The sequence below is a fragment of the Miscanthus floridulus genome, chromosome 7 (genome assembly GCF_019320115.1).
Source record: "Miscanthus floridulus cultivar M001 chromosome 7, ASM1932011v1, whole genome shotgun sequence".
Lineage (NCBI taxonomy): Eukaryota > Viridiplantae > Streptophyta > Magnoliopsida > Poales > Poaceae > Miscanthus > Miscanthus floridulus.
Genome location: NC_089586.1, coordinates 38,595,757 through 38,667,845, shown reverse-complemented (window position 1 = coordinate 38,667,845; position 72,089 = coordinate 38,595,757). Strand labels below are relative to the sequence as shown.

General features: G+C 41.5%; 1 protein-coding gene across 1 annotated transcript; it reads left to right on the top strand.

Annotated features, from left to right (window-relative positions):
- Positions 1–20,132: 20,132 nt before the first annotated feature.
- LOC136465378 (carboxylesterase 15-like) lies at positions 20,133–65,941 on the top strand. The gene is made up of 2 exons (XM_066464131.1): positions 20,133–20,201; positions 65,621–65,941. Exons 1-2 carry the CDS (start codon positions 20,133–20,135, stop codon positions 65,939–65,941), a joined length of 390 nt encoding a protein of 129 aa, XP_066320228.1.
- Positions 65,942–72,089: the final 6,148 nt, after the last annotated feature.

The following is a 72,089-nucleotide window of genomic DNA, read 5'->3' as shown; positions in this document are numbered from 1 at the left end:
TCTAGCTAAGGATGGAGGCTAGAGTTTTCCTCACATGCTTCTCTGGTAACACTTCAACCATTGTTCTAGACACCAACTTGACTATGCACAAGCATTGGACCTGTGGGCTGTTTTCGCAGGGCACAAAACATTATTCCACATGTAGGGCATTTCTACATAGACAAGGAACCATTCCTATATATCCTTCGGCACTTCATCCAATAGAGTCCGGACACATGTGTTAGTTGGGGCACAAAGATGCTGACTAAAACTAGGGACATGCTTTTGCTAGCTCCTACCTAGACGATACAACGTCTTGTACTATATACATGATTGTCCAAGATGGAATTGACTTGATAGCACATTTGGAGAAGAAGTAGCACTTGCATTGCGGGGCCAGGTTTGCTGTTTCCTTGATCAACATTGTTCTGTGAGATCTGGCCTTCATAGTTACCAAATAGTCATTACCTAACTGAAGACTAACTTTCCTACTGGTAACAAATCAGTTGTCCCTCAACACTAAAAATGTTCCAAATCTTCACTCTTGATAATAAAAATTGTGGTCGAAGCCTACAGATGGTCGCCATTGAAGTCAGCAGAAAGGGGTCACACCAAAGAAGGTCGGTTCGTCTACGTGATCCTTATGCACCTAAAGATTGAGAACTTGGACAGGAACTCATATATACCAGGTGACCTATTACAGCACATAATATCCTGGTCCATTTATCATCTGACTGATAACTTGTTTAACCTTAAGTGTGGTGCACCTTTCTGATCCAACAAAAATGACATAAGTTGCTCACTAGATGACTGACGTCATTACAGGGATAGTCACGTCGAGTAGAGTCACTTATCTACCCTCTTGCAGTCTGTTTATGTTCCTATTAGTGACATGTTCTTCAAAGGTTAACCGTTGGACGACTTCAAAAGGGAGTCCTATTGCATCTAGTTCGACATATAGATCGCTTGACATGATAAGGAGAGATAACCAAGGAAGAGCTCACGTGAAAATAACACATCGGTGTAGTTCGGCAATGGATCATGACTAGGAACCTCGATACCAGCGCGTGCCGAGCAGCACATCCTTGTGTGTGCACCCACAGGAGGCTCTTGTTTCGTCGTGGCACCATAGATCGCTAATCGTGGCACCATTACTAAACATACAACCCACCAGAATTCTCACATGGCACAAATTTGGTTGCGTAGGAGCAAGCACAATGAGAAGGAGGGATAGCAAACAAAGGTAGTCACAAGGTTTAGAGTCAAAAAGGAGGTGATCTGAAGGTCAAAACATAGCACAAGAGAACATAGATTAATTGCCAAAGACAACTAAGTATGAGATTCTTGTTTAAATTCCATGCACGCCTCGCATCTACCAAGGTGATTACCAGATGAAAGATTATCATAAGATCCGGTCATATTGAGCAACAACATGAGACCAAAACTGATAGACATCCTGAGACGTGGGAAGGTTGGAGATGGATTAAGCAAACTTCAAGGCAAAACCGATATGCCAATCAGAGATTGCGTCGATAAGGCAGACACCTAATTTGCAAGCAGAAGATTTTGAGATCAAACAGCGAGAGATGAGCATTGCCTAGATCATCTGTAGGAGAGAAAATCGGGAGGTCCAACATGAAATTAGGTACGGTCTCCACACTTGACAATGTATAAACCATGGTCCAAGGCTGGCGATCGCTAGAGCTTCACTTGGTTGGTCGATCAACAAGGTCTTCTCCAAAAGGTAGCAGACGTCCAAGGCCTAAGCAAACATATAAGGGAACTATGCTAGGGCCTACTGTTCAAGCAAGGCATAGATACACAAACGTTCAAGGGCTAGCAACCACGTCTATAGGCTCAGGCTCCTAAGAGAGAACCTAATTGGAGACAACAACCGTGCGATTACGTAACTTGAGCGTTGTTCTAGGATAAAGCTATTTGACCCTCGTATGCTCACCGGGACAAACGAGGTGACAACTATGGCACTGCCTAGAAACAAGCATCCACACATACATCATAGTTTTAAGCAAGCAATTTGCATTCAATCAAATTAACTCAAGCAACTAATACTAAACACCAAGCTTTGACAACACCAGCAGTCATCTATAGCAACACAACCACACATAGACATACAAAACATGGTGGCAAGGTATTGTTATCTTTTATTCTCTTTTACTGAGTAGGTGCATATTTCTACTCCAAAAGCCACATTTACCACATGCAAGCAACCTATTAGATAATTTGTTCATTATAAGTAAGGGTTCTAAAACATGCCGCTAACAACTTATTTAAATCAAGTTTGATTTAGCAAACATAAGAATTTAACTTTCATAAAGCAAACAAGCTAGCAAAAGATTCAGAAACTAGGCTAGGCAGCAATTATAAAGCAAGCTACATATAAGAGCATACTTCTGGCATAGCCAAGCACAAAAAACAATTTGTATACAATCCAAACATGTTACAAAAGCTAATGTTTAGCCCTAATTAAGTTGTTTTATAGGCATTTAGCAAATTACTTATCAAACAAGGTGACATCACACATCATATCCTAATAGGACCCTTCAAACAACATAGGTCAAGGCATAACTCTAATTTCTTACAAGAAAACAAGCACACTACTACTATTACATGTTGTAACAAGTTACTCGTTAATAGAACAGAGGTGAGGGGAGCATATTTATGCACAATGCAACAATCATCATGATACATGCTCGTCCTATTTGTCCTCACATAATTGCCAGCCTAAGGTGGCAATCACATTCTATGTCGGTGGCATAACATGTACTCTCTCGATATATAGCTAGTCATCAGCTACATTCAATCTACGCATTCATGGTTAGAGTACCTGCAGGCAAATTCATTGCAGCCCATCCCCATAAGAGATAAATAAGCACACAATGAAAGCAGTAAACTAAGATACTCTCCATATATACATCCCTAGATGTATATACTTCAGTATCCATAGCTACCCAATAGATATACCCACAATTAAGTACCTTCATATATACATGGGTGTAACATGTAAATATTCTAGTAACCACAGCTAACTCTCCCCTAGACCGACAGTTGGACGGTCATGCTCTCACAACTCCCACTTACCTGGGCGTAGAGGCAATTGATCCATACATTGCCATTCAAGTGAATGGCATCCATACAATAGCATGCCATATGGATGACGAAAGTAAAACCCTCATGTTAGTACTTAGATAGCCACCTAATAGTCCTTAACTAGGCATAAAGGAGGATGTCGCTAGCATAGTTTTGCAAATTAGTTTTGACAAATTTGCCTGTAGCTAAAGTTTTAGATAAAATAGGCTTTTTAAAACCAAAACTTTGTTTTGAAAACTATGTACATGATAGTATTATGCTTAACCTGGCTCTGATACCAGCTGTGACAGAACCGCCCAATTTATACAAGATCAAGTATGGCTGTCCCCACTAACACGTTGGCACGCGCATACTTTCACTCACATAAACCCGGTAGTCCGTCGAGTGCCCCGAAAGACCTCGGTAAATCAACATCACAACCAAGATCGCAGGATTAAGCAAATATACATCACATACACAGGGTTGTAGCGGAAATAATATTACAAATGGGTTCACAAATAAAAGTACCAGTTTGGGTTTCAAAACCGCTTAGTGAAAACAATATAGCTTTCAAATGATTACATTAATATAAGTTCCAAATATATTGCTAGCATAAGTGACATCATCCGACAAAAGCATATAGATGAGAAGTAAGTATAGAATCACCGAGCCCACCGGCGGTTAGCCACCATCATCAACAGGTTGAGAACTTCGCCTGCAACAAGGTGGGATAAACCCTGAGTACTCGAATGTACTTAGCCAGACTTACCCGTCATAAACCAGAAATAAAGTGATACCAAGGATTATGCCAGGCTTTCTTTAGTGGGCTAGCTGACTCATTTGCAAAAAGCATAAGCTATCATGAAGAAACCATTTTAAGTACTTTGCATCATCTTTATTATGACCTATCCATCTAGGTAAGCACCTATACTATAGCAATCACTTGATTAACCAATAACATCCGGTTACCAACTTAGATTTAGCATATCCCATACCATCCAGATAACCATCAGTGTTCCATCATAATTATTACGATACTGTAGCTTGAGTCAAGTGCTCACTATCTAGGAGCGATGGTGATTTGAATCGATTCCTATCCAGCTGGTGATTTATTCCTCACATAAACTACACTCACCGATCAAGTGAGCTACAGATCACCAATGACACTTTCCAAGTAGCTGTGGGATAACAGCCGGGACCGCACTACCCAAGAATCGCCCGACTGCCAGGACGCACCTTGGGCTCACTCTTCGTGTCCCCGTCATACCCCCTTCAGCACTAGTCTGCCAATCTGGGTTTATCCTGGCTCGAATAGTGTCACTAGCTTCGCGGTCGAAAGGTACTTTATTCGGCCGGCTAAATGTGAGGCATGCGTTCAACATGACAATAGGGACGAGCAATGATCAGTCCTTAATCGACACAGACAGAAACTAACAGCACCCTAGAACCTTGTCTGGTTGCCTCCAACTTTTTCTATCCGGTCTCCAATTATCCATCACACATGGTTAATTCCAGGATATCATTCTTTCCATAGCTAAATTCTTCCAGTAATCACATATAATGTAGGTGATCGGATATCACCGATCGCTACCGGTCTAAGCAAGGATAAGCAGTTATTCGATCCTGACCTAACAGGGTAAAAGGTAATAAGGTAGGCAAGGATAGTAATAAATGCATCAACGGTTTCAATCAACTCCTACAACTTAGTGCAAAAATATATAAACTCATATATATAGAAAGAATTGCTTTTATAAATTAGGAGACTTATAATGCTCCAGGGCTTGCCTGGGATCCCACACTGAGTTAGTGTTAGTTAGACAGCACTCGCAAGTGAGCATCTCCCGTCCTGGTGACATCTCAGGTCCTAGCACTTGCTTAGTCCTTCCATCTTCGGGATAGATCCATCAAACACCGTCTTCGGGTTTGGCTCCAACATCTCATCCTTCACGTGGTGCATCTAGTGTACCTAGATGAGATGCAATATGCAAGTGCATAAATATGAAGAATAGTACCATGAGACGCATCACAAAATAGCAAGCAAGACAAGCATAGTTTACACTAACACACTTAAGTACTTTGTGATGCTTAACTTAAACATCACACAATCTATCATGCTAAGATGGCAAAGAAGACAACAACACCAAGAATGACACAAGTTTCCCAAGATCTCAGGTGCTCTAACTCAGTCATCATTCAAGGCATAAGTCACACTTAACAATATACAAGCAAACACTATAATTGGAATCTACCAATTTCTGGACATGCAAACAGCAGCTACAAGATTTAGCTATAACTGGAGTTACACAAATCCAAATGACTTGCAAGAAGACATTATGGAAAGCTTATGAAATTATCTACATTTCATCTATAACCATCATAGCATGATTCCCAAGTTAAGTAGGTCGAAATTATACCTTTACAGAAACTGGTTCATACAAAACAGAGAGCAACAAATCCTGTATTCTAACTTTAAACAGTTATAACTCAAACACTACTCAACCAAATGATATCAAATTTTTAACAGCAGCTAGATACATAAATTATCTACAACTTTTGTATAAACAAGTTTCACAACAAAGCACATTATCATGAAGAACTTTGCTAAGTTCCTAAATCTGTCCATAAACCACATTTGCAAGAAAATAAATATTAACTTATGTTGCAAACACATAATTGGGCAAAACCAACTTTACCAAAATGTCACACATGACTAAAAAACACTAGAAAACCTAGTTTCCATGACCAAATAAATTCTTTTAATGCATTTCTTAATTTATTTTAGATAACAAGGCGACTTAATGAACATATACCAAAAGTGCACAATAACTTCTACAAAAATTACAGTGGCTCACATATACTCTCAATAGTCTAATGTACAAATTTTACTCCATTTGAATATGTATAGCAACCTCTATGAAAAGGACAAGTTGCTAAAGCAAGAAATCATGTGAGAGCAAGATAAACCAATAACTCACTCATGCAGCAACCAATGACCATGAAATTTTTACCACACATCAAACATCACATGAGTAGCATGCCACAAAAATTTCACTTTATTTGGAGCCCTATAACTGTAGTTATGAAAAAGACAAATACAACTAGAATTGAAAACCTAGATGTATATATCCATTTTCACAGCTAAAACTTTAAACTAAAACCTCAAATATTATAGATCTACTACATAGAAAATTTCACAAGGATTCCAAAAAGTCCTTATTTGCTATTTTACGAATTTCCTATGATTTATTATGAATTTCCAAAGTTCCAGCCGATTTCCAGCACATAGGTCCTTATCGTCACTATTCATCTGAGTCTACGGTTCTACAGAAAACCCCCTGGACTTGTTTCTCTTCTCGCGCAAGGTCCTCCTCTCCTTCTCTGGCCAAGCAGAGCAGAGGAGCTCGCTGGAGCTCGTGATTTCGGCCACTGCGGTGCTCATCGGCGGCAAAGGAGGGGTGCTGTGGCTGCGCCGGGCTCGCGCGCGCCCGCGGGAGTCCTCGGCACGGCCGGAGGTGGCTCGTGGCTGCCTGGCCATGGTGACCGGTGGCCCGACGACTGGCGCAGCGTGCTGACGGTGGTGTGAGGGCGGCTGTGGCTGGCTGCCCTAGGCGAGGAGGAGCGGCGCATGACGGCGAAGGTGTTGCGGCACACGAGAGAGACGGAGGGGGCCCACAATGGCCGGGCCACGCGCACCGGCGGCGCTGCCCACGGCGGCTTTGTCGACAGAGCAAACAGACGGCCAACAAGACCGGGGAAGGGGCGCATTGGGGGCGGCGCGAAGAAAGGAAGGTGGTCCTGCGGTCCATTTGGGTGGAGGGAGGCCGTAGGCAAGGAAACGCAGCGGCAGTGAGCTTGAGTCGCCGGCCATGGTGAACGGCTGCACAGGAGCAAGGAGAGCGCGAGAGGGAGCGAGCAGGGAGTGGAGAGGGGGATGGAGAGGGCGTGCTGGTGCCCCTCCTCATCGGCAGTAGGGCACAGGGTGCATGGAGGCAAGGGCGAGCTCGGTGGATGGCATGGAGCACGCGTGTCACCCATGGTGGGGGCACGGCCGTCGCATGAAGGCCATGGAGGCAATTCCTCGAGCACATGGCGGGCATTAGTGTAGGCAAGGTGGGGAGCCAATTTGGGCCGGCTCGGGTTCAAATTGGACATTGGGCCAAAAACAAAGTTTGCTCACCTTGGCCTGCTCTACATATTTCATTTAGTTACCAAGGTCATTAGGGTAGTAGATTAGCGGCTAATTAGTTCCTAAAATGCCACTATCAACAACTTAATAAGGATTAAGCCTTGCTCGGTTAGGACTCCAATTTGTTGGTTAAAACATGATCAAACTTGACCCAAGTTTTTACATGCTCTTCTCTAATGAAATATCTCCAACTTCTATTTTTGGGTCAAAGCATGATGCTTAATAAAAACTCAAGAACGCGGCATGCCAACCTAATGACAATGAATTCCAGACTTGGAATAATTCTAAGTGCTGAAAACAACAGCAAATTCGATCTTGTGACCTCAATTTGACTTACTTCCAAGCTGATCTAGCTCTTAGTCCAAAAACAAAGTTTGTTCTACATGATATGGACTACAACTTTCATTTAAGGTCCAACCTCAAAACTGGTATAGAACCTACTGTTCTACTTTGACCAAAGTAGGATCATGATGAAGCTTAAATTATCCTTTTTGATCCATTGGAGCATTTTCTTGGCATTTGCCCAACATGAACCTTTCATGACTTTTGTTGTAGAGTTCATCTAGAGTCATTTTGGCAAGGTTGCAAGGTTTGGTTGACATCTCATGTTCTCATTCACTTAATAGTGCAATTCAAGCACTTAGTAAAATTATTCCAACAAGGATATAACTTATCATTTCATGTGACTTTTTGATTCCAAACTTCATGAAACTTTTTGAGTGCCCAATATAGATGGGTATTGATGTGAGACACATGAAGATATCCCAATCACACCACCCAAGCATATATCTTGAAAAGGGGTCTATAGGCGAGCAAAGGTGCAATATCCAAGTTTAGGTTGGGCTTGTTTCTATAGGTTTGACCTTGACATCTTCATCATCACTTAATATGCCATGTTTGAGCTCAAACCCATTGCTTAACTAGTGGCAAACACCTAGTGTGTTATAGGTCGACCCCCACTGCATGAACTAGATCAAGGTCAAGTTATCGGCTCTACCGTAGAATGATAGTCTTTGGTTGAGTCATTAAGTTATCGATATTGCTTATTGCTTTCATTATTTATCTAAATTACAGCAATATCACTCTACCCGATTGGGATTGATCTAGATTGGCCTTATATCCTATTTAGCCCATCGTTTGTTAATCTAAAATTGATCTAATCTATACATTAAATGATGAGTTATGTTTTATTGGCTGTTTTACATCAATCTTGATCATGCATAGCGTGCGGTTAAAGCATGTTGCATCTTGAGTGGATTTATTGGCTAGCAAAAACCATTCCATGGCCTGCTATCATGGCCTATGCGATTCTGCCTCACACCCCACTATTAGCACAGTGGAGTGGGGATCGTTATTCGGTAGGTCTATTCTGGATAAGGCATGACTTTAACTGTGTGCTATGCCTGAATCAGTTGTTTTAGCCGATATCGAGTGCTTTTACGAATAGTTCGCATCACGAGACTGTTGAAGTAAAGATAGGTTGAAAGGTGTGTTAGCGCCATGATCTTATTATTGTATTATAGCCTGTATGATTCTGCCTCATGCCCCACTGATATTAGTAATGAGTTAGGGTCATCGAGTCTATTGTTATTTCTACAGCCTGCATGATTCTGCCTCATGCCCCACTGCTCATAGCGATAGATGAGATCTAACATGTTCATTAGATTTATCTTTATTAAACGGTTAAATGGTGTTGAATTGTTTCTTTATATAAAAAGGGTTCGGTTGCTTATAATCATTGGCTTAGCATAAACTAATCATTGTTACATCTTATTACCATTGATTAATATCTGCTCAAATAACGACATTTATCTTGAATGATAACCGATTCTTCTTATATAACCCAATGAGCTTTAACCGATTTATTCTCATGAATATGCTAGAATCGACTATTTAGTTGATCTCCTTTCATATCGGTTCTCAGAGCTGCACATTCAAGACTGTCTAGCAACACCGGCAAGTTCCACCCTTAATTACTGATAAGATTTCTCTCCTTGTCAATTATAGGGTCAAATTAACTGGCATGTCTCAGGAGGAGTGCGCAGGATTGACCATCCCTACGCTAAAGCTAGGTGGATCTATAGCTCCATAGAGCAGACCCTTCCGGCTTGCTGCATGTGTCCTTGGTACGGGATGAAAATTCTATGTCGACACACATTTTTGGCACGCCCACTAGGACCCCACAATCATCATGGCGATTCACAACAACAACGACATCCTTATGCTGCATTATGAAGATCTACCTGATGGGGATAAGGGTATCATCAGCAAAGCTATAGAAGAGTTTTAGAACAAATATTTGTTGTCCTACACCAAAACACGTGACAACATAATTGTTCAGAAATTTCCACTACCAAGAGTTCTACAACATGGGCAAATAGATATAACTAAAGATGAAGACAGGCATTTCTTTAAGGAAGCTGTAGACAAATCTGTTCATAATGCCATATCAAGCCATAACAAAGCTTTTCGTGGACATATTCCACAACGCCATGAGAGAGGCGACTCATGGATTTCCAGTTGGTCAAGGCGGACTGGCTTATTATGACATTCTAGATCCATTGACCCAAGGAAGACTAATCAAGTCGGTACTAGCCATCAAGAAGCAGCACTAGCTAGTAGTGGTGATGTCTAGACAGTTCAGGGTTCATCTGAATAGGCTCAAGGAACTACTACAAATTAGATACAGTACAATCCTAGACCGTTAGTATAGCATGTGCAATAGCCAATGGGGCAAAGTCAGAACCAGGTGATCAATTTTGGTATATTAGGCCACATACCGTCGTTGGCTCAAAAAATAGCACCATCAATTCAAAGGATCCATAGAGATATATATCCTTATGTCTACAATCAGAGACTTCAAGCAGCAAGCTAGCAAAGGGTCCAGTAGATCGAGATTCCATAAGGGTATCACTATGGCATGGATTATAACACCCTTCACATGATGCCAAATCCAGGATACCAAGGCACACAGGATTTCAATCCACAGATGGGTCAACAAGTGCAAAGAAATCCAAATCCGCAAGCTGGTGAATTACTGCTAAGGGTGACCGAGATGATGAAGAATCAGTTCGATCTAAAGCCAAAAGGGCTGACCTTTTCATACAAACGCCCATATCTAGAATGATATGATTTGGTCGCTCTTCCCACAAATTACAGGCTCTTAGAGTTTGCTAAGTTTACTGGCCAAGATAGTACAAGCACGATAGAACATGTCAGTCGATATCTTACATAATTAGACGAAGCATCAGTTGAGGATGCCCATCGAGTTTGTTTCTTCTCCTTGTCCTTATTAGGGCTAGCCTTCACTTGGTTTTCATCATTGCTAGTCAATTCCATTGCCAATTGGGCTGACCTAGAGAAGAAGTTTCATATATATATTTACACTGGGACTAGAGAAAAGAAGATTACCGATCTGACAACTATAAGACAGAAGACTAATGAATCGGGCACTGAATTTCTTCAGAGGTTCCAAGAAACCAGGAACTTGTGCTTCTCTTTAAACTTGGCCGATGATCAACTAGCTGCTTTAGCTATTCAAGGAATGTTGCCGATGTAGAAAGAAAAGTTGTTGGGATAAGAATTTGACAACTTGGGTCAATTGGCTCAACGAGTAGCAACTCTTAATAGTCAATTCTAGAGTATGCGTAGAGATACCTAGTTCTAGAAGAGTACCATAGTAGTCAAAGCTTATGATCCATACTTAGTCGATGATGGCTATGAAGATGATGAAGAAGAGATTGCTGCAACTGAATGGAATTGGGGCAAGAAGATAGTAATGGTGCCAAATCCTTGGGGAAGAGGAGTCGAGGAGAGCTATGACTTTGATGTCACCAAATCAGATAAGCTCTTCGATTTCTTACTTGAAAAAGGGTAGATCAAGTTGCCCGATGGTGATGTCATGTTGCCCCCTGATCAATTAAATAATAAGAAGTTCTACAAATTCCATAATGCTACTTTTTATTCCACCAATGAATGCAAATTTTTTTGGCAGCATATACAGAGGGCTATTTAGCAGGGGAGGCTCAAATTTGATACGTCTTGGAAAATGAAAGTTGATGATAATCCTTTCCTAGGAGATCAAAATATGATTGATGCTAGGCTATTCAAAGGAAAAACTAAGGTCCTAACATCAACTAAATCAAAAGAAGTTGGAACTGTCGATCCCAAAATGCAAATATCGGCTGACGAGTATAGAGAGATTAGAAGACGTCGTGCCGAGCAAAAGAGTCGATACGAGCAGGGGGAGACATCGAAAGCAGAGCCGACAAAGTCACGGGTTGCATCTTGAATTCTATTGAATAAGTGGCAGCAGCAGAAAGAAAAGGGTTATTAGCATTAGTTAAAGGATCAAGCGTACTAGCATCAACTGAAAGAAGATAAGTATGAAAGGAAACAAGCCAAATTACATTGGAATTGTCCTTTCTTCAGACATTGCTAGAATGAAGGTTTGAAGTTGCCTACCAGACAAGACTGTCCAGAATGTAGCAATCAATATCGGGAGTATAGGCAGTCTCAAACTAGCCGCCGGTCTATCCATGCTCAAGATGCATATCATCATAATAACATGGATCGACGCTTAAAAAATAAAAGTGTTCATGATCGGCTTGGAAAAAGAGTTGTTAACCAAGACTGGGCTGATCATGAAGAGAAAGGCAACGAAAGAAAGTATGTTTGGCAGGAAGGCCAATGGTGTCCAGGAGGTTTAATAAGGAGCCAGAAGAGAAGGGTGCAGCGCCTAAGGAATAAAGAGATGGAACAGGCTCAGGCATCCGGTAAACCTCAAGTATGGCATACCAAGCAAATAGCTGATAGAAAGCAACCATCGGCTAAGATCCAAATGGCTTTTCTATTGCCATCAGAATTCAGAGCTCTGGCAGATCAAGAAGTTTATTCAGATTTTGATGAATCAGAGTATGAGGAGATAGTTGCCAAGTTAACGGTTGTACAACAAGCAATATTTGACAAACCAGTCAAACATCGGCACTTAAAAGCATTATATATGAAAGGTCTTGTTGATGGGAAGCCAATGAACAAAATGTTGGTAGACGGAGGTGCTTCTGTCAATCTTATGCCTTACACTACTTTTCATAAACTTGGCAAAGGACCAAAAGATCTGATGAAGACTGACATGATGCTTAAAGACTTCGGAGGTAATACGTCTAAGACCCGGGGGGTAATAAACGTTGAACTAACAATTAGAAGCAAGACTCTGCTCACAACATTCTTCATGATTGATGGAAAAGGGTCATACAGTTTGCTCCTCGGTCGCGATTGGATTCATGTGAACTGTTGTATACCATCGACCATGCATTAGTGTTTGATTCAATGGCATGGAGATGATGTTGAACTGGTTCATGCTGATGAGTCTGTGAGCATCGCAACAGTCAATCCAGTCTTTTGGGAACTAGGAGACTTTGAATGTTTTTTATGCAAGTCATGGGAATGAGGCTTCATTAAGATTAGCAATGGAAGCCAACAGTCGATGCAAGCGATTGGCTCTGAGAGTTTGTTTTAGTAGAAAAGCCACGGCTTCACGTCGACCGTTGGATTAGAGGAAAAATAAGCATTGAGTCTTGGAGATGGATTTAGGCCGACGTATGTGAATGCTGAGTCAAAGTGTAAGCGCAATTCAGAGTTAATGGATTTCTTAAAGAAGTTCTATTTCTCTTAATAGGACACTTGACCTGGGTTGATTAATCATTTGACCTTTGATATGAAAAGTTCTGTGGGGTGTTATCCTAACATTTGATCAACCCTTGATAGCCGATTCGTTCTCGGCTCTAATAGCCGGTACTAGAAGGGTATTGCCTCTAGTTCAAAAAATGAAAATCTTCAATGACAATGAAAGACCGATACGATATGTATCGCCTATAGAGCAAAAACAAAAATAAAGACAGTCATGACAACAACAAGGGCGTCTGCACTACCATGATGTACCTACAGCGCGCTCAGTGGCCAACACAGGAAGCCTCTTGGCCAGCCCTGACCTTTGTTGCAGTTTGTGGCTTCGGCAAGCAAATTTTTCGCAATGCTCTTTCTGTGTTCTCAACATGATCTGATTGTGGTACTTCTGAAACCAACAACCACCTTATTAAAAGTTAGAAGTAGTAAAATGAAAGATTGCTCGCAATTGGCTCGGAATTGGAAGATCAAGACATCAAGCCGATAGAGCCCTCTATGTAGTGCATGCAAGTTAGATTTCCATGCATATATATACATGATAGATCATAAGGCCGACGAAGTCTAGCTGATATATGCACACTGGGAGAAAGTCTGAGCAAAGGCATTCATCGGTTCAAAGCAGAGGTACGCATATTCTTTATTTCCTGCTTTTCCTATCACTTGTGAACAATCTATCATAGGGAAAGCATGCTATCTAAGTAGTTGATGAATGAGATATGGTATGATGAAAGAAACCTTGCTTCCTTTTGCAAAGTACTTTGGAAACTTTCTTACAAAAATTCAAAATCAATAGCTTGTTTCCTCAATGATGTTGAATTTCAAACCAGAGCCATATATTAGTTTCATTAAAAATCTTTCACATAAGCTGCTTGCTCTTTGTTGAGTTTTGTCAAGTCTTGTTGACCCTTGTTGAGAGATTTATCATGCTCCCAAGATCAAAATCATGTACACGCCACATATATGTGCTGCTTCTATACTAGAAGTACGCAAAAACATGTTTTTTCATCCACCTCAAAATGTTCTGCACCTACACTGGGAGAAGAAAAAATTGTTTGTTAGGTTTTATCAGAATAAATGCTCCAAGTTCTTGATAATATTTCTCTCAAAATTTGTTGTAAAAAGAGACATGGGTTATGCAAAATATAAAAGATGGACACAAAAGAGGTCTAAAGTAAATAGGAGAAAAAGAAAAGAAAGGAGAAAAGATAGCTCATGTTCTTGCAAACAATATTCCATAAGAGAGAAATATATTTCAAAGAGCATAGTAGAATTATGTTAGCCACCAAATATTCCATGCACATGCACATCTTGATCTAAGAGTACAACATTTCTCTCCTTGGATCCAGGATTTGACCTTACAATATATCTTGATCAAAGGTAAGTATGCTACATATTTTAGCCCTACCTAAAACTCCACATAAGCTTTTTAGAAGTAGGATAAAAAGAGACAAAACAATGCTTTGACAAGGAACTATACACATTGAGCGATCTAAGAGAGTCATTTGAGGGGCAAAGCTATGTTTTAATTTGAAAATCTTTCAAAAAACCCATGTTTTCTGAGCAGGGGAAGCGAGGATGACTGGATTCTAATCTGTTGCATTCCTCAACAACCCAAGATGGTATGGTAGACACTTTAAAGTTCCCATGTGTAGGGTGAGGCTTGGAATAAGGTAATATCGCTGCCAGTAAATTCCTCGGCTCCTTGAAAGTAGACTATCGGCTAGAATACCAGAACTTTTATGCAGCATATTTCCATACTACCGATTAACTTGTATTGCTATGATTGAACTCGGGGGGGGGGGGACAGCTCCTAATTGGCTAAAGCAGATGAGCGGAGATGCAGAGAAAGATCAATTTTGAAGTTATCAAGATAAAAAAGAAGATGGAGCCGATGCAGCTTTCAGTGATTGCGATCAAATGTCATCAGCTGGGGAAGAGAAGACCATTGGATCAAAATAGTTTGAAGCATGAAAACTCATACTTCGAACTACGGGGGCCTGTGTTTACACCAAAATTTGGTAAGCTTATCTTAGAAAGGAAGAGATCGACCGATGATGTAAAAAGTAAGAAAGTTTCCTAATTAAGAGATATTTATGAGCTAGCCATGAAATATTATTTAATAAATTTGATAGAGACATGATGTCCAGGTGCATATCAGAATAAAGGAAACAAGGACACGTATCAAACAAGGAAGCTTTATCAGCAAGGATTCTACATAAGGGAAATTAGAGTCCATGTATCTTGATATTTCTTTTTGTTATCTAGTCATGTTTGTTTAGGACTCTTATCAGCCCAGGGTATAAATATAAACCCCTGACTATTGTATCAAAAGACAACAATCAATCCAATATACAAGTCATTTACTTTTTTGGCTTCGGCCACCCCTTAGGAGTAGGAGTAGAGTAAATCTTGGCAAGTTCTTTAGCAAGTATGGCTGCATCGATCCGGTCGACCTCCACTGCTTGTTGTAAGTACCGCCATGGCTTATACCTCTATTTGTATGGCTGCATCGATCCGGTCGACCTCCACTATGACTCTATTATAAGTTAGTTATCGATTCTTGCCTAGTTCAAGTATGGCTGCATCGATCCGGTCGACCCCCATTACATGAACTAGATCAAGGTCAAGTTATTGGCTCTACCTTAGAATGGCAGTCTTTGGTAGATTCATTAAGTTATCGATATTGCTTATTGCTTTCATTATTTATCTAAATTACAACAATATCACTCTGCCCAATTGGAATTGATCTAGATCGGCCTTATATCCTGTTTAGCCCATCATTTGTTAATCTAAAATTGATCTAATCTATACATTAAATGATGAGTTATGTTTTATCAACTATTTTACATCAATCTTGATCGTGCATAGCGTGCGGTTAAAGCATGTTGCGTCTTGAGTAGATTTATTGGCTAGCAAAAATTGTTCCATGGCCCATTATCACGGCTTGTGTGATTCTGCCTCACACCCCACTGTTAGCACAGTGGAGTGGGGATCGTTATTCGGTAGGTCTATTCCGGATAAGGCATGACTTTAACTATGCACTATGCCTGAATCGGTTGTTTTAGCCAATATCGAGTGCTTTCACAAATAGTTCGCATCATGAGACCATTGAAGTAAAGATAGGTTGAAAGGTGTGTTAGTGCCATGATCTTATTATTGTATTACAGCCTATATGATTCTGCCTCATGCCCCACTGATATTAGTAATGAGTTAGGGTCGTCGAGTCTATTGTTATTTCTATGGCCTACATGATTCTGCCTCATGCCCCACTGCTCATAGCGATAGATGAGATCTAACATGTTCATTAGATTTATCTTTATTAAATGGTTAAATGGTGTTGAATTGTTTCTTTATATAAAAAAGGTTCGGTTGCTTGTAATCATTGGCTCAGCATAAACCAATCATTGTTGACATCTTATTGCCATTGATTAATATATGCTCAAATAACGACATTTATCTTAAATGATAACTGATTCTTCTTATATAACCCAATGAGCTTTAACCGATTTATTCTCATGAATATGCTGGAATCGACTATTTAGTCGATCTCCTTTCGTATCGGTTCTCAGAGCCGCACATTCAGGACTGTCTGGCAACGCCGATAAGTTTCGCCCTTAATTACTGATAAGCTTTCTCTCCTTATTAATTATAGGGTCAAATTGACTGGCACGTCTCGAAGGAGTGCGTAGATCAACCATCCCTGCGCTGAAGCTAGGCGGATCTATAGTTCTATCGAGCAGACCCTTCCGGCTTGCTACATGTGTCCTTGGCACAGGACGAAAATTCTGTGTTGACAAGTTCATAATTACCTCACCATACATCGGAGTACAATTAAAGTTATTACAAACCAAGTTCAAAAGAAGTAGTAGCGGAAGCAATTATAGTTTGAAACGAACATCTCGCACCATCATTCAAATACTTTGCCTGTTTACGATCACAACCACAAAAGCATCATAGAGGAGTTAATGAGAAGCACCTTGCCTAGGGCCTACTCCTCATCCATAGTGGGACAGAAGCAGTTCTTACAATATCCATAATAGACTATATTATCTACAACAAGTGGGGAAATAACCCCTGAGTATAAGAAGGTACTTAGCTAGACTTACCCGTCATAAACCAAAAATAATGTGACTCCAAGGATCATGCAAGGCTTTATAAGTGGAGCTAGCTTGACAATATTTTGCATAAAATGCCACTAGTTCAACTATACATTTTATAATTTGGGTATCAAGTTAATTATAGCTATTCACCTCTAGATTAACAACTAACCTATGCCAAACATGTGATATATCATTATGTAGCAACACAATAATAACCATAGCCGGTGTAGCATTCCCATGTCCAATATAACCATCAAATTCCATAGTCTAGTTACTACAATGCTGGGACTAGTCAAGTTTCTCATTATCTAGGAGAGACGACAATTTGAATCAGTTGCAACCAGCTGGGCAGTTATTCCTAACACAAACCCACACTTCCCCCATCAGGGTCGCGTTGGGTCACCTTTGGTACAACTTATGTACACATTTTGCGGGTTTTATGAGCACCGCACAACTAGGGACAACCAGCTGCCAGGATGTTCAAGCTTGGCCTGCCCTTGGGCCCACGTCTAGCTCCCCACACATCCTTACTACCATCTAGAGTGTGCACTCAAATAGAATGAGGCCCTGCTTGAGTTGAGCTAATCATCTTCACAGTCAGAATGAGTTATCTGACCAACTAAGTGAGAGGCATGCATTCAATCTTGATAGAAGTGCCAACAATGGTATGATCCTTAATCGACACGGATGGGACCAACAAAGCCAAACCAACACCATTGCATATAAGTTCCTGTCTGGTCTCCACTTGATAACACCCCATGGTTATTTTCTACGATAGCAAATATAGCCAATCATGCTCCGGTATCCACCTATATCTCTCAGGTGATAAGACATGGCTAAGCATATGTTTGATCCTAGACCTACATAGGGTTCAAGGTATATTTCTAGACAAGGTAGTTCTATACATTAAGTGTTTCCAACCAACTCTTATAACCTAATGCGTCAAACATAAAGGACTCAAGTGATATTTGTAAAAACATAGGAGGCTTAGACTGCTTTGGGGCTTACCTTTTAGAAAGGGGGTAAGCCTATGAATGGGGACTACGGTAATTCCTTAGGAGCCTGCTCCTTGCTTTCAGGGGCTACCTGCTATGGTGCCTTCTAATTCTCCTCCTCCTCTGCCTCAAACTCCAAGAGTGTGATTCCTTCTGGCAATCCTATATGCATGAGCGTAAAATAAGATACAAGAATGCACGGTAATGATATGGATGATATGATATGATGCAGAAACATAAATGTCCTTAAAAACAAGGTATTAGGGTGATAACAAGATTAACTTTCTTTTACTGAGTAGGTGCATATATCCTCTCTAGTAATTAAATAAACACCTATTTAGCATTTTCTGGGCTGCAAGATAACAACTACTTGTTTTGACCATAACTGGAGTTATACACATCTAAACAATATGGTTGTGGACTTTCTAGAAAGCTTATGAAATTGCCTACATCTCTCTTTTAATCATCTTAAGGCGATTCAGTATCTATCTAGGTCAAACAATTCAATCTTTCAGATCTATCTAGAGGATAAGCAAATCTGACAGTAGACTTCTAACAGCTATAGCTCTCAAACCATTAGGCCTACAACCATGAAATTTTAGGATGAGGCAAATGAGTAAGTTATCTACAACTTTGTTATTAATAAGATTCACAGCAAACTTCATCTTCATTATGAAAACACCATGACAACAGAAACTATACATGTAGCCATCCAATTGAATTATAGAGCCATAATTAACTAGTTGCCTATAACCAATTATTTCTGAGCACCACTACTAACATCAAAAGATCATATGAATCACAAGCAACCTATAAAACATCATGGTTAAGCCCAAATAATTTATTTATATTCATTTATTATTTTTCCTTATATAATAGGGTGATTTAGAGGATAAATATTTCTAGTGCTCAATAAATTCTGAGAAAATTATAGTAGGTTACAAACCCCAATAGTCTACTGTACAAATTTCATGCCAATTTGGAAAAGTATAGCAACCTCTACAAAAATGACAAGTTGCACATGCTTATTTTAGCAAAAATAGTTTAGCCTAGTGAAAAGTGTCAAACAATAGATTTAATATTTTTCTTATTTTCATCCTAGCATAAGAACACTTTGTAGAAATTTGCATAATCATATGTTATATATTTTTACCCACATTTATTTTCACTAGAAACTAGCAAATAATCAAGGTTAAATAGAAAGACCATATTTAAAGTATGTCTTCTATAGGTTTAGTATTTTTTCTAGCTAGAGCATGCCAACACAAGACCCACAAAACTAGAATAACAATTTTAGCACTTCCCTAGCTCAAGTTATGCATTTTACAAGATACAAAGAAATTTAAAAGCACTTATCTAGCTCAATTTAATTCCCTTAGAAAAATACCCCAAACAGTAGGTTTCATATTTTTATCAAATAGTACACTTCATGATGAATCCAACAAAATTTGGATTACCTCATTTGGACACTCCTAACTCAAGATATAATTTTTTGGAGTTTGCATTCAAATCTATGAAAATAAATAAATAAAATCAATTACAAATCGGTCCTAGCAGCTAGGTACACCCATTTTATGCACCCATGGAAACTGATAGTGGGGGCCCATAGGTCAACTGGTCCCACACATTAGCAACACAGGAGCAGAGCGTGTCGTTTGACTGGCGATAACTCGCCGATGGCGAGGTCACCGGTGGTGAGGTCTTTACCACTATACTCGCCTCATCAAGCCACATTGAGGGGTACCCTCAGTTGGCTCGACGCATCACTAGAGCAATTGGCGCACGGTGGCAGACTCACCATCTTCGATGATGGCATAGCCCACAGCCAAGCGAGCATGGCTACAACTTCTACAGACCCTAGCAAAGCTCTACGGTGCGGATCGAGCCATGGTGAAGTAGTGGTGAGCTCTAGCCACATGCATGGCAGCACGGTGGCACACAGCGCACACGGCGACGCTTGCCGTTCCGACGAGACGGTGGTTGGTGATGGGTCTCCGTCATAGGAGAAGGTGCTATGGATCCTATGGTATGGAAACAAACATAGGAGGGGGAAAATGGGATCTAGCGAGGGCCGGTCATAGCAAGCTTGAGCTCGCGGCCATGGCGAGCGCCCTTGGTGCGGCGACGTGTTCCCGCGCGATGGCGGCAGTAGCAGTTAAGCCAACTGTGGTCTGAGCAACTAGTCCCTATGATGATGACTAGACGAGGGAGAGAGAGCTTGGAGATGCTATGGTGGTGGCTGGCCACGGGCGAGCTCGGAGCTCAACGGTGCTCTACGGCCATGGCGACGATGACGACACAAAATGTGGCTTTACCTCGGCTCGGATGGTGGCACTAGCAGGTTGGGGAGGTAGAACGGCTCATGGCAGAGCTGTGGGCGAGGTGGATTGGGTGGTGGTGCTATGTGGGCAGCGAGCGCTACCAGCAAAGCTCAGCAATGGTGATGACAGTGCTCGGCTTTGCTACTGTGGGCGTGAGAGCGAGCGAGACAGAGCGAAAGCGAGTGAGGGGAGCAAGTGAGGGAAGGGACATGTGGCAGCCTCTTCAGAGCACGCCCAACCACGATGTGGCCCAGCCTCGGCATGTGCACGCCACACAACAGCCATGGCCTATGGCCATTCGGCCATTGCTGCGGCTTGATCGGTCAGCTTTAGACCTACTAACAGCGTGTTTTCACACCATCATTACTCCTAATCCGTTGTGATTTAGCAAAAATTGTATTAGTGAAAGTTGTAGAGCTATGTGAGATCTCCAACTTTGCTTTATGGAGTATCATCTAATTCATCATGGTTTTCAAAATATAAAGCTCCAAAGTGTGCTACTTTGAAACTGTAATCAGCTAATGACTTAGCAAAATTTTTGAAGTTTGAAAACAACATTTCATTGCTACTTGTGGGATCTATTTGACCATGCTAGGCACTGAATTAGCTCATGACCCTTAAATAAAGTTTGTTACTCATGTCAAGAACTACAACTTTGATTAAGGGTGCACTGCCATGCAAATACTCTAAGCTACTGTTCAACTTTGGTCAAACTAGCATCATGAAAAATGACATTTTGAGTAAACTAGGACTTAGAAGCAAAATTGGCCCATGTCATGAATACAAACATTGTTCCATTTACCATCCTAGATGTGTGTAAGGTATTTTTGTGACCTCACAATCATCTCATGCATTGGTCACACATTGTCACAAGCATATGCATGTATATAATCAACATCACATGTGATAATATGTGAGAATAAGATGAAATTCCATATGCTCATGCTCATGAATGGTTGGATAATGCTTGTGCTCATGAAATGCAAGTGCCAAATGCAATGCTTAACACTAGGGTGTTACAGCCCCTCCCCCTTATAGAAATCTTGTCCTGAGATTTGGATGACCTACAATTTTTCATAAAAGGTGGGATAAACCTCACGTAAATAATCCTCCCATTCCCATGTGGCATCTTGTTCACCGTGGTTATTCCACACCACCTTGTCAACTTAATGACTTTGCTTTGGGTTGCTCTTTCCATTTCTTCTAGCACTCAGATTGGTTTCTCTTCATAAGTCAAATTTATTGGAGCTTAATATTGGTGGGTTCAATCGCCTCATCAGGCATGCAAAGACATTTCCTCAGCTGAGAAACATGGAAGACATTGAAGATAGCACTCATCTCTGGTGGAAGTTGTAACTTGTAGGCTAGCTTTCCCTTTTGTTCAATAACCTAATATGGCCCTACATATCTGGGTGCAAGCTTCTTCTTTACTCCAAATCTCTGTACACCCCTCATGGGCAAAACTTTTAAGTACACATAATCTCCCACTTCAAAGGTTAGTGGCCTTCTTCTTTTATCAGCATAACTCTTTTGTCATGCTTGAGCTGCTTTAATATGGCCTTGTATAACTCAAACCTGTTGTTCGGCTTCCTTAACAAAATCAATACCATAGTACCTCCTTTCCCTAGGCTCAACCTAGTTCAAGGGGGTCCTACATTTTCTACCATATAGTGCTTCGAAAGGATCCATCTTGATACTCTCTTGGTAACTATTATTGTAAGAGAATTCCTCAAGAGGTAACCACTTCTCCCATGAGCCCTTAGAGGATACAACACATGCTCTCAACATATCTTCTAAGATTTAATTCACTCGCTCAGTCTGCCCGGAGGTTTGCGGATGGTATGCTAAACTTTTGATTAGTTTAGTTCCCAACGCCTTATGCAAATGTTCCCAAAAGTGAGCTATAAACTATGGTCCTCGATCTGAGATTATGGTCCTTGGTACCACATGTAACCTCATGATCTTAGAAACATATAGCTCGGCATACTTCCTAGTGGGATACTTTATGTTGACCGGTATGAAATGCGCTGACTTAGTGAAGCGGTCCACAATGACCCATATGGAATCATGACCCTGCTGCGTGTGTGGGAGACCTATAATAAAGTCCATACTTATTTCCTCCCATTTCTAGCCTGGAATGGACAATGGTTGAAGCGGTCCAGTAGGTTTCAGATGATCCGCTTTGACCCTACTGCAAGTACACATCTAGCAACATAGGCGGCGATTTCTTTCTTCATCCTGGTCCACCAAAAATAGGTTTTCAAATCTTGATACATTTTGCTACTACTCAGATGGATAGACAACTTGGATGAATGAGCTTCATCTAAAATTTGATTTCTAAGTTCACAGTGCTTCGGTACCACTAGTCGATCCTTAAACCATAACACACCCTTTTCATACAACCTAAACTGCTTGGGTTCCTATTCCTTCATCGTTCTCTTGATGTGAAACACACCTACATTTGTCTTCTGTAGTTCGATGATCTTGCTCTCAAGTGAGCAACTAATAGTAATGTTGTGTAGCACAATAGGATGCAATAGATTAAACCCATCTTCCAACAAGGCTTCTAAGATGTTACCATGAGATTTTCGACTAAGTGCATCTGCTACAACATTGGCTTTTCCCATGCACTTCCAAATTATAGTCCTTAATTAGCTCTAACCATCAACACTGTCTCATGTTCAGTTTAGGTTGAGTGAAGATGTATTGGAGACTTTTGTGATTAGTGTATATGTGACATACATTCCCCAACAAATAATGTCTCCATATCTTCAATGCATGGACAACTACGGCAAGCTCTAAATCATGGGTAGGATAATTGACTACATGCTTTCTCAACTACCAAGAAGCATAGGCAATGACTTGGCCCTCTTGCATAAGCACACAACCAAGACCGGTCCCTGATGCATCGCAAAACACATCAAAAGGGCTTTTCTATATCGGGTTGCGCCAACACAAGAGCTGTTGTCAGCAAAGTCCAAAGAGTGTAAAAAGCAGCCTCACACTCCAGAGTCCAATTAAACTTTTCATCCTTCTAGAGTAATCTGGTCATGGGCTTAGCTATATTGGAAAAATCAGGAATGAAACGATGATAATAACCTGCTAGCCCTAGGAAACTCCAAACTTCATGAACCAAAGTCGGGGCCTTCCAATCCATGACCTCTTGTACTTTAGATGGGTCTACAAAGATTCCATCTTCAGATAATATATGACCCAATAAAGGTACTTTCTTCAGCCAAAATTCACTCTTGCTAAACTTTGTATACAATTTATGCTCTCTCAACCTAGATAAGATAACTCTCAGATGCTTTGCATGATCTGCCTCATTCTCATAGTAGATCAGGATATCATCGATAAACACAACCATGAACTTATCAAGCTCGGGCATGAATATCGAATTCATCAAATATATGAAATGGGCAGGAGCATTTGTTAATCCAAAAGACATGACCAAATACTCATACAAGCCATACCTAGTTGAGAAAGTTGTATTAGGTACATCTTCTGGTCTGATCTTGATCTGGTGATAGCCTGATCTCAAGTCAATCTTAGAGAATACCTTTGCTCTTGCTAGTTGGTCAAACAAAATATCAATGCGGGGCAAATGATACTTGTTCTTTATAGTTACGGCATTGAGTGGCCTATAGTCCACACACATCCATAACGATTTGTCCTTTTTCTTCACAAACAAGGCTAGACAACCCTAGGGAGATGAACTAGGTTGACTAAGACCTTTGTCCAAAAGTTCTTGTAGCTAAATTTTAAGTTCAGCTAACTCATTGGGTGGCATTCTATAGGGTCTTCTTGAGATAGGTGTTGTACCTGGCATTAACTCAATCTTAAATTTCACATCCCTATCAGGTGGCAAACCAGACAACTCATCTAGGAATACATTAGGAAACTCACAAACTACTAGAATATCATAGAGAGTAGTGGCTTGGATGGCCATGACAAGTTTTGAAGATCAAAACTTTAGGGAAGTGATATTAGAAAATCATTACCCCCTTTGGGTTCTCTCAACATAATTATTCTAGTGGTAGTGTCAATGAGAACTCCATGACCACTCATCCAACTCATGCCCAATATCACATCTATGGCTAATCCTAGCAATACTATGAGATCCATAGTATACTCCCTCTCTTGTATGGAGATAAGCACATCTCTAACTAATTGGTTTGTAGAGATAGTGGCCCCTACTGAACTTATACTATAGCCACCCTTGTCTACCTCAATTATTTTTAGATCATGCTTAGATGCAAAAGTCTGACTCATAAATGAATGCAAAGCTCTAAAATCAAATAAAATAGTTGTGGGGTGTTTGTTTACAAGAAACATACCAGCGGTAACAACTTCTCCCGCAGGGATTTCCTCCACGGCTATATAATGCACATACCCAAAACATGCTTTAGGATTGGCTTGCTTTTGGTTGCCTTGATTCTGATTAATGCCCTTTTTAGGATAGGCCTAGTGGCCCATCTGATTGCAATTGAAGCATGGTTGGTTACTTCTTAGCCCTATGGAGCTTCCTTTGCCTACGTTACCCTTGGGTAGGGTAATGGCAAATGCCTTGTGAAATACCTTCTAAGGTCGGCTAGATTGGGTGTTCTTCTGGGGAGGCCTAAACTTTGGTGTTGGGGGATAGAATTGTGGCCTTGCTACCATGGAAGCCATTGATTGAGATGAGCCTAAGGCACCCACCTCAGTGGCTTGCTTGTGGCCTTTTGCTGCCGCATGTAAGTTGTTCTGGTTCTCTTGCGTGAGGGCATCGTTGACAAATTCATTATATGTAGCACATCTAGAGTTGGCCATGGTTTTCATCAACTTGGTTCCAAGGCCTCTCTTGAAGCTTTCTATCTTTTTATCTTTGGTATCCATGAATGCTGGTGCATATCTGGACAAGTTGTTGAATGCATGCATATACTCAGTGAGAGTCTTTGTCCCCTATGTCAGCTTCATAAACTCAGCGACCTTCATTTGCATTAGGCCTAGGGGTATATGATGCCCCTAAAGGCTGTCTTGAATTGACCCTAGGTAACATTTGCTCTAGCAGGTAAGTCAGACAAATAATGAGTCCACCAGATACCTGTAGGCCCCTATAGTTGATGCGATGCATACTCGACCTTTATCATTTCAGTGACCCTCAACAGACGAAACTTCTATTCAAAACCACTCATTAGCCTAGAGTGGTTCTTCTGCCTCTTTAAAGATAGGAGGCTTAGTCTCTAGAAAGTCCTTGAATGTACTACTGTATTGATTGGGTTCTGGCCCATAATTTTGATGGTTGGCACGAGCAATATTCTGCGCAATGAGGAGTAGTGTTTCTTCCATTGCTCGCTGATTCCCCAAGAATTGCATGAAAAACTCATTTGTGAAGGGTGGGGACGGCGGTGGTAGGTCACCATCATTGCCACCTTGGCTAGAACCTACCCCAGCGCGAGTGCGAGTCATCTGTAAAATTGCAACAATAAGTGATTATTGGCTGATGTCAAGAAATTGCAGAAAAATTGTGTAATCATGTCAAACTGAATTTATTGGAGAGAATCTAAATTCATACAATAAAATAGAGGCACAATAATTCATTCTCACAACATGACATCACCAATTTGATCACTTGTCATACTCACAATACGTTCGCATGCATGTCATATTTTACCAGTAAAATGAAACTAGAATTTCATTAGAGTTCGACCCATAATGGACCAACATGCAAGGTTCCAATATTACATTAACGATACATCTGAAGATCAAAACTTAAATCACATGTCCATTACATAAGAGATCAAAAAAAATAAGGAGCTAGCTCATCCAGCTAAGCACTATAGTTGAGTTATGCCTCGGAGTGGTCACTATCAACATCAGACATAGCATGTAACACCCCAGGTGTTTGGCTTCCACATTTGCACTTGCATTTCATGGACATGAGCATCATTCATTCATTCACAAGCTTATATCACATGAAACATGTCTTTGAAACATTACAACGTATCGTTATGTTTCATGTGTGTTGTTTCCTTTATGAAATGAAAAGTGTGCAACACTTAAAGTGCAACATGTGCCACTCACTTTAGTGAAACAAAGTTAGTTAATACTATGCAACAAGATCATGAAACATGTGAAACATGACTATGAAACATTTGTAACATTTCATGTGTTTTCCATTGTTTTAGTACATACCTTGCTTAATTCTTGTGTGACCAATGTATGGTGTGGCTAAAAATTCTTTTAAGTAACTTAGTTACACCTAGAATGTCATTTGGGACATTGTTCATGTTGATCATTTTGACTAATTAGGTTCTCAAGTCATGGTTTGGCCAATTTTGACCCCTAAACCCTTTTGTTTGACTGTTTAAAAAGTGTAGCTTAGGATGTTTGCATGTCTAAGCAACCTAAAACAAAGTTGTAGAAAATTTTATAAGGAACAAACTTTGTTTAGAAGCCAAGTCATGAAAATATGCACAACATATTCAAAAAGGACCCACAAGTCAGAATTGAAAGCTGATTCAACACTTGAAAATATTTCTAAGTCCTAAATGCAATTTCAGTTTGATTAGGCCAACTTTGGCTTGATATAACTCATGATCCATTGTGAATTAGCTGTTGATTTCTAAATCAAAGTTGTAGCCCTACTATAGCTCTACAACTTTCATGTACACTTCTCCCACTGATTTGCCACGAATTGAGAGATCAAACACTGTCAAGTTTCACAGTTAGTCATCGAAGGAACTCTGAATGGCAGCTACATTGTTTGTCCATTTTCAGAAAACAAACGCCGCGTGGCACCACTCGTCGCCGGTCGCCTGAAGCGCAGGCCACGCGCCACGGCCATCCTGGCGCCGCTGGCCAAGACTTGAACTCACGCCCGCCTACCTGACGCACTCGCCACTTCATTTTCTCCACTCCAGTCGCCTTCCACCGCGTAGCAAGCAAGCTCAGCCGCTCTGCCATTGCCGATCCAACTATGTTGTCGCAGAGCTTGCTCACTGCTGCAAAAACGCGTCGGCCAACTCGTCTGTAGCTCCGCCATGTTCTTCTTGACCTTCTCCACCTTCTAGCTGAGCCAATCGTCCTTAGGTGAGGGCCTCCGGCCATTTCCACCACCGCCTGCCATGGCAGAGCTTCACCGAAGTTGGTGCTCATCGTGGCCAGCGCACCACCGCACCGCTCCTCCATCCCTAGCCTTCGTCTCATCTTCTCCATCTTGTGTAGTTGCTCCTGTGTAGATGCTACCGACCACACCGGTCCGGACATGCTGGAACACGGCCGCGCACCGCCGTGCGCCATGGCCGAGCCGCCGTGCGCCATGGCCGACATGCTTAGGCGCCGCTAGGGTCCAGGCTTGGGGGGTCAATCGACGTGGGAAACTTTGGGGAACACGCTAGTAGTCGTGGTTTCGCCGGAGGAGTCACCGTCGATGAGCTCCACCGCTGCCACGCCATCGCGTGCGCCTCCCCTATTTCGCTGTCGCTGACTAGTGTGTCCAGCTGACACCCGGGTCCCATGCATCAGTGACTGTTGTTCAAAGGGCTAGTTCAAAATTGCTAATTTGAATGCTGTTTTGTAAATTTTATAACTCCAAATGTGTAGATCCAAATGCTGTGATTCAAATTTTGTTAGACTCACAGTGAGGTCTAGTATTTAAGAAAAATATGCCTTGAGCACATTATGTAGAAATTTTGGATGAATTAAATAGGAACTTGAAAAGTGTTTTTGAATGCATGCAAACTTGTTTAAATCATATCTTGAGTTTCTATGATCCAACAATTGTGAAATTTTGTGGGTAAGCTAGTATTGCTTAGTAGAATCTCTGGTTAGAATTTGAAAGTCATTGCATGTGTAGTTTTTGAGTTACAGATTTTCCTTTTATCATTGGTGGATACTTGTGTGAATTTTTGTAAATTATCTAGAAATCCTATGACCATGAAACTTGGTAGGTCGTATCTTAGTACCTTAAGGATGCTAGGAAAAATATGAAATCTGTTGCTTGACACTTTTCACTAAGGTTTCCTAATTATGCCATTTTAAGCCATTATGCCTTATCATTTTTGTGTAGGCTGTTATACTTACTCAAATAGTGTGAAATTTTTATGGTAGTCTACTTAGAGCATGTGGTATCTACTGTAATTTTTGTAGATTTAATGGTGTAGTTTTCATATATGTTTACCATTTCCTCTAATTAATTAAATAAATTAAGAAAGGTATTAAAAGAAATGTTTTGGGGAGGAACACCCTACTTTCTGGTGTTCCTGTGATATGTGTGATATGTGAGTAGAGTTAGTTTTGTCCAATTATGTGTTTACATCATAAGTTATTAATTATTTCATTTGCATTATGTCCCTCTGGACAGATCTGGGGACTTTAGGAAGTTCCCCATGATATTTTGGTTTTCTATGAATGTGATGAATACAAGAGTTGTAGATAATTTATGCATCTAGCTCCTGTCAAAATTTGAGGGCATTTGTCCTAGTAGTTTAGAAACTACAGCTGTTTAAAGTTAGGTTCCAGTTTGGCTTACTCTCTGCCTTAGGAGGACAGAGTTCTGTTGATTGATGAATTCGACCTGGTAAAGGTTTGAATCATGCTTTGAGGTCTAAAAATGAATTGTAGACAATTTCATAAGCTTTCCAGATTGTCTTGTTTCATGTCATTTGGATTTATAAATCTCTAGTTATGGCTAGTTTACTGTACTACTACATAGTCTTCATTTTGCTGAAATACAAATGCTTGAGTGTATGCTTGATGCAATGTTCCCTTTGATTGTTTAGGGGTTAGCCTAACTTGAGAATATGCTTAGGTGTAGGTGCTAGGTCATTAACTGAAGATGAGCAATTATACATTAGGTTGTATAAACTTGGTAAGTGAAAGTGATTTGAATAGGGCTTAAGTTGGAATATGCAAACTACAGTGAACATGTGCATTCCCCGAGCATCCCTGACATTCGTTCATATGCATCCATGATATTTATCTTGTGCATTCATGCAATAGGTGTGCTGGAGGGAGTGACATTGCTGGAGTTCGAGGGAGCCAACCAGGAGGAGGAGCCCAAGGTGCAGGGAGCCAACGAAGTAGCCGCCGCGGAGGAGTTGTCCGAGTGCCCTGACCACCAGCCTTCCACGTTCCTGAAAGGCAAGCCCCAGAGCATATTAAGCCTCCCATGTTTTCACAAATACATTGAGTATCTTTTATTCATAGATGATGCATTAAGTATAGGAATTGGTTGGACCCAATTGATGCATTATATATCCTTCCTTGTCTAGATATCGCACTGGAATCCTATTTAAGTTCAGGATAGGTTAAATGCTTAGCTATGCTTAGTGCGGTAGAAGTCAGGTGATTTCCTGTCACCTGCGAGCTTTAGGATGAGGTGGATCATGGTTGGCTATATTTGCTATCATGGAAAAGAACCATGTTAATAATGAATTAAGACCGGGCGGAGTCTTATGTAGGTTTGGACATAGTGACTCTGTCTGAGTCATTTAAGGACCGATATGCTGTATGTCATCATGTCATATTGAACGTAGCCTAACACTTAGCTAGCCGGATAACTCATTCCGACCGCGAAGCCTAGTAGCTCGACTCAGGCCGGGGACGCGAGTAGTGGCGTGCATTCTAGAGGTAGTAAGGATGTGCGGAGAGCCATTAGCATAAGTCCAAGGTGGGTTAGAGTCCTGAACAACCTTGGCAGAGTGGTTCTCTGAGAATGTCGATCTGTTCGGAATCATGACTCCTGAATCGTACCAAAGGTGACTCGTTTGCGACCCTGACAGGGGAAGCAGGGTTTGTGTTTAGGAATACCCCTCTAGCTGGATAGGAATCAATTTGAATCGTCATCTCTCCTGGATAGTGAGAACTTGACTGAGCAGCGACAACGTAGATTCAATTAATTTAACGATATGGTTAAATGGATGATGATGATAAGGCTGCCACAATGAATACCTGATATGGTTATTAATGTTTGCACCCTAATAAAATGATTGCTTAGTATAGGTGCTAATATAGATGACAAGTTAATGGCTAAAAAGTCACTGCTAGTCAGGATAAGAGTTGATCATATTACTTATGCTTTTCTGCAAAAAGAAAGTGTCAGCCAGATCCACTACATTAAGCTATGCATAATCCTTGGTGTCGTTTGTTTTGGTTTTCGACAGGTAAGTCTAGCTGAGTACATTCCCGTACTCAGGGTTTATTCTCTCTTGTTGCAGATGACCTTCTATATCAGGGATTTTGTAAGTATTGTCTCCACCCGGCGGGTGATGAAGACTAGATCATGGGCATGATCTCTGTTCTCTTATCTGAATGCTTTTGCGGGCTGTGATCAGCAAACCAGTATGTGTATTTGAACTCGAGTGTGTGAGTTAAACTATTTGCTTCCGCATATTTTACAAGACTTGTTTTGTAATAACGATGACTCTATGATGATGTAATTTATTTGCGAACGTCTATGAAATGTTGTAACATACGATATGTTATGTTGAATTACTGTGATCTTGGTTGTATGCAAGTTGGTTTGAAATCCTTTGAGATTTCAGTTGACTACCGGGTTTATATGGGCTCAAGTTCGAGAATTTGATCGTTTCGGCGATTGTTTTCGTACTTGTGTTCTTATAAATTGGGCGGTTCTATGACAGCTGGCATCAGAGCTAGATTCAACATTAAACATGTCTTATGGCTATTTAAAACAAAAGCTTTTGTTGTAAAAATGGTTTTCCAACTTATAGTTATATATAAGTGTTCAAAAATAAAAAAAAATTTGTGGTATACTGGTGATCACATCCTTATAGCCCACTTAAGGACTTCTAGGTGGCTTATATATAATTACTAACTTGGGGGAATTGATTGTTTCTATTTCGTCGTCCATGCGGCGTGATATTGCATGGGTGCCATTCATTTGAATGGTAATGTATGGATCAATTGCCTCTATGCTAAGGTAAGTGTGAGTTGTGAGAGCATGACCGTCCAACCGTCGGTCTAGGGGAGAGCTAGTTGTGGTTACTAGAGTATTTACATGTTGCATACATGTATATATGAAGGTACTTAATTGTGGGTACATTTGTCGGGTAGTTTGGATACCGAAGTATATATATCGGGGGATGTATATATGGAGAGTATCTTAGTTACTACTTGTGTAATTAGCATTATATCTTGTTGGGTTGGGCTGCAATAAAGTTTTTCTATAGGTATGCTAACAACGCACCGTGTAGATCGACTAGTTACCGCTAATTGAGAGAACGTATGTATGCCACCGTATATCCCGCTAAAGCTTAAATTTTCTTAGGTTTGTGAGGACGTACAGAATGAGCATGCATCATATTCACTCATGTTATTCATATTGCATTACTCCCTCCTTTATAATTGCTTATCCCAAGTATAAAGTGCAATCTCTCAGCAAAGTAATCCTCTCACATGAATTGCATCCCTTTTTGATATAGATGGCCGTGCCCATGTTTCCTACTGGTAGCAGCACCTTTTTGGACTAGTTCGGTACTCCCACCTTGCTCTAGAGGGTGCTCAGTTTAGTTGGGTACCCGGAGGCACCCAGCTACACATGGAGGCAGGCGGTACCATTAGGAGATGTACCATGGTACGTCGTGACCTTTGTAGTGCCGCAAAACCCCACAAGACCGTTGTGGCATGGGTGGAGCATTGAGACTGATGGACGAAGCCCATGGGAAGCCGCTCAGGTTGCTGCCCTAGATGTGCTGATGGATATAGCACAGAGCTTCAGGGATGAGTTAGTGGGTGGACCTGCTTCATCCATTCCCCGAGTGTCTCCTACTGAGGCTGAGTGGACTTAGGACATTGGTCAGGCCTTGGTTCGAGGCCGTGGTGAACAGGTACAGAGCGACAATGTTGGAATGAGTGCTATGATGGCAGTCTTGAAGCTTTGTCGAGTCAGGCAAAACACCCTTTCAAGTGCGCTAGATGAAGCTGGCAAGGCAATGGAAGCCTAGCACAGGTTCAGGTTGCGTGCCCGCAAGTATCGCCGTAGGGCGGATGCATGTGGGAGAGCTCAGCAAGAAGTTGAGGAGATTCACAGTATTGCAAATTATCGTCTACAATAGTGGGGTCAAACCGCACGCGGGAGAGACGAGCTTCATAACCAGCTGATGAACCTCACTATTGAGAGAGATGAGGCTACACAAGAGTTGGATCATGTGACACATCTCTGGGATGCAGCTTTAGAGTTAGCAGAAGAAAGATGTCAGGGTTGGATTTTGGCCAACCACAACGCCTTTCAAAGGGAGCAAGCACAACAAGAACAGCTTGAAGAGCTTTAGGTTGAGCACCATCAACTGCACAACCGTCTGTTTCCTATTCCTCGCCCCATACCAAGGTATCCAAATGTGGGTGGACCTCAAGTGATTAAGGCCAATGAGGAAGAAGAGGACATGCAGATGGATGACAATGCAGCTGAGCCGGTAGATGAAGAAGAAGAGGAAGACCCAGAAGAAGTCCAAGGTGTCTCCAATGTGGACAACGATCACTTCGACGAGTAGTTCGTTAGCAAGTCTCACTAGTTAAGCTTTTGCAGTCATTGATGTAATAAACTTAAGTACAAAGACTGATGTTGGATGTACCCTGTTAAATTCGAACTCAGCATGTAATGTACTTTAATTCACTCCCTTCGAGATGCGTATCATAATGGTTAAGTTTAAAACTTGTCATGTTGGAATGCACTGCGTATGGTGCTAGTAATTTACTTGATGATGTGGTGATTGGAGAATGAATTATTGCCTATGTTTATTGTATGAAGTTTTTATTCTCGTCAGTAAATTTAGTTTGGCACGATTATATTGTTCCTCTCTAATGTGCTGACATCATCAATAATTACTAGTTGCGTATTATGTAGATGCCTTGTACTCGTTCCACCGGTGTGGGTGATGATGATGATCTTCCGCCACCACCACCCACACCAACGGAATTAATAGCAATGCTTGCGGAAGGACAGCGCACTATGGCCGAGGCCCTCTGTACGATTATGAATCGTGATGGCCGTGGTCCACGCCAAGGACCAGAACGAAATCAATATAGTGATTTTAAGGATTTCCTTGACATGAAACCCCCGATCTTCAAGGAGGCTAAGGAGCCTCTACAAGCTAATGAGTGGTTGAATACTCTCGAGTAAAAGTTCCGTCTGCTCCGCTTGACTGAGGTGCTGAAGACTGAGTACGCATCTCACCAACTGCATGGGCCAACTGGCATTTGGTGGAGTCATCATCGGTCCACTATGCCCGCTAATGCCCAAATCACTTGGGATCAGTTCATGTCTGCTTTCAGGGGAAATTACATTCCTCCTGGTCTCATGGCGATCAAGCATACAGAGTTCATGAAGCTGACCTAGGGGAATAAGAGCCTGAATGAATACCTGCAAGCTTTCAACAACCTTGCAAGATATGCTACCGAGTTTGTGGACACCGATGCCAAGAAGATTGCTAGCTTCAAGTGGGGACTTAGCCCCAAACTAATGAAGACCATGGGAAATTGCAAGTGTGCTCATTTTAATGAGTTTGTGAGTGATGCTTTATTGCAAGAGAACAACAATGCTATGTATGCTGCTTCAAAAAGTTGTAAGAGGGCCTATGAGGCGGGTGCCTCACAATCCAAGGCTCTCGTCACACAGAGGGCTCCATTCCATCCTCTAGCATCAGCCGCTAAGTTTCGCCCACCGCAGAAGAAGAATCCCACCAAGACTGGGTTTCGCAAGGCATTTACAGTTGCTCTTCCCAAGGGCACTACCAGTCAGGGAAGTTCTAGGGCTCCTCCAAGCAACATGTCGTGCTGGAACTACAATAAGATAGGCCACTGGGCAAGGGAGTGCCCTTACCCTAAGAAGAATAACTACCAAGGTGGCCCTCAGGGGCAAGTGAACCACACTAATATTATTGAGATTCCTTTAGGAGAGGTAGTGACTGCTGGTAAGTTTCTGATTGATCAACACCCTACAGTTGTACTATTTGATTCAGGTGCCTCGCATTCCTTTATTAGTCTAGCATTTGCATCCAAGTTTATGCAGAAAACATATACTATTGATGGCGAGGGTTATTGTATTAGGGCTGCTAGTGGTATTATCCCAACCAAGCTGGTAGTTGGGGATGTACAATTTGAGATAGAGGGGTGAAGTTATCAGGTTGATCTGGTAGTTTTACCAGGGCTAGGTATCGATGTGATATTGGGAATGAACTGGATGAGCCGTCATGGAGTGCTTATTGATACATCGACTAGGGTAGTCATGCTCAGAGATCCTAGTAATCAGGAGGGTTTTCTAGTACAGTTACCTAGGGACATCAATCTTTCTTGCACGACCAATGCGGTGCAAGCAAAATCTCTAGCAGATATCCCTGTCGTGTGTGACTTTCCGGATGTTTTTCCTGATGATTTGCCTGGATTGCCCCTGGATCGGGAAGTGGAGTTCAAGATAGAGTTGCTTCCTGGCACAGCTCCTATCTCTAGAAGGGCATATAGAATGCCTCCCAATGAACTAGCCGAACTTAAGACCCAGTTGAATGAACTTCTAAAGAAAGGCCTTATCCGTCCTAGTTCATCTCCGTGGGGGTGCCTAGCTATCTTTGTGAAGAAGAAGGATCAATCCCTATGCATGTGTGTAGATTATAGACCCTTGAATGCAGTTACAATCAAGAATAAGTACCCTCTACCACGCATAGATATCTTATTTGATCAGTTGTCTAAAGCAAGTCTTTTCCAAGATTGATTTGAGATCTAGGTATCATCAAATCAAAATTCGGCCTGAGGATGTCACAAAAACTGCATTCTCTACAAGATATGGTCTGTATGAGTACCTGGTTATATCTTTTGGATTGACCAATGCCCCCGCACATTTTATGTATCTGATGAATTCGGTGTTTATGCCCGAGTTGGACAAATTTGTGGTGGTATTTATAGATGATATCCTGGTCTATTCTAAAAATGAAGAAGATCATGTTGAACATTTGTGGGTGGTTCTTACTAGATTGCGGGAACACCAGCTGTATGCAAAGTTCAGCAAATGTGAATTCTGGCTTCGTGAGGTACCTTTTCTTGGACACGTGTTGTCCGATGGTGGAATTATGGTTGATCCCACCAAGGTGCAAGAAGTATTGAACTGGAAGGCTCCCATCTCAGTGCACGAGGTTCAAAGTTTTCTGGGGTTGGCTAGCTATTATCATCGCTTCATCCTGGATTTCTCTAAAATAGACAAGCCTATGACTCGGTTGCTGTAAAAAGACATGAAGTTTGTCTGGACTTCTGAGTGTGATGCGGCTTTCCACACCCTGCGAACTCTTCTAACGTTGGCTTCGGTTTTGGCACAACTGGATATCGAGAAACCTTTTGATGTGTTCTATGATGCATCAGGTATTGGGTTAGGAGGTGTTCTTATGCAAGAGGGTAGAGTCATTGCTTATACCTCTCGCTAACTTTGAAAGCATGAAGTGAATTATCCAACTCATGACTTGGAACTCGCTACTGTTGTTCATGCTTTGAAGGCCTAGAGACAGTATTTACTTGGCAATGTGTGCAACATCTACACTGATCATAAAAGTCTCAAGTACATCTTCACTCAGCCAGAGTTGAATATGCGTCAGAGAAGATGGCTCGAGTTGATCAAGGATTATAACCTCCAAGTGCACTATCACCCTGGCAAGGCAAACATCATAGCGGATGCCTTAAGCAGAAAGTCTCATTGCCACTCATTGATTGAGAGTGATGTCCATTTGTCAAAGCTCCTTCATCCTACAGTCCTTCACAACATCACTGTCAGTTTACTCTATAGAGTCGAATTATCGAGCTACAGAAGACAGATGCCGGTGTGTTTCACATCAAGCGCAAGATGAAGGAGCAAGAAACTAAACATTTTTGAGTGGATGAGGAAGGCGTGCTATGGTTCAAGGATAGGTTGGTAGTTCTGAAGGATAGAGAGCTTAGAAATCAAATCATATCCAAAGCTCATTCTTCTAAATTATCTATTCATCCTGGTAGTAGTAAAATGTATCATTATTTGAAGCCTTGATTTTGGTGGACCAAAATGAAGAAAGAGATAGCCGCTTATGTGGCTAGGTGTGACACTTGTTGTCGGGTCAAGGCTATGCACATGAAAGCTGGATTACTTCAGCCACTCTCTATCCCAGGTTGGAAATGGGAGGAGATCAGTATGGATTTTATAGTTGGACTCCCTACTACTCAGAGGAATTTTAACTCCATTTGGGTGATTGTAGACTAACTGACCAAGTCTGCACACTTCATTCCTGTTCACATAGATTTCCGTCCAACCAACTATGCGGAGTTGTACTTCAATCAAATAGTCCGACTTCATGGGATCCCTCGTACTATTGTCTCAGATAGAGGACCATAGTTCACTGCTCACTTTTGGGAGCACTTACATGGATTATTAGGAACTAAGCTAGTAAGAAGTTCTGCCTATCATCTGCAAACCAATGAGCAAACTGAATGAGTGAATCAAATCTTAGAAGATATATTGAGAGCATGTGTCATCTCGGCTAAGGGCTCATGGGAAAAATGGTTGCCCCTAGCTGAATTCTCGTACAATAATAGTTATCAAGAGAGTATCAAGATGGCACCGTTTGAAGCTTTGTATGGCTGGAAGTGTAGAACCCCATTGAACTAGGTAGAAGCCAGTGAAAGGAGATATTATGGAATTGATTTTGTTCAAGAAGCCAAAGAACAAGTCCGTACTATCCAAACCCACATGGCCACAGCTCAAGCTAGGTAGAAAAGTTATGCAGATCGATGTAGAAAACCTATTGAGTTTGAAGTTGGAGACTTCGTTTATCTGAAAGTCTCACCTATGAAGAGTGTCCAACGCTTTGGTGTGAAGCGAAAGCTTGCGCCGAGATATGTTCGTCCATTTGAAATCATTAGACAAAGTGGTAAGGTGGCATACAAGATTCAATTACCCCCAGAGATGAGTGCTATCTTCAATGTCTTTCATATATCCCAATTGAAGAAATGTCTTCGTGTCCCTAAAGAGAGAGTTCCATTGGGGGATATCGAGTTAAAATCTGATTTGACCTTTGAAGAAAAGCCGGTTTGAGTGATTGACACTCATGAACGAGTGACTCGGAGTTGGGTGGTCAAGTTCTACAAAGTCATGTAGAGTAATCAAGGTAGTGAACGCGATGCAACGTGGGAAAGGGAAGATTATTTGAGGGATGGTTATAAGGAATTCTATCAACAATGGTACGCTTTTCAAATCTTGGGACGAGATTTTTATAAGGGGGGAGGGCTGTAACACCCCAGGTGTTTGGCTTCCACATTTGCACTTGCAATTCATGGACATGAGCATCATTCATTCATTCACAAGCTTATATCACATGAAACATGTCTTTGAAACATTACAACGTATCGTTATGTTTCATGTGTGTTGTTTCCTTTATGAAATGAAAAGTGTGCAACACTTAAGTGCAACATGTGCCACTCACTTTAGTGAAACAAAGTTAGTTAATACTATGCAACAAGATCATAAAACATGTGAAACATGACTATGAAACATTTGTAACATTTCATGTGTTTTCCATTGTTTCAGTACATACCTTGCTTGATTCTTATGTGACCAATGCATGGTGTGGCTAAAAATTCTTTTAAGTAACTTAGTTACACCTAGAATGTCATTTGGGACATTGTTCATGTTGATCATTTTGACTAATTAGGTTCCCAAGTCATGGTTTGACCAATTTTGACCCCTAAATCCTTTTGTTTGACTGTTTAAAAAGTGTAGCTTAGGATGTTTGCATGTCTGAGCAACCTAAAACAAAGTTTTAGCAAATTTTATAAGGAACAAACTTTGTTTAGAAGCCAAGTCATGAAAATGTGCACAACATGTTCAAAAAGGACCCACAAGTTAGAATTGAAAGCTGATTCAACACTTGAAAATATTTCTAAGTCCTAAATGCAATTTCAGTTTGATTGGTCCAACTTTGGCTTGATATAACTCGTGATCCATTGTGAATTAGCTGTTGATTTCTAAATCAAAGTTGTAGCCCTACTATAGCTCTACAACTTTCATGTACACTTCTCCCACTAATTCGCCATGAACTGAGAGATCAAACGTTGTCAAGTTTCACTATCAGTCATCGAAGGAACTCTGAATGGTAGCTACAGTGTCTGTCCATTTTCAGAAAACGAACGCCGCATGGCGCCACTCGTCGCTGGTCGCCTGACGCGTAGGCCACATGCCATGGCCGCCCGGGCGCCGCTGGCCATGACTTGAACTCGTGCCCGCTTGCCTGACGCACTCGCCACTTCATTTTCTCCACTCCAGTCGCCTTCCACTGCGTAGCAAGCAAGCTCAGCCGCTCCACCATTGCCGATCCAACTGCACCGTCGCAGAGCTTGCTCACCACTGCAAAAACATGTCAGCCAGCTCATCTGTAGCTCTGCCATATTCTTCTCGACCTTCTCCACCTTCTAGCTGAGCCAATCGTCCTTAGGTGAGGGCCTCCGGCCGTTTCCACCACCGCCCACCATGGCAGAGCTTCGCTGGAGTTGGCGCTCATTGTGGCCAGCGCACCACCGCACCGCTCCTCCATCCCTAGCCTTTGTCTCGTCTTCTCCATCTTGTGTAGTTGCTCCTATGAAGACGCTACCGACCACGCCGGTCTGGACATGCCGGAACGTGGCCACGCACTGCTGTGCGCCATGGCCAAGCCGCCGCGCGCCATGGCCAACGTGCTTAGGGGCCGCTAGGGTCTAGGCTTGGGGGGTCAATCGACGCGGGAGACTTTGGGGAAGATGCTGGTAGTCGTGGTTTCGCCGGAGGAGTCGCCGTCGGCGAGCTCCACCGCTGCCGTGCCATCGCGTGCGCCTCCCCTATTTCACTGTCGCTGACCAGTGTGTCCGGCTGACACCCGGGTCCCACGCGTCAGTGACTGTTGTTTAAAGGGCTAGTTCAAAATTGCTGATTTGAATGCTGTTTTGTAAATTTTGTAACTCCAAATGTGTAGATCCAAATGCTGTGATTCAAATTTTGCTAGACTCACAGTGAGGTCTAGTATTTAAGAAAAATATGTCTTGAGCACATTATATAGAAATTTTGGATGAATTAAATAGGAACTTGAAAAGTATTTTTGAATGCATGCAAACTTGTTTAAATTATATCTTGAGTTTCTGTGATCCAAAAATTGTGAAATTTTGTGGGTAAGCCAGTATTGCTTAGTAGAAGTTCTGGTTAAAATTTGAGAGTCATTGCATGTGTAGTTTTTGAGTTATAGATTTTCCTTTTATCATTGGTGGATACTTGTGTGAATTTTTGTAAATTATCTAGGAATCCTATGACCATGAAACTTGGTAGGTCGTATCTTAGTTCCTTAAGGATGCTAGGAAAAATATGAAATCTGTTGCTTGACACTTTTCACTAAGGTTTTCTAATTATGCCATTTTAAGCCATTATGCCTTATCATTTTTGGGTAGGCTGTTATACTTACTCAAATGGTGTGAAATGTTTATGGTAGTCTACTTAGTGCATGTAGTATCTACTGTAATTTTTGTAGATTTAATGGTGTAGTTTTCATATATGTTTACCATTTCCTCTAATTAATTAAATAAATTAAGAAATGTATTAAAAGAAATGTTTTGGGGAGGAACACCCTACTTTCTGGTGTTCCTGTGATATGTGTGATATGTGAGTAGAGTTAGTTTTGTCCAATTATGTGTTTACATCATAAGTTATTAATTATTTCATTTGCATTGTGTCCCTCTAGACATATCTAGGGACTTTAGGAAGTTCCCCATGATATTTTGGTTTTCTGTGAATGTGATGAATACAATAGTTGTAGATAATTTATGCATCTAGCTCCTGTCAAAATTTGAGGGCATTTGGCCTAGTAGTTTAGAAACTACAGCTGTTTAAAGTTAGGTTCCAGTTTGGCTTACTCTCTGCCTTGGGAGGACAGAGTTCTGTTGATTGATGAATTCGACCTAGTAAAGGTTTGAATCATGCTTTGAGGTCTAAAAATGAATTGTAGACAATTTCATAAGCTTTCCAGATTGTCTTGTTTCATGTCATTTGGATTTATAAATCTCTAGTTATGGCTAGTTTACTGTACCGCTACATAGTCTTCATTTTGCTGAAATACAAATGCTTGAGTGTATGCTTGATGCAATGTTCCCTTTGATTGTTTAGGGGTTAGCCTAACTTGAGAATATGCTTAGGTGCAGGTGCTAGGTCATTAACTGAAGATGAGCAATTATACATTAGGTTGTATAAACTTGGTAAGTGAAAGTGATTTGAATAGGGCTTATGTTGGAATATGCAAACTACAGCAAACATGTGCATTCCCCGAGCATCCCTAACATTCGTTCATATGCATCCATGATATTTATCTTGTGCATTCATGCAATAGGTGTGCTGGAGGGAGTGACGTTGCTGGAGTTCGAGGGAGCCAACTAGGAGGAGGAGCCCGAGGTGCAGGGAGCTAACGAAGCAGCCGCCGTGGAGGAGTTGTCCGAGTGCCCTAACCACCAGCCTTCCTCGTTCCTAAAAGGCAAGCCCCGGAGCATATTAAGCCTCCCATGTTTTCACAAATACATTGAGTATCTTTTATTCATTGATGATACATTAAGTATAGGAATTAGTTAGAACCAATTGCTGCATTATATATCCTTCCTTGTCCAGATATCGCACTGGAATCCTATTTAAGTTCAGGATGGGTTAAATGCTTAGCCATGCTTAGTGTGGTAGAAGTTAGGTGATTCCCTGTCACCTGCGAGCTTTAGGATGAGGTGGATCAAGGTTAGCTATATTTGCTATCGTGGAAAAGAACCATATTAATAATGAATTAAGACCGGGCAGAGTCTTGTGTAGGTTTGGACATAGTGACTTCGTCTGAGTCATTTAAGGACCGATACGCTATATGTCCTCATGTCATGTTGAACGCAGCCTAACACTTAGCTAGCCGGATAAGTCATTCCGACTGCGAAGCCTAGTAGCTCAACTCAGGCTAGGGACGCGAGCAGTGGCGTGCATTCTGGAGGTAGTAAGGATGTGCGGAGAGCCATTGGCATAAGTCCAAGGCAGGTTAGAGTCCCGAACAACCTTGGCAGAGTGGTTCTCTGAGAATGTCGATCTGTTCAGACTCACGACTCCTGAATCGTACCAAAGGTGACTCGTTTGCGACCCTGATGGGGGAAGCAGGGTTTGTGTTTAGGAATACCCCTCCAGCTGGATAGGAATCGATTCGAATCGCTATCTCTCTCGGATAGTGAGAACCTGACTGAGCAGCAGCAACGTAGATTCAATTAATTTAACGATATGGTTAAATGGATAATAATGATAATGTTGCCACAATGAATACCTTATATGGTTATTAATGTTTGCACCCTAATAAAATGATTGCTTAGTATAGGTGCTAATATAGATGACAGGTTAATGGCTAAAAAGTCACTGCTAGTCAGGATAAGAGTTGATCATATTACTTATGCTTTTCTGCAAAAAAGAAAGTGTCAGCCAGATCCACTACATTAAGCTATGCATAATCCTTGGTGTCGTTTGTTTTGGTTTTTGATGGGTAAGTCTAGCTGAGTACATTCTCGTACTCAGGGTTTATTCCCTCTTGTTGCAGATGACCTTCTATATCAGGGATTCTATAAGTATTGTCTCCACCCGACGGGTGATGAAGACTAGATCATGGGCATGATCTCTGTTCTCTTATCTGAATGCTTTTGCGGGCTGTGATCAGCAAACCAGTATGTGTATTTAAACTCGGGTGTGTGAGTTAAACTATTTGCTTTTGCATGTTTTACAAGACTTGTTTTGTAATAACGATGACTCTGTGATGATGTAATTTATTTGTGAACGTCTGTGAAATGTTGTAACGTACAATATGTTATGTTGAATTACTATGATCTTGGTTGTATGCAAGTTGGTTTGAAATACTTCGAGATTTCAGATGACTATCGGGTTTATATGGGCTCAAGTTCGAGAATTTGATCGTTTCGGCGATTGTTTTCGTACTTATGTTCTTATAAATTGGTTGGTTCTGTGACATAGCATTTGCCTTGTCATTGTCCACAGGCACAAGTTGTTCTTCCTCTTCCTCTTCCCAACCGTCATCTTTCGTGAACATTTCCGGATCTTCCTCTTCTTCTTCCATAGCTACTAGGGGGGAATAGGATTAATGATGTTGTTGAGGCGATGAACATCATGCTGAAGCTCCGTAATGGTGTTCTAGTGCTCCTGAATCTAATGTTGTACTCCGCCTCCCTCCGACGATAGTCATTCTCCAGCCACCTAGCTAGAACCATAGTCCTAGTCCAAGCCTCCTCTCTTGCGTCTGCAAGACGGTAGGCCTCATCCCTCTACTGGATGGCCTACGCCCTCTGAGCATGAGCGACATGTGTCTCTGCCTGTGCGGCATTCATATCTACAACAACATTCTCCATCTGAGTCTGGAGGGCTCCCAATGTTGTATGAGCATCAGTAGTGTCCCAAAGAGCCTCCCTAGCTGTATTCTTGTGCTTACGCACATGCTTCTTTAGACTTTGCTGTACTTCCCTAGCCTCCATGAGCTTATTAACATAGATGTTATAAGACTCTTACCAGACATAGTGGGTGTCTTCTTGGGCATAAAACAATTGCATGATAGTGAACAAGGCACTCATAGCAGGACTCGAGCTCTATGCCCGCTCATCACGATCCCGCACCACAAAAACACGGTCATGCTACCTCCAAACTGCTGTAGCTAGATCCACCTAAGGAATAGATCCCGTTGCACTATTGGTGAGTGAATCACCATGCTACTGATAGAGTGTGCTCAAGATCTCAAAGGCTTCCACTTGAGCGCCTTCCCAAGGGGTTCTTCCCTTAGACTCCCTTTCCAGCCCTAGTACTACAGTGCCTATGTACAAGCTAGGATGGACACTTGCACCTTAAACCATGGTTCCTCCTACACATGCCTCTATGTCCAGAAGTATTGGTGCAGCTTTGTGTACCCCACAAAGTACAATACTCTCTAGAGAATGGCAGGTGTGCCAAAGATACACAAGAATGCCTCATTCCCTTCCGGTGGGTAATAGGCTGCCATCTATAGCAAAAATGGTGCAACTCTTGTGAGAACAATGTTATAATAGAAAAGAGTTACTTAATTGAATAAGAACTTATAAGGGGAGGAACAATGCAAGTATGTAATGAATGATTTATCATGATGCATGCACGTTCCATACATTCTCACAAACTTAGAAAAATTGAAGCTTCTAGCGGTATACATAGTGGCATACATACGTTCTCTCATAAATAACATAACTAGTCGAGCTACATGTTTTGCTGTTAGTGTACCTACATAAGAATTTCATTTCAGCCCAACCCCACAATTATATCTATAGAAATGAACATCTAGGCTCTAGGTTGCAAGCTAAGTATTTCCATATATATACACCCATATATATACTTCTGCATCAAAGCTGCCCGAAAGTAAATACATCCTATATATACATATAATTATGCATATATAGTCGTATCAAAGCTAACCCACAATTAAATACCTCCGTATATATATGCAACATATATATACTTTAGTATCAAAACTACTCTCCCCTTAGACTGCACGCTTATATCTTGTGGTCATGCCACTCATCATCTTACCTTGAGCGTAGAGGCATTTGATCCATACTTTACCACTCAAGTGAATGGCATCCATACAATAGCACACCATATGGACGACAAAAATAAAAACCCCCATGTTAGTACTTATTTAGCCACCTAAAATCCTTAACTGGGCATAAGGGAAATGATCACTGGCATACTTTAGATTCAAAATTCAGATTTGAAGACATATATATATAACTATAAGTTGCCAAAAACTGGTTTTAGAAAACAAAAACCTTTGTTGTAAATACACATGTGGCAAATAATGTTAAACCTTGCTCCGATGCCAGCTATGACAGAACCAACTAATTTATAAGAGCACAAGTATAATGACAACCACTGAAACAATCGCACTATCATACTTGAGCCCATACAAACCTGGTAGTCCATCGAGTACCACGAAGGGTCTTGATTCATCGCCAACATACAACCCAAATCATAAATGATTCAACATACATGCCACATATTACATAAAGTTCACAATTACCTCACCATACATCGGAGTACAATTAAAGTTGTTGCAAACCAAGTTCAAATGAAGTAGTAGTGGAAGCAATTATAGTTTGAAACGAACATCTCCCACCATCATTCAAATACTTTGCTAGTTTATGATCACAACCATAAAAGCATCATAGAGGAGTTAATGAGAAGCGCCTTGCCTAGGGCCTACTCATCGTCCATGGTGGGACAAAAGCAGTTCTTACAATATCCATGATAGACTGTATTATCTGCAATAAGTGGGGAAATAAACTCTAAGTACAAGAAGGTACTCAGCTAGACTTACCCATCATAAACCAAAAATAATGTGACTCCAAGGATCATGCAAGGCTTTATAAGTGGAGCTAGCTTTACAATATTTTACATAAAAATCCACTAGTTCTACTATACATTTTATAATTCGGGTATCAAGTTAATTATAGCTATTCACCTCAAGATTAACATCTAACCTATGCCAAACATGTGATATATCATTATGTAGCATCATAATAATAACCATAGCCGATGTAGCATTCCCATGTCCAATATAACAATCAAATTCCACAGTCCAATTACTACGATGATGGGACTAGTCGAGTTTCTCACTATCCAGGAGAGACGATGATTTGAATCAGTTGCAACCAGCTTGACAGTTATTCCTAACACAAACCCACACTTCCCCTGTCGGGTCACATTTGGTACAACTTAAGTACATATTTTGCAGGTTCAATCAGCGCCGCACAACCAGGGACAACCAACTGCTAGGACATTTAGGCCTGGTCTATCCTTAGGCTCACGTCTGGCTCCCCACACATCCTTACTATCATCCAGAGTGCGCACTCTAACAGAATGAGGCTTGGCCTAAGTTGAGCTACTCAGCTTCGAGGTCAGAATGAGTTATCCGGCCAGCTAAATGAGAGGTATGCATTCAATCTCGATAGAAGCGCCAACAACGGTATGGTCCTTAATCAACACGGATAGGACCAACATAGCTAAACCAACACCATTGCATATAAGTTCCCATCCGGTCTCCACTAAATAACACCCCATGGTACTTTTCTATGATTGCAAATATAGCCAACCATGCTCCGGTATCCACCTATATCTCGTAGGTGATAGGAAATCACCTGACTTCTACTGGTCTAAGCATGGCTAAGCATTGTTCGATCCTAGACCTACATAGGGTTCAAGGTATATTTCTAGATAAGGTAGTTCTATGCATAAAGTGTTTCCAGCCAACTCTTATAACCTAATGCATCTAACATAAAGGACACAAGTGATATTTGTAAAAACATAGGAGGTTTAGAATGCTCTGGGGCTTGACTTTTAGAAAGGAGGTAGGCCTATGATCGAGGCACTCTGGTAATTCCTTAGAAGCCTGCTCCTCTCTTTCGAGGGCTACCTGCTATCGTGCCTCTTGATTCTCCTTCTCCTCTGCCTCAAACTCCAAGAGTGTGATTCCTTCTGCCGATCCTATATGCATGATCGTAAAATAAGATACAAGAATGCACGACAATGATATTGATGATATGATATGTTGCATAAACATAAATGTCCTTAACAACAAGGTATTAGGGTGATAACAAGATTAACTTTCTTTTACTAAGTAGGTGCATATATCCTCTCTAGTAATTAAATAAACACCTATTTAGCATTTTCTAGGCTGTAAGACAACAACTACTTGTTTTGACCATAACTGGAGTTATACACATCAAAACAATATGGTTGTAGAGTTTCTAGAAAGCTTATGAAATTTCATACAACTCTCTTACAATCATCTTAAGGTGATTCAGTATCTATGTAGGTCAAACAATTCAATCTTCTAGATCTGTCCAGTGGATAAGCAAATCTGACAACAGACTTCTAACAGCTATAACTCTCAAACCATCAGGCCTACAACCATGAAATTTTAGGTCGAGACAAATGAGTAAGTTTTCTACAACTTTGTTATTAACAAGATTCATAGCAAACTTCATCTTAATTATGAAAAGACCATGACAACAGAAACTATACATGCAGTCATCCAATTGAATATAGAGCCATAATTAACTAGTTGCCTATAACCAATTATTTCTGAGCACCACTACTAATCTCAACAGATCATATGCATGACAAGCACCCTAGAAAACATCATAGTTAAGCCCAAATAATTTATTTATATTCATTTATTAATTTTTCCTTATATAATACGGTGATTTAGAGGATAAATATTTCTAGTGCTCAATAAATTCTGAGAAGATTATAGTAGGTTACAAACCCCAGTAGTCTACTATATAAATTTCATGCCATTTGGAAAAGTATAGCAACCTCTACAAAAATGACAAGTTGCCTAGGATTATTTTAGCAAAAATATTTTAGCCTAGTGAAAAGTGTCAAACAATAGATTTAATATTTTTCTTACTTTCATCCTACCATAATAACACTATGTAAAAATTTGTATGATGATATGTTATATATTTTTACCCCATTTATTTTCACTAGAAACTAGCAAATAATCAAGATTAAATAGAAAGACCATATTTAAAGTATGTCTTCTATAGGGTTAGTATTTTTCCTAGCTATAGAATACCAACACAAGACCCATAAAATTGGAATCACAATTTTAGCACTTCCCTAGCTCAAGTTATGCATTTTACAAGAAAGAAACAAATTTAAAGTCACTTATCTAGCTCAATTTAATTCCCTTAGAAAATACCCCAAATAGTAGGTTTCATAGTTTTATCAAATAGTATAGTTCTTGATGAATCCAGCAAAATTTGGATCACCTCATTTGGACACTCCTAACTCAAGATATACATTTTTGAAGTTTGCATTCAAATATGTGAAAATAAATAAAGAAAATCAATTACAAATCGGGCCCAACAGCTAGGTACACCCGGTCTATGCACCCACGGTGACTTACAGCGAGGGCCATAGGTCAACTGGTCCCACACATCAGCGACACAGGAGCAGAGCACTATGTTTGACCGACGATAACTCACCGACGGCGAGGTCACCAGCGGTGAGGTCTTCACCACTATACTCGCCTCGTCAAGCCGCATCGAGGGGTACCCTCAGTTGGCTCGGCGCATCACTAGAGCAACCTCACCGGAGAGCATGGCAGCCTAGCAGTGGCGTGTGGTGGTGGACTCACCATCTCTGATGATGGCATAGCCAGGTGAGCGCGGCTACAGTTCGGATCAAGCCACGGTGAAGCCACGGTGAGCTCTGGCCACGTGCATGGCGGCATGGTGGCAAATAGTGCACGCAGCGGCATTTGCCATTCTAACAAGATGGTGGTTGGTGATGGGTTTCCACCATAGGAGAAGGTGCTATGGGTCCCCTCGGTGCGAAAACAAACACAGGAGGGGGAAAATGTGATCTAGCGAGGGCTGGCCGCGACAAGCTTGAGATCGCGGCCATGATGGGCATGCTCGGTGCGGCGACGCATTCCCACACGATGGCGGTGATTGCAGTTAAGCTGGCTATAGTCTTAGCAACTAGTCCCTATAGCAACGACCAGATGAGGGAGAGTGGTCAGAGATGCTATAGGGGTGGCTGGCCACGGGTGAGCTCAGAGCTCGGCGGCATTCTGCGGCCATGGCTGTGATGGTGATAGGAAATGTGGCTTTACCTCGGCTCAAATAGTGGCACTGGAGGGTCGAGGAGGTAGAACATCTCTTAGCGGAGCTATGGGTGAGGCAGATTGTTTGGTGGTGTTGCATGGGTGGTGAGCGCTGCTGACAGAGCTCGGTAATGGCGACGGCGATGCTTGGCTTTGCTACTGTAGGTGCGAGAGCAAGCGAGATAGAGCAAAAGCGAGTGAGGAGAATGAGTGAGGGTAGGGATGCATGATGGCCTCTTCAGCACGTGCCTGGCCATGATGTGGCCTAGCATCGGTGTGTGCATGCCACACGGCGGCCATGGCTTGTGGCTGGTCGACCACTGCTGCTGCCTGATGGGCCAGTTTCAGACCGACTGATAGCGCGTTTTCACACCGTCATTACTCCTAATCCATGGTGATTTAGCAAAAAAATAGTATTAGTGAAAATTGTAGAGCTATGTGAGATCTCCAACTTTGCTTTAGGGGGTAACATCTAATTCATGATGGTTTTCAAAATGCAAAGCTCCAAAGTGTGCTACTTTGAAACTGTAATCAGCTAATGACTTAGCAAAATTTTGTAAGTTTGAAAACAACATTTCATTACTAATTGTGGGCTTTATTTGACCATGCTAGGCACTAAATTAGCTCATGACCCTTAAATAAAGTTTGTTACTCATGTCAAGAACCACAAATTTTATTAAGGGTGCACTGCCATGTAAACACTATAAGCTACTATTCAACTTTGGTCAAACTAGCATCATGAAAAATGATATTTTGAGTAAACAAGGACTTAGAAGCAAAATTGGCCCATGTCATGAATACATACATTGTTCCATTTACCATGCTAGATGTGTCTAAGGTGTTTTGTGACCTCACAACCATATCTTACATGGTAACACATTGTCACAAGCATATGCATGTATATAATCAACATCACATGTGATAATATGTAAGAATAAGATGAAATTCCATATGCTCATGCTCTTGAATGCTTGGATGATGCTTGTGCTCATGAAATGCAAGTCTTTGTCAAATGCAATGCTTAACACTAGGGTGTTACATATGATGTCATCAACATAGATTTGCAACACAAATAAGTCTTTGTCAATCTTCTTGGTGAAAAGAGTGGTGTCAACCTTGACCATCATGAACCCTTTAGAGAGTAGGTAATCCCTCAACCTCTCATACCATGCTCTAGGTGCTTGCTTCAAGCCATATAATGCCTTCTTTAACTTGTGCACATGGTTGGGCTTCTTGTCATCTTCAAAACTAGGAGGTTGCTCAACATATACTTCTTTATTAATATAGCTATTTAGAAATGCACTCTAGATATCCATTTGATAGAGCTTGATGTTGTGGGCACAAGCATAGGCTAGCAAGATTCTAATTGCTTCCAATCTTGCTTTGTTCTAAAGTCAAGACCTTCAACTTGTATATAGCCTTATGCCACCAATCTTGCTTTGTTCTTTACTACTATCCCATCTTGATCTTGCTTATTTGTATAGACCCATTTGGTTCCAATCACATTGTGATTCTTCGACCTTTCAACTAACTCCCATACTTGATTTTTTATGAAGTTGTTTAATTCTTCATGTATAGTATTCACCCAATCAACATCCATCAATGCTTCTTCTATCTTCTTTGGTTTAATGGATGACACAAATGAGAAATGCTCACAAAATGAAGCCAATCTTGATCTTGTTGGTATACCTCTAGAAATATCTCTAATTATAGTGTCTAATGGATGATCTCTTGCAATATTGGTTGGTTGGAGTATTGGGACACTGTTGCCTGCACTTGCTTGATCATTAGATTAATATGATGTACTAGCCACTTGATCTTCTTCATTATCATGAGTGCCACTTGAACTTGTTTAATTAGTGTCAACTTGCACATTTGAGTTAGAAAGCACTTACACTTGATCATCTTCTTCATCAATCACTTATCTAGGCCTCAAGTCACCAACATCCATGCTCTTCATGGCATTCGAAAGTTGAATGTCTCTAATATCTTCAAGATTTTCATTCTCATCTTGGGAACCCTTGGTTTCATCAAATTCAACATCATGAACCTCCTCAAGAGTACCACTTTCCAAATTCCAAACTCTGTATGCTTTGCTAGTGGTTGAATATCCAAGCAAGAATCCTTCATCATATTTCTTATCAAACTTGCTCAATCTAGTGCCTTTCTTCAAGATATAGCATTTACAACCAAAGACCTAAAAATATGCAATGTTGGGCTTTTTACCATTCAAGGGCTCATAAGGGGTCTTCTCTTTCAATTGGTGACAATATAATCGGTTGCTACAATAGCAAGCCGTGTTGATTGCTTCGACCCAAAAGGATTGATTCACATTGTACTCACTAAGCATAGACCTTGCCACATCAATAAAGTGTTATATTGTTCCTCTCAACAAGGCCATTTGATTGTGGAGTGTGCTTGTCCGAGAATTGATGTCTAATTCCAAAGTCATCACACAACTCATCAATTCTAGTGTTTTTGAACTCACTACCATTGTCACTTCTAACCCTGTTGATGGTTGTTTCAAACTCATTGTGTATGCCCTTGATAAATAATTTGAATATTGCAAACACACTACTCTTGTCCACTAGAAAGAATGCCCAAGTGTATCTTGTATAGTCATCCACTATCATAAAGCCATATTTGTTTCCACTGATGCTAGTGTGTTGTGTTGGCCCAAACAAATCCATGTGTAATAACTCAAATGCTTTGCTAGTGCTCATCCTGCTCTTGTTAGGATGGGTGTTTCCAACTTGTTTGCTAGCTTGACAAGAGCAACAAAGTTTGTCCTTCTCAAATACCACATCTTTTAAGCCTCTAACTAAATCATGCTTAACCAATCTATTCAATTGTTTCATTCCTATATGACCAAGCCTTCTATGCGATAACTAACTCATACTAGACTTAGTGAGCAAGCATGTTGACAATTGAGCTTCACTAGCATTGAAATCAACCAAGTATAGATTCTCATATCTAAAGCCTTTGAAGATCAAATTAGAGCCATCTACACTTATGATCTCTACATCATCAACCCCAAATATGTATTTAAATCCAAGATCACACAATTGAGCTATGGATAGCAAATTAAAGTTCAAGCTCTCAACTAGCAACACATTGAAAATGCTCATGTCATTGGATATTGCAATCTTACCAAGCCATTTGACCTTGCCTTTGCCATTGTCACCAAATGTGATACTATCATAACCATTATTGCCATTGGTATTGATTGAGTTGAACATTCTTGCATCACTAGTCATGTGTTGAGTGCACCCACTATCAAGAACCCAATGCCTTCCTTTGACTTTATAATTGACCTACAAAAGAATATTAATTCTTTCTAGGTACCTAAACTTGCTTTAGTCCTTGAAGGTTAGTTACTAAGCTCTTTGGCACCCAAATAACTTTCTTCTTTGAGCCCATCCATGGTGCACCAATGAACTTAGCCTTTACACCATTAGTACCCTTGGTAAGCACATAGAAAGAATCAAGCTTAATTGAGGATATATTAGCTTGTGATCTCTTGTTCATGCATTTTTGCTCTATGTGACCAACTTGCTTGCAACTAGTGTAAAACCAACCATTGTTCTTCACAAAACTAGTCTTGTAAGGAGCAAAGGCTGCCTTGCCTTTTTTGAGGGTATAGCCCAATCCCTCTTTGTAGAGAGAAGCTCTTTGGCTACCCAAGCACATAAGCAAGTGGTCCTCTCCACCATAGGCTTCGCCTAAGACAAGAGTGAGCTCATTTACCTCCTTCTTGAGGGTCTCATTCTCAACCATTAGTGAGGCATGACAAGTGAAACCATCACTACTAGATGAGCCAGAAGTGGAAGTGCTACAAGATGGGTTAGTGAGAGTGACAATGATAGGTTTATAGAAAGATTCATCAATTATATCACAAGTTAAGCCCATATCACATGTTACAACATGCTCCTTCACATTTTGCTCATCAAGTAGAGAGGAGTGAGCTTTTTCAATCTTCTTGTGAGCCTTGCCAAGCTTCTCATGGACTTCCTCTAGCCTCTCATGAGATGCATTGAACTCATCAAAGGCTTGCTTAAGGGCTTTTAGTTCCATACGTAAGCTTTTGCATTCCCTTCTCTTAATGTCAAAATATTCCTTAGCATCATCTAACATGTCAAGTAGTTTATCCTTAGTTGGTTCATCATTATCATCACTATCATTTTCATTTTTATCATGTTCCTCATCATCACACTCATCATCGGATTGTACCTTAGTGGCCTTAGCCATGAAGCATGTAGATGGAGTGTCAAAGAGAGAAGGCTTCTCATGTATGGCAATGCTTACAAGAGCCTTCTTCTTGGTGATCTTGTCATCATCACTATCATCATCATCATCACTTGAGGAAGCATCACTATCCCAAGTGACCACATATGAACCACCCTTCTTCTTTTTCTTAAAGGTCATCATGTCCTTCTTCTCTTTCTTTTCCTTCTTGTCCTTCTTCTTTCTCATCTTGTCATCATCATCATTGTCGCGATTGTATGGACACTGAGCAACAAGATGATCCTTGCTTCCACACTTGAAGCACCTTTTTTATTCTTCCTTGTTCTTGGATGAAGACTTCTTCCTTCTAGCATGATAGCCCTTCTTCACCATGAACTTGCCAAATCTCTTCACAAAGAAAGCCATCTTCTAATCATCATTATCATCCCAAGAGAATGAACCTTCATCTTTACTTGATGAGTCTTGCTTGGCACTACCCTTGGGGCTTTGAATGCCACACTCTTCTTCTTCTCATCCTTTTTCTCATCTTTCTTCTCCTTCATTTCTTCCTTCTCATCATCATCTCTATAAGTATCATCGGTTATCACATCACCCAATACTTGGTTTGGTGTCATGGTGTCCAAACCACTCCTCACTAGAATTGTGACCAATGTGTCAAATCTTGATGGTAAGCATCTCAAGAACTTATGGGAGAAGTCCTTGTCCTTCACTTATTCTACAAGTGCTTTGAGATCATTGACAAGCACTTAAAGCCTATGGAACATCTTTGGCACACTCTTATCTTCCTTCATCTTGAAGCTTGCAAACTTCTCCTTGAGAATGTATGCCTTTGCACCCTTCATGGTGTGAGTCCCCTCAAATGACTCCTCCAAATTCTTCCATGCCTCATGGGCCATCTCAATGTTCTTGATTTGCTCAAATGTTTTCTCATCCAAAGCATCATGAATGGCACTAAGAGCAATGCCATTATTTTGGAGTAGCACCTCTTTGCCAGCGGTGGGAGCTTCAGCATTGGCAACCTCAATCTTGGTCTCCACCATCTTTCACACCTTTCTATTGATTGACTTGATGTATGTTGTCATCTTAGTCTTCCAATAAGGATAATTGGAGCCATTAAATTGGGGTAGCTTCTTGGTGTTGTTGATTTGAGCCATTTTGACACCGAAGGTTGTTAAGCCTTAAATCATGGTGACCACGGCTCTGATACCACTTGAAAGGTCCTAATGTCTAGAGGAGCTGAATAGCCTATAAATTTTCTATAACAACACTAAGCAAAGTGGTTAGACAAAAATGAGGCGAAGCAATACTTGCGCTAGCCTACTAAAATGCAAGCCACCTACCATAATTCTAGTTACTATAGTCACTATCACTAAGTTAGTGAGCTCTCAAAGACTAACTAAAGTGCCTCACTAACCACTAGACTTGATACAAACTAGCTCTCAAAACTAATTACACTAAAGAGCTTAGCAACACTAGCAAAGTAAATGCAAGGGTGAGGTAGTGAGGTTATACTGATGTGGCAAGAGATGATCAATCAATCAATCACAAGAGAACCAATGAAATCCTTGGGACAAGATGACACAATGTTTTATCCCTGAGGTTCACTTGCTTGCCGACAAGCTATGTACTCGTTGTAGCGATTCACCCACTTGGAGGTTCACGTGCTAATAGGCATCACACGCCTAACCCACAATCGGGTGCCACACAACCAACACAAGATGGGGATCCACAAGCTATGAGCAATCCACTAGAGTACCTTTTGGCTCTCCACCGGAGACACATCAAGAACCCCTCACAATCACCACGATCGGAGCCAAAGACAATCACCTTCCTCTGCTCGATGATCCTTGCTACACCAAGTCGTCTAGGTGGCGGCAACCACCAAGAGAAACAAGCGAAATCCACAGCAAAACACAATCACCAAGTGCCTCTAGATGTAATCATTCAAGCAATGCACTTGAATTCACTCCCAATCTCATAAGGATAATGAATCAATGATGGAGATATGTGGGAGGGCTAAGCTCACAAGATTGCTATGTCAATGCAAATGGCCAAGAGAGTGAGCTAGAGCCGGCCATGGGGCTTAAATAGAAGCCCCTATGAAATAAAGCCATTGGGCTCAAGGGGCAGCTGACAGCAGGGTGATCAGACACGCTGGTTGGGGCGACCAGACACACCTGAGCCTGTGTCTGGTCCACCAGATGCTACAATGTGTCCCTATCTTTTAACCTTTGCCTCTAATCACCAACGGTTACTTGCCAACACCCATGCGGATAAAGTACGACCAGACATGCCACGCCATGACCAGATGTGGCCGCATGGAGTATGATCGTGTGAATGCCAACACCACCGAGCCGCTGACTTGGTCGCCACTCAATGACCAGACGCTCCATCAAAATGGAGTCCAATAGACTCTAGCAAGCTCCCCAAGTGACACTTTGATGACCGGACGCATTAGGTCAAGCATGATCAGACACGCCGCGGAGTCCAGTCCCTCTCTACCTTAGCTACCAAGTTGCACGCTACCACGTCAGCACTGACCGGACACATGAACAGTGTTCCCCGTGCATCTGGTCCTCCTTTGCTACTAGTGTCTGGTCATAGATCGAGAATGCACCTCTTCTGCACAACACTGACTGGACTCAGGGCTGAGTCCGGTCCTAGGTCCGGTGCCTACGCAACTCCTCCTTCACTTCTCCAAACTTCACCACCCTTGCTCAAATGTGCCAACCACCAAGTGTATCACCTTGTGCACGTGTCTTAGCATATTTTCACAAACATTTTCAAGAGTGTTAGCTCTTCACTAGAACTAAATGCATATGCAATGAGTTAGAAAATCTAGTGGCACATTGATAACCGCATTTTGATACGAGTTTCACCCTTCTTAATAGTATGGCTATCTATCCTAAATGTGATCACACCCACTAGGTGTCTTGATGACCAAAATAAAATGGCCCTATCAAATTAAAAGTGCAATCAAGCCCTAATTGTGGGTTTTGGTGATAATGACCACACAATTAGAGGACTAATGAGATTTATCGAGATGACAGCAAGAAATTTACGATTGAGGATGTTATACAAAATGGAGGAGCCCCCAATCACAAATGTTGACGGCATTCAAACTCAAAGGAGGTTTAAATTCTTTTATATTTTGAATTTGAGTATAGAAATGCCATACTATAAAGGGGGACATAATAAACTTGCTAAGGTGTGCAACCAAGTGCTTAATCTCATTCACATACATCCTTAGTTGCTCAGCCAAGATAGCTAGCTCAACCTATTCATATTCCTTACTATCTAGCTTAGTGTGGCAGTGCCACACCTGAAGCGCGGCTATGTCGCATTGCAGCACTAGCACAGATAAGTCATGGTACTGCCACAACTTATCTGACCATTGGGACCTGGGAGGTATTTATACCTCTTCTCTTCCCTCACAACGGTCTCTCTTCTTCCTTTGACCATTCAGTTTCACCAGAATAGCTCTTAGCTTAATCTCTCTCTTCTCCATTGGTGACCTTGAGCTCCCAAGCATTCTTTTGTGATTTCCCCATCAATCCTTGAGAGAAAAGGCTCCAAAACTCAATTTGAGAGCAGATCCATTGATTCCTAAAGCCTAAGAGCATTTGGTTCACATTTTAACCAGTGGTTTGTGTTTGTTACTCTTGGAGCTTGCTCCTAGCCAGCTAGAGCATCGTCCGTGGAGCTTGCTAACTTGTGTGGTAGTCCCGGGAGGTTTGTAACCATCTTTTGAAGTTAGTAAACTCATCCCTCATCTCAAGAGTTAACTCTCTTGACTTGAGAACAAGGAAATGTTGCAAAACCCTAAGCCTTAGTGGCTAACCTCAACAACGTCGACCTAGGCAAGCCTTGGTGGCGAGCTAAACTATGGGATAAATCATTGTGTCAGCGTGTGCTTGCTCTATATTCTTGTGATTCATATTGTTGTTGAAGTGATTTCTAGGGTATGAGGTCAATCTACTTGTATACACTTGTGCTACTACTTCTAGCTATCGATTTGTGGACTACATACCTGCATGAACCTCAGTAATCTCTCCAATCTATACATAGATTTTGAATTGTGCCTTGAAGTTGTCTGTAGGTGCGGCAGTGTCGCTGTTCTAGCCCAGCAGTGCTACAAGGCAGTAGTGTCGTGGGCTCAGAGCGGCAGTGTCGTGGGTGGAATTTGACATTTCATTAAGTTTTGTTTTGACAGGCCTATTCACCCCCTTCTAGTCTAACCAGAGATCCTACACAAATTCACCTTTGCCTTGAGACCATTTTGTTTTTCTCTTTCTTCTTTTCTAAGCCCGAGCACTTGATCATCTCCATGTACTCCACCATCATCATGATCTTCTTCATTTTCTCTATCACTTGGAATGTTCTACCTATCTCATAATCACTAAAGTAATAGGTTAGCACTTAGGGTTTCATCAATTCACCAAAACCAAACTAGGGCTTTCATAGTGGCACTTTGATAACCGCATTTTGATATGAGTTTCACCACTCTTAATAGTACAACTATCTATCCTAAATGTGATCACACCCACTAGGTGTCTTGATCACCAAAAACAAAGAGCTCCTATCAAGTATACCTTTGCCTTGAGCTTTTTGTTTTTCTCTTTCTTCTTTTCCAAGTCCGAGCACTTGATCATCACCATGGCCATCACCATCATCATGATCTTCACCATTTGCTCCACCACTTGGAATGTGCTACGCTATCTCATGATCACTTAGAGCAACGGGTTAGCACCTAGGGTTTCATCAATTCACCAAAACCAAACTTGAGCTTTCACCGGGACATCTTCGTAAATTCGCCAAGCCTCATTGACTTTGCTCACTATTGGCTCCACGCCAACGAGGGTGACCGGGCCCGAGCTCCATTTAATGTCCATTTACTCTTAAATTTATTGTGTCCTCTCGAGCACCATACTTTCGCATGTTTCTTGCTCGCTTCCTATGGAACACCCTTAGCCACCGCCCTCGCAGGCCTCCGTCAAGGGTCCGGAGACAGATTGTAATCCCCACAATGTTTTTTGTAACGAGAGAAAACAAAACTACCAAAATTGTATTTTAAATATTATAATAACTTAATATGACATTATTGTATTATAGCTAACAGTATTAGCTTATACTATATAACATAAATTATATCTTTTAATTTTTATAGAAAAGGTAAACTATAAGTAGATATATACCATTTATGTCGTTGTTTTTCATGAATATTTGATAGTTTTTTTCTCCCGTTGCAACGCACGGGCATATTTTCCAGTCTTTTTAAAAAGTGAAAATATAACCTCCAATCTCTTCGCATGATACAGTTCCAGTTTTTGGCGTACAAACCCATTAAAAATCATGAGTCCTATAGCTTAATTAGTAACTGTAAACGTTCTCAATGGCGCATATGGCTAAAATTTCTAGGAACTATTTGCTTATATTTTTTTCACGGGTAACTATTTGCTTTTCTTTCATGCTCATGGCATCTTTTCTGGAAATAATATCTGATAGAATAATTCCATCTCGCCCAAGTTGTATATGTCAGGAATCAAGATTTGACTTTCTTTTGGGTTCTTTATGTTCGCGTGGTACTTAGCTTATTCTACTTGAGGTGCTTTGCATATTAATCTCGAATCTGATTCCATCAGTCTCTCATAGTTGGATACAACTTAACTTATGCTTCTTAAGTCCTTGTTTGGTACCTCTCCTTGAACCGCTTCTGAAGCCGTTTTACTGCTCCACCAACCAAACCGTCTCCAACCAACTGCTCCACATGAGAAACCTCTCAAATCCCGTTGACTAGAGGTGAAGGGCACGTCGGGAGGGTGCAACATAGATGGCGTGGCCACGATGGAGAGGGCTTGGGTGCGGCGGATATGGAGCGGGCATGAATGAGAGGGCTTGATCTTGGTGTAGATGGCACGGGCATGGCTACCAAGTAACAACACAAGCATAAAATACGAAATGTAAATGAAGTGTTTAGGGAGCGAACTAATGAGGGCAAGGAACACAAAGATTTTTCTTCGAGGTTCGATTGCTTGTCGGCAACCTATGTCTCTGTTGAAATGGATCCTAAGATCACCACTTCACTTAGAAGCCGGTAGATCACTAAGGATCTATCCAAACCTCGATTGATTTCAATATAGTTACTCTTCGTGAATCTTTCGCAGGGAAAAGCACGAAGCCCCTTACAAGCCAATGATTAGAGGCGACAACAATCACCAAGAGACCCTTCCACGGTCCTCCACAAGCACCAGGTGACAGCAATCATCAAGAGTAACAAGAAATCCCAAGTCACAAAGACCACCTAGTGCCACCAAATGCAACCTCTCAATTTGCAATGCACTCGATCACTCACAAACTCACATTAATGCGATCACGAAGTTAAGCTAGTGAGTACTTGGAGTGGTTGCTTGAGCTCTATGTATGCCACAATATCAGCCAAGAGTGCTAAACATCCTAAAATGGCCGGCCTCCCCACATATTTATAGCCTCCAAGAGCCAACTATCTGTTGGGAGAGATGCAGATTCTGCGCTCGCACCAGACGTCTGCACCGGACACCCCCCCAACGGCTACTTCTCAACGTCCCAAAAACTATCCATTAGCACTGTAGCATGTCCAGTGACACTGTCTGGTGCATCTGGTGGGTGTTAGCTCGGCTGGACCCCGAAAACATGCACTCTAGTAGAATACCAGAGTCTCGTAGTCCAGAGTCACAACGAACGTGTCTAGTGAGGGTGTTTTGAACTTCCTGCTCGCGGCCAGACCCCATCAGACCTCTTCGTTCCATGCCCGTCTGGTGTACATTAGCAACAATAATTTGCTCGGCCAAAAGACTTACCAAGTCTGTGCACAGTCCGACCTATCTTGTGCCCACGTCCGGTGGCACCGGACACGTTTGGTGCCTGCTAAACAGCAGCACCGGCAACACATTTTCCTCTCTTCGTAAGCCTGTCAACTCTCAAATGTTTTGTATAAACATCTAAACATTAAGTTAGCATTTTTAATGTGTTTTCCAAAACATTTTCGCTTGCTACTCACCACATCACTAAGCGTAGTGCATATACAAATGAATCTCACACTTATTGGCACTAAATAACTAAGATTTTTCCTCTTTGTAGTACGACTATTTATCCTAAACCCAACCATACGCTCTATTGCACCTTGGTTGGCAAAAAAGCAAAGTTCTATCTTATACCATTGCCCTGTGACTTGCTTTTGCTCTATTTTCTCTTCATTTGATGAACACTTGCACGTATGTGATCTTGATCTCCATCTCCATGAACTCCTATGCCTTGTCCATCGCCAAGTGGACCCTAGCTAATGAAACTCAATGAAAGTATCAGTCCACATGGTTGGCACTTAATTACAAAAATCAAAATAGGGCTTTCAATATATAATGTTATGTTTAAATGTAAAGTACGACTAATATTCCTAGCTACTACAATCCGTTATCTCAAGTTTTTCTACCGGTCTAGAAACTAAGGAATTCAGATGTGTAGTTATAAGCAGAAATATATTATAATCATTGGGAACATTTTTTATCATCGATGGATCCACACTATATGTGATGTACGTCAAATTGATCTTAGCATTAATAGGATCTTAACTTAGTCTAGAAAATGATCACTAACAAAACTTTAGTGAAAAAGAATTAATCTTAGGTATGATACACTGGTACAGAGACGGCCTTTACTCCCGGTGGGGAACCCCCTCTAGTCCCAGTTCCCCATCCGGGAGAAAGCATCCGGGACTAAAGGGGGGTCCTTTAGTCCCGGGTCAGGAACCGGGACTAAAGGGGGACCTTTAGTCCCGGTGGGTAACACCAACCGGGACTAAAGGTTTTTTTTCTTTTTTCTTTTTTTTTTATTTTTTTTGTTTTCTTTTCAAAATAGGTTTTCGAAGTCGTATTGTACGCTGCTAATAATACATTTATACGCGCGTATAGTATGTTTCGGTTCAAGCAAATATATATATTTGCTTGAATTGTGTGATTTAATACGTTCATTGTGCTTGAACCGAAACATACTATACGCGCGTATAAATGTATTATTAGCAGCGTACAATACGACTTCGAAAACCTATTTTGAAAAGAAAACAAAAAAATGAAAAAAAAAGAAAAAAAACCTTTAATCCCGGTTGGTGTTACCCACCCCTTTAGTCCCGGTTCCTGACTCGGGACTAAAGGACCCCCTTTAGTCCCGGATGCTTGCTCCCGGATGGGGAACCGGGACTAGAGGGGGTTCCCCACCGGGAGTAAAGGCCGTCTCTGTACCAGTGTATCATACCTAAGATTAATTCTTTTTCACTAAAGTTTTGTTAGTGATCATTTTCTAGACTAAGTTAAGATCCTATTAATGCTAAGATCAATTTGACGTACATCACATATAGTGTGGATCCATCGATGATAAAAAATGTTCCCAATGATTATAATATATTTCTGCTTATAACTACACATCTGAATTCCTTAGTTTCTAGACCGGTAGAAAAACTTGAGATAACGGATTGTAGTAGCTAGGAATATTAGTCGTACTTTACATTTAAACATAACATTATATATTGAAAGCCCTATTTTGATTTTTGTAATGCGTATGTGTATTTTACATTATATTATTTTATGTGCATATATTACAAAAGATTGCATTATAGTTGTTGTGATATAACAAGTTTCCTCTCATCATCTAGCTTGGCTTTCATGGTAGTGTTGGGTTGAAATAGAACTCGCCCTTGGAATCGATGACCTGGTCATTAAAAAATCCGGCTATAGACTCTTGAATTGCTTTGATTTGGTCTTGTCGTATGTCCTTTTCCTCCAACCATCGAGCCTACAGGTTTGAATTAAAGGAAACTAAATTAATATATGTACATACATGTATATATATATATATAATGATATAGTAACATAATCAATAATAATAATTAAATGAATATATAGTGTATTTTTAACGTACTTTGAGTCTCTCTGTATGAGTTCTTTGGGAGAGCTCTTTGATAAACTTGCAAACATAGTAACCACAGTAGTTGTTCCCCTGTTCCTGCCTCAGACACCACTTTACAAGAAAAAGATTTGTCATCCAATCTGGTGATCCGGTGAAAGCTATATGTTTAATTAATAAAGATGATGCGATTTAGGGGACTTACTTTCAAAGGGATTATATTCAGTGGCGCTTTGCATTTTCCCATGTGTTGCTTCTCAATAAAGGTTTTCCAAACACTGCCCAATAAAAAATTTACCACATCATCAGATATAGTTAATCATCATATTTGTGTGTATATATAGTTGCTAGAGATACCGAAATTACCTCTGGATAATATCTATCATATCTTGGTAGTCTTGTTGTGGTTTTCTCATCGAGTCATAGATTATCAAGTGACTTTTCACCAGATCGATGTCCATCAATATCTAGTGATTGTTGCATGTGTTTATAGGATATAACGCATAACACTCATTAATTAACTAGAATCAACATATGAGCCATTAAGGATGATCGACATTATTAACACTCGCTTGAAGTTGTAGGGAAAGAGTATATCCTTCTTGTGGCGTTGGTTCACTAAGAAGTTCATAAGGTTACTCTCTGACTCAGACTTCCAATTAGGCTTTGGAGTAACTGGGTCTTTGAATACTATATGGGGATCAACAAAACCAATTTCATTGCAGTCTTTCTTTCTATGCTCTGTCATTGTAAATCTGCATATATATAATACTTGTTAGGATAATTTATATGCATATACACACATATGATGAGTTTAATAATAGATCAAAAGAATTATTACTTACAAGCAATAGCAGCTAATGATAACTTTGTCTAGAGAGGTCAGGTGGCATAGTTGATGAAATTCTGCAAAGTCAACATACATAACATCATCGCCACGGAACCAATGTTCATCTCTAATTCTGACACCAACGTAGAAGTATCCACTGGTAGACGCCTGCATGTACCACTTGTTTAGCAGGTACATTTATGTCCCCAGATCACCTAAGGCTTGAGGGTTGTATAGACTCTGGCCTAGTATAAATTTTTTCTTCCAAATATCAACCTCCGCCGCACTCTCAATGTTTCCATCACCAAACATCTGGTAAAGGTCGAGACCAGTCTCTTCAATAAATTCACCAAGGTGATCCAAATCGATATCTGGAGGTATATTTGCCTGATGCATTAATCCTAAATTCAAAACATATTCATTACCAACAACTAGCGGAGGGACTGATTGGTGTGATTGTTGTCCGAGTTGTGTAACTCCTTTCCCTGCCCGCTTCTTTTTCTGTGTCGCCTCAATTGACTTGGTGAGAGTGCGGTCATAGTCCATTAATGTTGATTTGGACGACTTACGAGATTCTCGTTGTTGTTGCTGGTAAGAAGCCACCTTTTCTTAGAATATCTGGAGCTACAAAGAAGTACGGTTTCTCCGGATTACTCCTTGCTTCTTGATCCTTTTTAAGTTTGTCATAGAATCTAGACATATCTTTTTTATATGCATCAGTTACTTCTTCCTTCTCTTCAGATATTATTTGGGGAATAGCCCTTGGTTTCACGGTGGCTTTCTTTGCCGGCGGGGGCTGGTTCTTTGTTTGTGGGGCTGGCCTCTTGCTAGTACTTGGCTTCTTGGTAGGTGGGGGCAGAGGAGGCGTTGGAGACCTCCTTGGAGGTGGTGGCAGTGGCGTTGGAGACCTCCTTGGAGGTGGCGGCTGCGGCGTTGGAGACCTCCTTGGAGATGGTGTGGATGCAGCCTCGCCTTCCAACACATTGTCATCGTATAGAGCACTATGATGATCTAGTGATTGAACAATTGGACTTAGGTTGGGGGAGGATCTACTACAAAAAAAGGAATGACATATTATTATGAGCAGATTGTTAATTATTTAATCCAATATAAATTAATGATGTAGTGTTTTCATCCGCACCTATGGTGAGGTAGTTTAGGAGGAGGTGGAGGCAACATCCCAGGAATGATGATGTAGTGCTTGCGCCATAGAATGAATGTCTTCTCTGCTTCTCCGAGAGTCTTCTCACCATCACCTCTAGGAATGTCAAGAGGCAAATCACTAAAACCTTTTTTAGCTTTATCTACCGAGATGGTAGCATATCCTTCTTGGATTATATTCCCATGAATCCTTGGTGTCTTGGTTCGGTCGATAGGATTAACAAGACCGATAGCCACCTTGATTGTGAAATTCCCCTTCAGAATGTGTAGCTCACACGATGTACAAGGTTCAGTGACATCATCCACAGGGAAGCACAGTCCCGTGTCCCCTTGATTTGGTATCTCTATGGAAGCGCAGCTGCTTTTCAACTGAACAGATTGGCTAATGTTGATTCCTGGCTCTGATGCCTGCTTGCTTGCACTCACTGCTATTTGCACTTGCCTTCTGATTTCCTCCTGTATTCTCGCTTCAAGGTTTTTTTTCGCTCCTGTGCTTCATGCACCGCTTCCTCCAACCTCTGGAGCCGCTGTGCCTCTTCTTCCTTCTTTCTTTGGTGGCTTCAGTAGGAAGGTCTGTCCTGAGGGAATCCATGCTCCCATGAGACACTTCCTTTGCCTCTAGTTCAGCCACCATGTTCAATAGTCCCGATGGCGTATGTCAGTCCATCCTTCTCTCTGTTGGGCCTGAACACACCACTAGCAGTAGCTCTCTGAGCATAAAACAATCTTTCTATTGCTTCTTGTAGTCTTGCGCCATAAACGCACTTCCCTGTCTCCTAGTCCAATGTTCCCCCATGAGCGAAAAACCAATTCTTTGCACGCTCTCCCCACTCGAGTGATTCTGGTGTGATACCCTTGGCAAGAAGGTCTGCTTCCATTTTGTTCCACTTCTTAATGGCATCGGGTAGCCACCTGATCCCAAGTTATGGTGGCATGTCTTCTGTTGGGCATTACGTTGGTTCTTTATCACCTGACTCACACCCTCTTTCGACGTCTTGTACTGTACAAACTCATCCCAATAGGGCCTTTGCTTTGAGATCAGGCCTAGGATAGTAAAATCTGGTGCTATGTTCTTCTTGACATACGTCGTGTATAGGTGTTTCTTCCAAGTCTGAAACTAGGTGGCCATCTTCTTCATTGCCCAATCCCTAACTCGCTCCTTCAATTCATCACCATCTATTATATCATCATAACCATCTGTTTGGAGCGTGAAATGTTCCAAGACATCATTCCAAATTAACGTCTTGTCATGATCGGAGACAAAACTGATATGAGGAGCATTGGTCTTCTTCTTCCATTCACGGGTACTGATCGGGAGCCGATCCCATACAAGGTAACCACAGTGGTGCATGAATTTCGTTTTATTTGGCCCCTCGGTTCGCCTGTATCCACATTGAACTCTGAGATGATGAAGCGGCCCTTCAATGGCTTTTTGGGACCTCAAACATTTTTACTCTTCGTTGTAGTTGTTGATGTCGATCCAGAGGGCTACAAAACATAAACATTATTTTTAATGTCATGAGCACACATAAGACATATGATAATATAAATAGCTAATAATAAAAAATATATACTTGGCCAATATGTTGTTGCTCATTTTGTTCAAGAGCTAAGTACCGACTCCCGTCATCTGCATCCTCTTGCACGTTATTTTTAGCACCATCATCGCCGGCAACTTGAGTGCCAGTGTTGATTAAATTCATCATCAACTCCTCCTCATCCATGTTTCTCAGGTTGGCCATCTAGCTTCAAAAAACAAAACCAATATATAGTACGTCAAATCTTTACTTACATGCGTAAAATCTATGAACAATATGCATTATTAAATCTTGCCCCTCGGTCACGGACGCAATTCGCCACACTAGGGCGAACTACGTCGGTACTAGGGCGAATTAGGGCTATACATAAATGGCCGAGGGCAAATTGCGTCGGTGACTAGGGCAAACCACATCGGTGACATAAACAACGTGGTTCGCCCTAGTCACCGACGCAATTTGCCCTAGTGTGATTGTTTAGCATTAACGATAATGATAATACGAATGTTGATCGACTAGGCTGTGAGAGAGTGCGGTGTGACGAGAGTGGCGGTGCTCCGCTCCGTCGTATATATGTTTGTACACATGGGTGAACAAGGGCGGCGGTGCTCCACCGTATAAACCCTAAACCCTAGGGCGAACGAGGGTGGTGGTGCTCTGCCGTATAAACCCTAAACCCTAGGGTGAATGAGGGCAGTGGTGCTCTGCTGTATAAACCCTAACGAGGGTGGCTATGCTCCGCTGTATAAACCCTAAACGTCGTGGAGCTAGCCGAGGAGTGAACTTCTTCTTAGCAACCGTGCTGCACATCGTGGACGACTGCCTCGGCATCGTGCAGCTTCTTAGCGACGGCACCGTGACACGCTCCATGAAGTACTCCGTGCTCCCTCTCTAGGGCAAGGTGACATCCAACCTGCCCGTCCAGTGGAAGGACGTCGTCTACAACGCCGTGCACGCGCTCCGCCTCTGCATGTACAGGCCCATCGACGACAACACGACGACGGCCAATAATAAGCTGTCGATGCTCGTCTACTTCCACGGTGGCGGCTTCTGCCTGTGCAGCTTCGAGCTACCCCACTTCCATGCCGATGCGCTTAGGCTCACTACGGAGCTCCCGACGCTCGTGCTCTCCGCCGACTACCACCTGGCGCTCGAGCATCGCCTCCCCACGACGCACCGTGATGCCAAGGCTATCCTGTCGTGGCTCCGTGCCTAGGCTGAGGCTGACCCGTGGCTGGCCGATGACTCGGCCAACCTGGGTAGGGTGTTCGTCTGCGGTGAGTTATGCACCATGTCACCGTCCGGTACGGCAGCGGGTAGCTTGCCCTCGACCCCATCATCCGGATCGCCGAGTGCGTCCTGCTCTGGCCCTTCTTCGCTGCTGAGGAGAGGACGGCGTCCGAGGCGGCCGACCTTGTTGACGAACATGGCATGGCGCTGTTCGACGAACACGAACATGGCATGGCATAGCCTTGTTGTCTGAGGAGAGGACGGCGTCCAAGAGAACTCACCTCAAGATTGCGGAGGCGCGTGCGGTGGAGGGCTCGTCGGCGTGAGGTGGGGTGGCGACCGGCGGCGGCGCGAGGAAGAAGAGGAGAAAGGGCGGCTGTTCGACGAGGAAGAAGAGGAGGGGATCGATCTGCGCCAGGTACTGGCACATATATACCAGGGAGATTTACTCCCGGTGCCAGCCACCAGCCGGGAGTAAAGGTCCTTTACTCCCGGTGCGTGTTACCAACCGGGAGTAAAGGTACCTTTACTCCCGGTGCTTGTTACCAACTGGGAGTAAAGATATACCTTTACTCCCGGTTGGTAACATGCACCGGGAGTAAAGGGTTTTTTTTGGTGGGCCACGAAACTGCAGCCCACCTTTACTCCCGGGTGGGCTTCCCACCCAAGAGTAAAGGTGGGCTGTAGTTTCGTTTCCCGCCTGTTTTGAGCAAATTTTTTTAATAAAATGCAATAGTCTTGTTAAATACATAGTAAATTAAATAAAAGACATAAAATTATTTTGTTAAAAATATGGATTTTTTCTTTATTGCACATAGGAAAAATCTATAACCTAACTTTTTTATTTTTTGTTATAATTATAAAACATAATGTAACTAATATTTATTATTTTGTTAATGCAAAAATATAGTGTTTAATTAAAATTATTAAAACTATTGGTTTTGGACAGAAAATTTATTTTCACATCATTTTAACGTTAATATTTTAATTTTTCATCACTCAATATCCTAATTTAACTTTTTGAGAGATAAATCCCGGCCCACCAAATCAAACATTGATTTAATTTGAAACACGACATAATAAATATCTGAATTCACAATTATTACATAATATCTCAAACACACACTACATTAAATCACTATATCATCAAGTGGGCACAGCAGTGAACTTCTTCTTTACGTATGTCCCTTGGTTATGATCGCGTCGTAACCATGGAGTGTCCTCATCATTTACCAAGATGCTAGGGTCTTTGTTCACTTTGAAGGGCGGAATTCGGTCATCCTTTTCATAATCTTCTGATATGTTCGACTTGTCCTCAATTCCCTCGATGACTCTTTTCCCTGAAAGAACTATGTGGCGCTTTGGCTCTTTGGTTGAGTCATTATCGTTTTTCCCTCTTTTTGGTTTGGTAGACATATCATTGACATAGAACACCTAATTCACATCCTTGGCAAGGACGAATGGTTCGTCTTTGTACCCAATATTACTAAAGTCTACTATTGTCATTCCATACTCATTGTCTACTATTACCCCACCTCCGGTCACCTTGACCCATTGGCACTTGAACAATGGGATCTTCAAAGTAGGTGCATATTCTAGTTCCCATATTTCATCTATGCGGCCATAATATGTCTGCTTATTCCCATTCGGGTCTGTGGCATCTATGCGGACACCACTGTTTTGGTTGGTACTCCTTTTATCTTGGGCTACTGTGTAGAATATGTTCCCATTTATCTCGTACCCTTTGTATGTGATGATATGCCATGATGGTTGCATAGCCAATAAATACAGTTGCTCATGGATGCTCTCATCACCTTGACATTTTTTTCGCAACCAACTGTCGAAAGTTTCTATGTGCTTACGTGTAATCCAAGCTTTAGTCTTCCCTGAAAACTCGGATCGTAAGAGATCCTTGTTTGTCTCAATATACGGATCTACCAAAGAGGAGTTCTGTAGAACTGTGTAGTGCACTTTATTGAAATAATCATCCTCCGTACCAATATATGTTTTCCTCCCTAGTGTCCCCTTTCCGCTTAGTCTCCCCTCATGTCTCGATTCAGGAACACCAATCGAGTCAAGGTCAGGAATAAAGTCAACACAGAACTCAATGACCTCTTCTATTCCATAGCCCTTGGTGATGCTTCCTTCTGGGCGAGCACGATTGTGAACATATTTCTTCAGGACTCCCATGAATCTCTCTAAGGGGAACATGTTGTGTAGGAACACAGGACTGAGAATGAAAATCTCCTTGACTAGGTGAACTAGGAGGTGTGTCATGATATCAAAGAAGGAAGGAGCGAACACCAACTCAAAGCTGACGAGACATTGAACCACATCATTCTGTAGTTTAGCTAGATCAGTTGGATCAATTGCCTTCTGAGAAATTACACTAAGGAATGCACATAGCTTCATGGTGGCTAGACGTACATTTGGAGGTAGAATTCCTCTTAATGCAACTGGAAGTAATTGCGTCATGAGAATATGACAGTCATGGGACTTTAAGTTATAGAATTTCTTCTCTGGCACATTTATAATACCCTTTATATTCGAGGAGAATCCAGATGGTACCTTGATGTTGTTTAAGCATTCAAACATGATTTCCTTCTCCTCTTTGCTTAGAGTGTAGCTGGCAGGATGTAGGTAATGGCATCCATCATCTATCTTCTCTGGATGCAGGTTGTCTCTTTCTCTCAAACAACGCAGGTCTTGTCGTGCTTCAAATGTGTCCTTAGGCTTTCCATACACACCCATGAAGCCTAGCAGGTTCACACAAAGATTCTTCGTCAGGTGCATCACGTCGATCGAGCTGCGAACCTCTAGGACTTGCCAATAGGGTAGGTCCCAAAATATAGACTTCTTCTTCCACATGGGTGCGTGACCATTAGCGTCATTTGGAATAGGTTGGCTGCCATGTCCTTTTCCAAAGATGACTTTCACATCATTGACCATATCGAGTACATCCTCACTGGTTCGGTTGTGAGGCTTGGTCAGGTGGTCTGCCTTCCCTTTAAAATGCTTGCCTTTCTTTCTTACGAGGTGATTCACAAGAAGAAATCGACGATGGCCAAGGTACATGACCTTTCGACATTTTTTCAAGAATACACCTCTAATATCACCGAAGTAGTGTGTGCATGCATTATATCCCTTGTTTGACTGTCCTGAAAGATTACTTAGAGCAGGCCAATCATTGATTGTTACGAACAACAATGCTCGCAGATCAAAGTGTTCCTATTTGTACTCATCCCATACACATACACCTTCTTTATTCCACAAAATGAGAAGTTCATCAATAAGTGGTCTCAGGTACACATCGATGTCATTGCCAGGTTGCTTCAGGCTTTGGATGAGCACAGGCATCATAATGAACTTCCGCTTCATGCATAACCAAGGAGGAAGGTTGTAGATACTTAGAGTAATAGGCCAAGTGCTATGACTACTGTTCTGCTCTCCAAAAGGATTGATATCATCTATACTTAAAGCAAACCTTAAGTTTCTTGCGTCATTTGCAAACTCCAGGAATTCTCTGTCGATTGCTCTCCACTGGGACCCATCAGTAGGGTGTCTCAACATATTGTCTACCTTATGGTCTTCTTTGTGCCATCGCAACAATTTTGCATGTTCTTTGTTTCTGAACAGACGTTTCAAGCGTGGTATTATAGGAGCATACCACATAACCTTGGCAGGGATTTTCTTCCGTGGACGTTCGCCCTCAACATCACCAGGGTCATCTCGCCTAATCTTATACCGTGATGCATGGCATACCGGGCATGCATCCAATTTCTCGTACTCTTTGCCACGGTACAGGATGCAGTCATTAGGACATGCATGTATCTTCTCGATTTCTAGCCCCATAGGACAGACAACTTATTTTGCTTCGTAGGTAGTGGCGGGCAATTCATTGTCCTTCGGAAGCATCTTCTTTTGGATTTTTAGTAACTCTTCAAATCCCTTGTCAGATACACCATTCTTTGCCTTCCATTGCAGCAATTCTAGTGTGGTTCCCAACTTTTTCTGCCCTGCATCACAAGTTGGGTACAACAATTTCTTGTGATCTTCTAGCATCCGCTCAAACTTGATCTTCTCCTTTTCACTTTCACATTCTCTTTGTGCATCACAAATGACCTGACAAAGATCATCAGCAGGCTCATCTTCTGCGGCTACCTCTTCTTCAGCTTCTCCCATTACAGTATCATTGAAGCACGCACCATCAGGAATAATATCATTGTCGTCCCATTGTTCTTCTTCACCTTCTTCCATTACAACACCGGTTTCTCCGTGCTTCGTCCAACAAAGATAGTTTGGCATGAAACCTGACTTGAACAAGTGTGAATGAAGAGTCCTTGAGCAAGGATATTCCACCGTATTCTTACATATGGCACATGGGCAGCACATGAAACCATCGCGTTTGTTTGCCTCGGCCGCACGTAACAAAGAATGCACGCCGTCAATGAACTCTTGGGAGCGGCAATTAGCATTGTACATCCAATGCTGGCTCATCTGCATTACATGACATAAATACCATATTAAAACCTAGATCATAATTAATTATTTATACAACATGCGTGCCACCACAAAAGGTATAAATTTATGAAAGCATCGCTACAATGTAGACAATCCCAACTACCACTAAAAGAACTAAAGCTAAAATATATTTCAGGAGCTCAAGGATTTCACGACCAATCTCAACTAAAACAGACAGATCCCCCGATTGTGCAACATCTTTGGGCTTCTTTGGCTGGATCACTGCCTCATTAGCCGCCATATCTGCCTGTTGTGCAAGATATTTTTGCACGAGTTCAATATACTCTTCCTCCTAGTAGAAGCCTGAACATCGTCCACTGCCATCCCACTGAAATTAAAACAAAAAAATTAGAACTTTAATCACAACCATCATAAAAATAGGTATAAACTAACCATAATCATTAAATACGATAAATAACTCACATTGCGATCCGAACACTTGTAGAAGATACGATCCTTGTTGGGACCCTCCTTCTTCACTCGGTACTCCATCACAATCTTCATCTCATCACGACACTTGCCGCATGGAATGAGAGGGAGGCCTGGCCTAAGTCGCTTTGGAAACCCATGAGAGGCCGAGGACCCGGAAGCAGTTGCCATCTACTCTCTATACTCATTTTTTTAATACACTATAAATTTCTCATTTTATAAACAAATAAAATTAAGAAACTATAAAATTATCTATATCTCTAAACAATGATATTTTTAATGGTAATTGTGTTCTCGTCTTTTACTGCGGCAGGTAAGTAATTCACATGATATTTCCGCAAATTAACAGAAGAATGGGAGTGTACACACATAACAATCGATTATCATTTATATTTATATATATACTACGTTTGGGTACGGTGATTGACAAACTACTACGACGATATCAGGACGTGTGAATAAATAACCATCCATACTAGTTTACCTTGCTTACGTGATCATCTCGGCGAGCATTTCTCCACCGAATGGCACCGTACTTGGCCACGGAAGAGCTTTGATTCTACGAGGAAGGGAACACGGTCTTCCACGACCGTTGCCGCTCTCCCTCATAGAATCAAAGCTCCTCCTTGACGTCCATTACCGCTCGGTAGAGAACATGCTCGCCGAAATGAACACGGTCCGCTAGTTCAACTAGCTACTTTAACCTTCCTTCATGTAAATATGCAAGCTTGAAGTGATTTTGAGCTCAAATTGCTTACAAATGAAAAAAACCACAATAAAGAACCATATATATATAGTGAACAAAATGGGATAAGACAATGATGAAACATGAGAGTATGAAGTTGGTAACCTTTAGAACCGAAGAATCGACGGAGGAATCAAAGAAATCGATGGAGGAATCGAAGAATGGATGGAGAAAGAGCAAGAACACTGCTTAAATTTGAACTTAAGCTCTCGGGCGGGCTCGAGGAGGAAGAAGACGGCCAGCAGAATTTATAGCTCAAAAACATGTTTTAATAAATAACCATCCGTACTAGTTGACCTTGCTTACGTGATCATCTCGGCGAGCATTTCTCCATCGGACGGCACCGTACTTGGTCAAGGAAGAGCTCCAATTCTACGAGGAAGGGAACACGGTCTTCCACGACCGTTGCCGCTCTCCCTCGTAGAATCAAAGCTGCTCC

What these genes read in the sequence shown, in the direction of transcription:
- LOC136465378 (XM_066464131.1), top strand. Translation starts at nt 20,133, where the DNA reads ATGGCGAGCGCCCTTGGTGCGGCGACGTGTTCCCGCGCGATGGCGGCA. An exon ending in TAGCAGTTAAGCCAACTGTG is followed by an intron (nt 20,202 to 65,620) that starts GTCTGAGCAACT and finishes CTCCCTCTCTAG; the next exon opens with GGCAAGGTGACATCCAACCT.